The 54,243-nt window shown below is 42.6% G+C and overlaps 3 protein-coding genes across 6 annotated transcripts; 1 reads left to right on the top strand and 2 right to left on the bottom strand.

Annotated features, from left to right (window-relative positions):
* The first annotated feature begins 15,955 nt into the window (after positions 1-15,955).
* Positions 15,956-27,042, top strand: pitx1 (paired-like homeodomain 1). Of its 2 annotated transcripts, XM_048997642.1 has the most exons (5): positions 15,956-16,065; positions 17,568-17,622; positions 23,200-23,349; positions 24,327-24,529; positions 25,824-27,042. In XM_048997642.1, exons 2-5 carry the CDS (start codon positions 17,577-17,579, stop codon positions 26,370-26,372), a joined length of 948 nt encoding a protein of 315 aa, XP_048853599.1. In that variant the 5' UTR covers positions 15,956-16,065; positions 17,568-17,576; the 3' UTR covers positions 26,373-27,042. The 2 variants fall into 2 exon arrangements, with proteins under 2 accessions (XP_048853599.1, XP_048853600.1); XM_048997643.1 differs by lacking the exon at positions 17,568-17,622.
* Positions 27,043-42,791: 15,749 nt separating this feature from the next.
* txndc15 (thioredoxin domain containing 15) lies at positions 42,792-46,149 on the bottom strand. The gene is made up of 5 exons (XM_048998016.1): positions 45,938-46,149; positions 44,278-44,705; positions 43,796-43,959; positions 43,414-43,544; positions 42,792-43,141 (listed from the first exon to the last, which is right to left on the bottom strand). The coding sequence occupies exons 1-5, from the start codon at positions 46,026-46,028 to the stop codon at positions 42,945-42,947; spliced, it is 1,011 nt and encodes a 336-aa protein (XP_048853973.1). The 5' UTR covers positions 46,029-46,149; the 3' UTR covers positions 42,792-42,944.
* Positions 46,150-46,663: 514 nt separating this feature from the next.
* On the bottom strand, positions 46,664-53,923 carry LOC125721824 (UPF0461 protein C5orf24 homolog). 3 transcript variants are annotated; one of them, XM_048997936.1, is made up of 2 exons: positions 53,664-53,923; positions 46,664-52,484 (listed from the first exon to the last, which is right to left on the bottom strand). In XM_048997936.1, exon 2 carries the CDS (start codon positions 52,480-52,482, stop codon positions 51,832-51,834), a length of 651 nt encoding a protein of 216 aa, XP_048853893.1. In that variant the 5' UTR covers positions 52,483-52,484; positions 53,664-53,923; the 3' UTR covers positions 46,664-51,831. The 3 variants fall into 3 exon arrangements, with proteins under 3 accessions (XP_048853893.1, XP_048853891.1, XP_048853892.1); XM_048997934.1 differs by having other exon boundaries at positions 46,664-52,464; XM_048997935.1 differs by having other exon boundaries at positions 46,664-52,461.
* Positions 53,924-54,243: the final 320 nt, after the last annotated feature.

Here is a 54,243-nt window from a genome sequence, read left to right as displayed (position 1 = left end):
ACTGTCCCTCATTACCTACAGCAGGAGGGAAACACACTGTCCCTCATTTCCTATAGCAGGATGGAGACACACACACCCTCATTACCTTAACCTTTCTTGTTAACAGTCGATCCCAAAGACAGCAGGCAGTTTAAGAATGATTGGATATGCTGATATGAAAACCCATCAAATGAGAGAGAGACGGGAGCCGTTACAGGGTTGTCAGGCGGCCGCGATCGGCGCGTTTCGGGACTCCTGTGATCTGTTAGCTTTTCCCCCCAGATAAAGAAACTTGAGCAGAACATGACGGCTGACACCAGAGGCTAAAGGCAGAGTTTGAAAGAAGTCAAATGTAACTGCATAACTCATGTAAGTCAAATGTAACTGCATAGCCTGGTCGCTTTCTACTGTATAGACATGCTGGACTCCTTTTCGACAGGCCTCACAAGTGTAGCTACGCAGCCACTAAACACACGGAGCAGTCAGTCATTGTAGTATAGCCACCACCATGAGTGTGGGACACAAGTAACATGCTGGTTTAACATCGTGGGAACAATCATTCCCTACACCGTCTTACATACATTCTTGCTGTTAGGCGTCTATCGTTTCGGCTTTTGATTACACTTCCAGATCCTCGCAGTTGCTTGGGGGGGGGCGAAGGGGCATCCCAGTTAACGAACAGCGCTGAGGATCACCAGGCACCCGGGGGCGCAGCTACAAAATATGGGCCCCCTTATCTGTTGGGGGGGGGATTTTTACTGAGCGGGCCCTGCCAAAAACGAGCACCTCTGCACCACCAAGGACTAACCAAATTTTTCTCAATAACACAAAGGGTTTCAATTATAAAATGTGTGCGTGTGCTTGTCGCTTTTGTCGATGAGCTGAAAAAATAACAGTCATGATTACTTTAATTTCTATTTACCGTACTCCTTCAAACGCATCCCCGAAATCGCAGAGGGCTGCCACTCCCTCAACCCGAAGTTAAACGCACACAGAAACTGCGCATACGGTAGTCTGAGAAGGAGCATCCTGACAAGTATCATTTAAACTGGGTGTGTCCCGGCGTCTCAGCTTACACCTGGACGGGAGCCACGGCCCCCTCGGAAAATGCCGGAATGAGAAAGCAGAACGCCACGCCTCGCGCGCTTCTGTCGGACCCCACACGCACCTCGCCCCGGAACAGTCCCCAACCTTAACGCCAATGCTGTCTCCCCTTAAATGCGTCCCCCTTTCCCGAAAAACTCTGCAGATTCCGAGGTGCGGAACTTTAGCCGAAGGTTGATGCCTTCAAAGGAACGAATTAAAACTAGCCCCCCATAACAGCACCACCTCCACCATTAACCCGTCCGCCCACCCCCCCACCCCCCTTCCCCTCCGACTGACCTCACCGGCGCCAACTTGTCAAACAGACAGACATTGTCAGGAGAATGAACATGAAACCCTGAAGATTCGACAGAATAAGTGTCTAAATCAGGGCCGACGCTGGTACCTTACGAGGTCCGTGAGCTCTGTGGGCTTTCATTATGTCCTCGGGCTCAATGGCGGCCTAAAGTCATTGTTTGGACAAAATGACATCACAATAGCGAATGATTCTCCCCGTGTCCATTGTGGTTCAAAGGATCTGTCAGGTGCTGTAATTTCAGTCAGACTTATTTGCAGGTACTTTAGTTTCGCAGCCCACATAAGCTCTTTAACGTCGCCTTAATTTCCTCGGGAAGCGAGTCGCGATAGAGGCATCGCACCGAAGCGTGAGGTCGCACGTGGGCCGTAATTCGGGAGGGTTAGCTGGCTCAGAGAAATCGAGGCGGGGGGGGGGGGGGGGTGGCATTGAAATTCCTGGTTATTGGTCCCTCTCTTTCCTGTCGGGGTAAAGTGGTGCTGGGTTGGGGGGGCCTGGCTCGCACAAGTAGCCCACGTAAACCTCCTGGAGCAAATTGGTTGTTGTCTGAGGCTGACGCTGTCATACTTGACGTGTTTCGCCAGCGCAAAGACTCTGAGATAAACAGATCGGCAGACTTACGGCCGGGAAGCTTTTCCCGGGCACCCATCTGGATTCGCTAGGAAAATAAATGAATACATAAAAGGCTAGTCGCATATCCATTTCTTTCTCAATTTTTATTTTTTTTCTGGGACGGATTACGCAAGACAAGACCAAATCCATTCAATCCCCGCTTATGCTATCCCAGTCTTTCTCAACCCAGTTCTCCTTATTTGGGCCCATCTTCGATGTCCCGGACAGCCCAAACGAAGCCCGCTTAGGCGATAGGCTGGGGGGGGTGGGGGTATTCTGGCAGGCCGGCGTAGGCTCAACTGCCTCCGATAGCAAGGAGAATCTGGATTTATAAGCCTGCCGACTGCTGACTTCCAGCTGACAGAAATGGCCCATTTTCCCTTGCAAATCAGGTGAATAATTCCGTAGCCCGTCTGCCATTGCTCTAGGCAGGAATAAAGTTGAAGAGCAGAAGTTGGGGGGGGGTGGGAGGGAATCCATGCCAGTTTAATAACGTTGATTGTTCTTAAAACTGATAGACAGTAACGAGGATTACAGGTAGAACCTCAGGATCTGTCTCATTATCTCCATACTCCTGGGCGCTAGTGATTTCTCAAGTACGCGAGTCGCAAACCAGATGGCCGATCCAGAGTCCGGGCCGTCAAGCCGGGCCCCAGATCTGGCACCCTGGGAACACGGCACAGGAGGAACACGAGTCTTATAATTTAATACCGTGGCTGCTAACTGACGCATTTAGCTAACTTTTCATGTTTAGCAAATAATAACTGGGCTCAAATAGCAGCGGCTTTACCGCGCGGAGGCTTGTCGGGACGCGTCGTGCGGAGTACGGGTGCACGGTGAAACGCGGCACGGCGGCGGTGAGCGGACGGCGATAACTACGGCGAAGGCTAAGGCCGCGTATTATCGCGGCGTAACGTGCAATGACCATAAAAAAAAAAAACGCGTATCATGTGCTAAAGAACCGTTTCCAAAATACTCTTCAATTCCACTGCTATTTTTTTAAATGTGAAAATTCCTCTGTGGGGAATATTATTAACGACAAATAAATGTGGTTAAATTGAATAGTGCGTTTTTGTTGTCATAAATAAATTGTAATTTTATCTTTAATAATCCCACGTACAGGGGGGTATTTAAACTCGGATAGAGGCAAGTAACACGGAAAAGCGGAATTCTTAACAATAGGTGGGAATTAATAGCTTTTTTGTCCCCACTAAACGTCCTCACCGCACTCCTGCAGCAACTGTTTACATTCTTCAGTTAAATTAGCACCTTGACATTTCATTCATAACATCCGCCTGCGAATAATCCTCCCAAACACAGCCTGTTTATTTTTATTCATTCCCATTCCATTACGTGGAGTTTTTTAATCGATAATTTCACGCCCAGGCTCTTTCACAATGACACAGAACTTATTTTTCGATGATTCAATGATTTCTTTCAGCTGCTCATCAAGTTCACAATGTCAGATGCTTTCAATGCTCGTTTGCGTGTATAGATCGAACCACGACACAGCCGTCCCTCGTAATCTCAGGGTTTCATCAGTTTTCATTTGACTTCCAGTGTTGATGGTTTCTGCTCGGTGCTGTACATAATCTCTTCTTATTCGAGCCAGGAAAAAGAATACATTTTTAAATAATTTTAAAATCTGAACTATGAAGTATGATTTCATAAATTAAAAGCCAACCACGAATTAGACATTTTAAGACGGAATTTGTTTGCGAGCTGAGTAATCGTACACCTCACATCGCCTTCTGGGCCTTTATGCGTTTTTATTTTGTATTCGGCAAATGTGACGGATTCGGCAGAAACGGCTTTTCGGCCCGTCTTCGGGGTCCGTGGCTCAATCGCCGAAACCCGGGTGGAAGCCCCACTGCCGTTGGCCGGCCGATTGGATTTCGTGACAAATTGACCCTGCGGATTCTTCTCGGGAGGATGGCCGTAACTCACAGGTGCCAGGGGGCCGGCGTGGAAACGCCGACAATTAATCATGCAACCTACAGAGGCTTTTCAGAGCCGTGCATCTAATGTGTACAAGCTGGGGCCAAGGTATTAATGGAACCAAATGGTTCTTTTTTTAAAAAGTAGGGGGGGGGGGGTGGAGTGCGGACTAGTCAGTTCTGCCAGAATCTTCGCGTTTTTATAAATTGTGAGGTTTTGTGAGGTGCAAAGAACAACTTCGATGCCACAGTATATCTTGCAGAGCTTTGGGGCTCCGGGCTGCCACTGCGATTCTAAATCTAATGTCTAATTTTAGGGCTGGCTTATGGAAATCAGACTTTATAAACCGGCGGCCCAAACCGGAGAGATTTTAGCAGCTCTTTTGTGCAGGTAACCGTAACTCACACCCAAGAGCTGTTCAGCCAAAGCGCACAGAGGTCCAGTTCCATTTTAGGCGCCGGACCAAGGGAGCAAGAGGACAGAAAGATGGACATATATATATGTTTGGGTCGGTTAAATTATCTCCGGAGGGTTTCAGGCTGACATTCTCCATTCCGCCGGCTGAAGCGTCTGTGTGTAGTGTGTGTGCATTTCTACACAACGCGTGCTTCATTAACGCAGCTGGGTTCCTCTTAAAGCCTGACCTTGGCAGCCTTTAGATGATTCCTGGTTCAGCTTATGCCAGCAGTCGCCCCGCAAAGCTGATTCGCTGTCCCGGGTTCTGGCACACGCAGAACCATGGATGCCGTTCGGCAGGAGGGTGGAACTGTACAAGGAGACCCCCGTGGCCAACCTGCATAATTTGCGGTCAGAGTTACGTACCTAAGAAGAACGACCTTTGGTAGCTGCGGAATACTGAATGTCAACTTGCAGGCCATAAAAAGCCTTGTCTCCGAGGGCAAAGTGAGGCCTCGGCGATACCTTGTGATACACCTTGTTTCCAGAGGAAAAGGCAGGAATAAATCAGCAACTGAATAAAGAAAAGAAACTTCCTTACATTATGCATGGACATTCTGCCAGCACATGGTTTTCCAATTATAATATAAATCCAAAATATGGAGGAAGGAACCGACTTCACGTATTGAATTTCCCCGGCAAAAAATACTCCTGTCTGTGCTCCGTACGCGGCCGAGCCGCCCCGACAAGAAACGTACCTCAAAAGTGAAAAAGTCTGTAACGTAAGATTGTTTTTTTTATATACGTATCGCCCTGCGATTAATTCCCTGTGTCTGTCATCGGTGCCATTTGTCTGAAACACGAGGACCGCGACGGGTCGGCCTCCCGCTCTCAGCTGCCGCGGCTTCTCACGGGCCGAGAGCTCCTATGCATGCCCCGACCGTCGTACCTTCACCGAAACGCGCAGCTTTTCATATTAAACAGGTAGCTAGAGCAATCAACAGTGGCTCCTCTGGAACACATGAATTATTCCACACTATTTTTTTTAACCCACCTCAGAACGATTCCCGCAATCTGCATCCGGCAATGCAATTACGCATTCCGGCTCAGTCTGAGCGTACGGCGAGACGTAATGCCAGAAGGGAGAAGAGTAGGGCCTGAAACATGATGCCAAAATCACCCCGACACCCGAAAACTGCGACCTTTTTTTTTTACGTGCCGTGACATATCTCCATGTCACGCTTCTCAGTCGTGTCAAGACGGCGTGGATATACACCTACGGGCCGAGAGAGCCGTGGATACCCTTGGAACGTTTCTGGCAAAACGGCAACCGTAAGCATTTGGCTGCTTCAATCAGTGATGAAATCCGGTCTGCAGACAGTCAGGTTTCTGCTTCAAAGTACTTCAAAGTGATCAATCGCCCCTTACCCACAATGCCCTGCTGCCTCAGCTAAAATGTCACGCCGACATTAGAACGTCCCCCCCAGACACTGCTTGTCAGGATCTATAACGGGAGCCCGCCTCGCTGCTCAGACGATGCCGAGGGCTCTCTCCAGTACAAAGCATGCTGGGACAAGGGCCAAGAACACGTCGGCGTGTCGCGGCGAAAACACCCCCCCCCCCCAACCGTCCAATAAGCAATTATCACGACGGCCGTTAGCGGGACTGAAAAAGGGCACCGTCGCTGCCGCTGCTCCTCGCTGAGAGCTAAAACCAACCCCGCCAATTCTTTCCCCCCCACAGACACCGCGCCTGACTTTTCACCATGAACCGCCATGGCTATGAGACGGCGGGGAGGGGGGGGGGGGGGGGGGGGGGAGGTGAGAGAGAGATGGATCGAGAGAGAGCAAGCCTGATTTATTAAAAACACTTTGGAGACACGCTGTATCGGGCCAGGAGGTGGAATTCCCGCCCCCAACACCGCGGACCACGGGGGGGGATCCAGCTGTGTTTATCTGACCTCTGAACGCGGGGGCTCCGAGCTGGTCGAAAAGTCCTGAACTTGGCTGGAAGAGTCACGCCACAACCTCGCACTGCTATGGCGGGCCAGCCCACCAGCTGAACATCATGTCTGGGGGGAGGGGTGGGGGGGTGGGGTCATCATATTAATAACTTCTATCTGTAACTTCATTAAAAAGCCATTTGCCTGCAAAATACTAACTAGTTCCGTAAAAGTGCTGCTTCAGTAACATTCCCCCTAATCTTCTGTGTGTCGGGGATTATTCTGGTGCTGATGCCCAGCTTCAGACTTTCCCAGAACAAACCTTGGTATTTAACGCATATTTTATCGCACATTGTGCCTTAATGCTTGAGCAGAATCAGCTGCTTTTTACGTTCAAACGTAAGGAAAATCCTAAATCCTCTGTTGCCGCAGGAGACGCTCAGCTGCGATTCTGAACTGCGATTCTGAGCCACATTTACAAACGATACTGAGGGAGGAGGCATGAGACGGATCACTGCGAGAGGAGGGGAAAAACCTATTCCCCCACCCAGATCGGAAGGAGCCCCCCCACCAAACCACAGCCACTTTGGCCTGAAATAAACCGCTTGGAAAACCAGCCAATGGCGAGATCCTGTCACACGGCAGATCTGCGGGGATGTGACCCACACAGAACTGAGCAGATGTGGTTCAGATACTAATTCGAAGTTGGCGAAGGACCTTTGTGTCATTAAAACTGGATCCAGTGTTAAATGGAAACACTGGAAACGCTGACAGCTCGTGGTAAAATATATAACAATATATATAAAATATAACATATATTTTGAACATACATAATGACAAATATACACTTGAGTACTAGCAAGCAAAAATTGAAAATATTTGAAAATTCTGAAAAATAAATGACAAGGATTAATGCTGAGCTACACCAAAAATGATTATTTAACTTGCATTGAATTATATTACATAGTTATATTATATTACATAATTATTGCATTACATAATTATATTTCTGATCATTTCTCATTTAGCCAGCATGCAAATTAAATGAAAATTAAATAGTGAATAGCAAATAGAAAGAGTAACATTTCATGGAACCATGATATTTTTAAACGTCCTTTAAGACTAAGTGTCGTGCAGAAGTTTCAGGAATACACATCAGCAATAAGCCATTAAGAAGCTGTTGAAATGGTATGTGGATTAAGGTCACTGTTCTATCTATGACTGGCAGTCAGGTGACCTGCCCTGCGTTTGACATCACTGCCCCCTCGAGAGGGAACCGCGCCCATCTCAAACCCGCAGTGTCACCATCCCCGCTGGTGCCGTGTCACCACATATCAAAGGAATATCACGCCACTCTCTCTCGCCTCTTGTCAAATCACTAAATGATCACATGACCAGTTTGGCAAGTCGGTGTGCGCATGCCACTGCTGTATGTCACACGGGATGCCCCGCAGTAGCTTCGGCGAACATCAATGGTACGTCGCCCGCGTCCCTACACCGTTTATCCACTTGTTCATCCATCCACCCATCCATCCATCCTTCCATCCATCCATCAATCCATCTATTCAACCAGCTATGTCAGAAGAAATGCTTAACCAGTCGACTTTAGCAAGACCCAGAGGCAAAATACGCTCCGTACGAAGCAGGAGACATGATAGATGAGATGCAGGTTTTAGTGGAACAGAAATCGAAAGGGTTCTCTATCAGGCTCTTCTACCTGTCATGCACACGATAGGCCTCCTACACAATAGGATGTGTGCGTTTAGATATTCACCAGGAGAGTGATTCACAATCAGGTGGTCCAACAGTCCATGCAACATTTCACACAATGAAGCCATTTACACATTCACACCTTTAAACACCAACCCCAACAAACTGGAAAGACGAGCGAATGGATTTTCTTTTTACCTTGTTCCCATAAAGATCTGAGTATGTCTAGGTTGACGACTGAAAAAAAAGCCAGATCCTCTGGATAACCTTTGACTGCTCGGTGCTCGAACATTTTCTCATTCTCCCCCAGCCCCCCCCCCGCCTCACTTTCGCGATTTCCACTGGCTTTCCGGGGTTTCGGACTGAAAACACGTGGCAGAACACTTAACCGGCGCTGCGACATCAGGTGTAGGCATCTTGCGACAAAAGGTCCCGTCGCAATTAAAATTTACGATTCGTACGTCGAGAAACTTACAAATTCAGCTGCCACCGAATGAGTGCCGTGGGTCCCGACCATCTGCTGAACTACTCCCAAAATTTAGTCACTTACTACCCTAACAGTCCTCTACTTGGGTTCATGATATTCATGTTCTAATAGGATGTTTTTTTCTCTTTGATTCACCTTTACTGAACTTTTGCTGACACGGGTGTGGAAAACCTTCAATCCCTGGTTGTCCTGAATACCTATTTAAATACACACCCACGGAGAGTACGCCCGGGGGGGAAAAGAACACTGCTGTCTGGAAGCTGAAAGGGGCCAACGTCTTTAACTTCTACTTCGAAGGCTGTTCAGATGCCATCTTCTCTTTACACGTGCATTCCCAGTGCATGTGTGTGTGTGTGTGTGTATGTGGGAGGTATTATTACACACACACACACACGAACAACGCACACACCAACATTGGTGGTCCGTCAGAACAAACCCTGCACAGGTTTGTTTTCGTAAAAGGGTGGAGGGCGTGTATAGAGGGACAAAAGCCCTTAACTAAGTAGGCAAACAAAGCATTGTGTTTGGACACAGTGCCGAGGATGGCCTCGGGGTCCACAAGAACCGTCAGTCATCGCTCTCAGCAGTCATCCGTCTCGTCTCGGCACACTCCTGCACCCAGACGCCGTGTGTAGGCCACAGCTGTATGGCCTCCCGGCCCAAATATACTCTTCCGTTCAGCGGGTCTAATGGCAAGATCGCGTCACTCGGACCAGGAAGCACATGGGAGCAAGAGCACCCCCTAGATCACCACCTTATCCACCAGGCTGAAAATGACCCCCCCCCCCCGAAACATTTTGTTATAATTTGGTGTGCTTGAATAGAAAGCTGACGACTGCCCGCCTTCCCCCAAATGCAGCTCCAAAGCTGAGGTGCACGTTTCGCGTGAGATGGAGACATCTTCGGTTGAGACTAACCAGAGTCACGGAGGCTCGCCTACTCCATCCCTCCAGGCCTGGGCACCCCTGGGGGTGGGGGGGGGGGGGCCTGTAGGCCCTTCCTAGGCGCCGTCTTTCTGCTCTTCCTCCTGTCCTCCTCCCTTTTCTCCACTTTTATTGGCCTCTCATTTACTCAGCGTTGGGGTGATTTTTATCAGAAGCCAGAAGGCCGCAGGACCACGACGGTAATAAAGTAACCCTGTGCTAAAGACCCCGGCAGCAGCTTTACGGGCACAGATACGGCTTTTATCTGACGTCCGAGATAAAAGCGCCACGCTCTTGCCTGCTCGCTCGCTCCTCCAGCTCTCTCCCGTTTCACATTCCCAGATCTGCAGCATGTGGAATTCCCAGGCCAGACAATAAATCGCTCTCCGTCCCACCATGTCTTCCATGAAAGTCTCACCACCGACAGCAGGGAAACGTCAGTTTCACGTACCTTTAACAAAAAAAAATGCAAAGAGGAGAGTCGAGTGCGTTCTTTCCCCAAAAAAGGACCACCAGCAAGTCCGAAAGGCATCGCAGTGAACCACAAGTTGCCTATTTTCTGTCGTTGGGGTCATCAATCACCTGTCAAATGTATTTTACACCTATGTATATATTTCTCTCTCTGTAAATAAACCTGCTGAGGCAAATCTCGAAAAGAGAATTATGGGAAATTATGCCGAGGCCAAGAATGCACCGTGTCCATATCAGCGTTGTACCTGGGATATTAAACAAACAAAAAATATTTTGGCCTCCAACCGCGACCTTTCTTGCCTTTGCCAGCTGAATCGTTTGGAAAGGCAGTGGGAGGCAGTTGCAAATGAAACCCAAATTAGCTACTGCTTCCTGGTCTATATTCTCGTGTGCAGAGACCGCTTGAGATTTGAGAAGATTAGCGGGTACCCTTCTCAGCGGGCTTCCCTTCCCGGCGGCCCAGAATGAGGTCATCCACACTTAAACTGCCAGGCGTAAGCCGGCCGGCGCCGAGGAAGCCGTGCGCTAGGTCAGCTGCGAGTGCGAGGAAACGCTTCCAACATGCCGGTGTCTTCATCCACGGCAGCCATCCGTTCCCACTGCGTTCCAGAGACATGCCACACACGCTAACCGCTAACCCGCCGTCAGACCGGCGATTTTCAGTGGTCCCTAAATCATTCATCTCTCACTTGTCGCATGCCAGGCACCCCTAGTTCCTAGTTTCATAACGGCATCTCCACACTTTCTGAAATAGCTTCCTGAACCTGAGAGGTATGACATGAGCTTCCTCAGGTGTCGCGACTCCACAGGGGCCCCTTATATTCTAAATGAGAAAACAATGACTTAAAACAATCCGAAAACATACAGAATACACAACCCAGTAACTCACTGGGAGACATTTAGGTAGTCCACTGCTGCTGCACTGGACAAAACCCAAAACATAATCGTCAAAAGTATTGCTTCTAAAGTACCAGGGTTCGCTTTTGGTGCCCTCCCCCAACCCCGCCATCCTCTAGCACAACGTCCATCTCCATGGAGGAATAACGATCAAAACCGCCAGCTATAGAAGCTGCTCCAGAACAATAATGCAATAACAACAGGTGTGGGGGAGGGGAGGAGGGGGGGGGCGGAGAAAGGAGGAAAGGAGGCGGGGCTAAGCTCCCAAAGAAAAGCCTACCATAAATCTGCGGCCTGGAGCGGCTGAGCCGAGTGGCCAGGGAAGTCAGAAAGCAGATGTCAGGCTGTCAGGAGTATGCTTTAGCACTCCTACAAGAAAGGGCGGGGGGTCCTGTACAGTACTTCAGGAGAAACCCACAACGATGGGTGACAGATGCAACGCTCAATGAGTCGAGCTCCCAGAATGCTCTGGTGCCATGTCACCGAACACTGACCACCTCACAGGGGCCCAGGATTCAGTCCTACCTGGATGTACAATACAACCACCAAGGGAATGTTGGAAGAAGTTTATCAGAGGAAAGCCACACCACGATGGTATCCTGCCCAGTTCAGCGGCTGCTGGGTTGTCACTGACCTCACAGCATATGCGTGACAAACCTATGACACCATGCGATGGGCCAGTCCCCAAAAGAGTGAGAAATCTGCATTTCGAAATCTCACGAAACAGCTAATAAAATAGCTGCCGTGATTTACTGGCGAGACTCTGTCTGTAGCTAGGAGTGAAGAAAGTGGGCCGAGCATCAGTCACGTTCAAAGTGAGGCTACCACAGAACACAGCCAGCAGCGCCTCACATTTTCACATCATGCCGCGCCGTCTGTAATCATTTTTCGAGTCCTTCCACCAGCCCAGCTGCTTAACAGCTTCCATAATAACACCGGCTGCATTGCTCAATGTCCATGCTCCCAGCTGGATTAACACATGCCATTGTAAACAATCACATACACACAAGCACATGCCCAAGTGTGGGGGGGGGGGGGGGCAGTGTGTGGCTCAGTTAGCCTCCTGTGTCAATAAGCAGAAGGTTGCAGGATCAAATCCCATCTTATCCTTGGCACAATAGTCACATGTCCATTGGACAAGACTCTTAACATGCGGTAACAGTATATAGAGCTACTATAGCTCAACAAATACAGTACAGTACTGGACTAACAACACAAATGTCATGGGTTCAAATCCCAGGGGGCACACATAAAATGTAAGTCTCTTTGGATAAAAGTATCAGGTACACAGCAATTAAAGCACAATTTCATTCTCATTTCAAATGTAAATGTGCCGGAGCACATGCAGATCACTGAGGAGGCCTCATCCTTGTGTCATAACAGACGATCTGGTCTGTCGCAGCCTCCCCCAGCAGGACGAGTCACCTGCACTATCTATTTACACAGTGACAAAGCTGCAGCCCCAGGGAAAGCACCGTGCACACCACCACGGCTTAATTACGACGTTTGCTGGGTAATAGTGACATGGGAGTAGTCATTACGAAGCGTGTCTATGCCGCGGTGGCCAGGACAGTTCATTCATGCCAGCTCGGCAGAGAAAAGCCTGTATCTACATGCACAGGTTACCACGGCAGCAAGACAGCATGACGGCTTACCATTAAAACCTAAACTGTGTTTTGTAAACTGTTATAATGTGGTGTGTGTAGCTTATTATTATTATGATTACTGTTATGATTATGATTGGTATTGTACATTGTCACTAACTGCGAGCTGCTATGGGAAAAAGATGACGATATCATCACTTCTGAGACTGCCCGTGCAGTGAATGCTAGGAACTGCCAAGCACTCCCGAGAGCACCTGTGCAGTGAAAAGCCGGGTATTCCCGAGATCGCCTGTGCAGTGAAATGCCATGCACTTCCGAGAGCGCCTGTGCAGTGAATTGCCGGGCACTCCCAAGAGAGCCTGTGCAGTGATATGTACTACACTCCCGAGAGCACCTGTGCAGTGAAATACTGGGCACTCCCGAGAGCGCCTGTGCAGTGAAATGCCAGGCACTCCCTGAAGCACTTGTGCAGTGACATGTTCTACAATCCCAAGACTGCCTGTGCAGTTACATGGTCTACACTTCCAAGAGCGCCTGTGCAGTGACATGTTCTACACTTCCAAGAGCGCCTGTGCAGTGACATGTTCTACACTCCCGAGAGTGCCTGTGCAGTGAAATGTTCTACACTCCCAGAACTGCCTGTGCAGTATGTCTATACCACAAAAAAATGTTCCAGTGCCCAGTAATTATTTGTTGTTATATAACATTTCATTTGTTATTATAAATTAAACGTGTATTTCCTGCCGCTCGCCTTTGTATAAGAGTCAGCGGAGGTCATCTTCTGAAATCTACCTGACCTGACCAGAGAAGACCTGAAACTATGCTACTGAACCCCCCTCCCCCCAGACCTCCAGAATGGGAGGGGGGGTTCAGCCTGTTCCTGTCTTTTACTTTTCTTCATAAAAAGTTACTGGCCAGCCGTAAAGGGGGCACAGAGACATAACCTTAAATCTATTTTGCTGCTCCTTTCACTGCTATAAAGCAGGGGCATTTAGTGAAATGGTAACTACCCCCCCCCCCCACACACACACACACACACACACACCCCACCCTGAACACACATACTCACATAATGTAAGTAACAAAACAAGAAAAATTCAAATCATTCTTGCATCTGGGACGTGTACACCTGTATTGGCGGAATTTTCTGATCTTATTGTGCTAAACACAGGCAGCAACATCTTCCGCATGAACGGTCTGTAAATAGCTGTTTTTTTCATGCCCGTCTAAATACCTTAAGATGTAATGTCTCCGAGGTCAGACATAACTCTGGCAAAATAAGATGAGTTAACGCTATTCGTAATGCAGGAGTGGTTGCCATAAATATGTGGCGTCTATGCTGCCCAATACCTGTATTACGAAAACAATTTATTACTGTAAAGTTGTTTTTGCCTCGGACGTAAGTTACTTTATTATTATCAACGGTACTGCAGAAAGGAAAAATACGTGGAAGCGGAATGAAAGCAATACATTTAAATGTATATAAATATTATACCATATATGTAAAACATATTATACCATATATGGAAAACAAAGAGTTATATAATCATACATACAGCTTAAAATTTAAACTATTCTAAGACCACCAAAATGTTCTTTACTTGAAAACCAATTAAGTACCGTGAAATACGAATCATTACGTTAAGAACAAAATAAACTTAGGCTTTTCATTTTAAATAATTAAAATTAATTTGTATTATATACCGCAGGAAAACTAATAAATAATCATAATAATAATAATAAACATGTAATGTAACAGTTCCGAATGGCTTAATTTTAAGACATGAGGATACTGAGGTCATGAAATCCAGCAACTGCGACTGAACTGAATTATTGTTTTAAAGCGATGGGTTGTCAAAATTAATGGAATAGTATTCTGCCATTCTTGACGAGGCATAAATTAATTCTTATTGTTTAAATGCGTCATAAATATAGCCGCTGAAGTAAAATGACCCCTTTAAGGTCATTTGACGAGAAGATGATTAAGACAGTACATAGATTCTAATATTTCATGTCTAAAGGAAACCACGTTTGTTCAAAAATCGTCTATATTTAGAATGTAGCATTTCTTCATCTTATTTTTCTTTCATCCAATGCTGATTTTATTAGATGTAAACTTTTACATATCAATTAAAAGTACGTTCCGTGGTTTTATACAACTTATTTGGAATGTTTTGTGTTGTGCGGCCACGATTAATCGCGCATATTGTTTTATATGGCGTTTGTCTAAATAAATATATAAATAAAATATATTAATTAAAAACCGAAAAGTAACTGTTTTAAGCACTGAAATTGGCGTTTAAATTCCCCATCATACACTTCTGAAATTTCCTAAATTTTCTCTCATGGATTACATACATTATACTCTATTAATCGAATTATAATATTATATTTATTAGGGAATGGGTCGAAATTATGCCTATAATGCAAAATACTTATCGTTAGTGTTCCATATACGTTTCTTTAATATGATTTAATATGATGCTGAATTCACGCAGCCTACATTTACGAAACAAATCATCATATCTCATAAACCGCATGAATATAAGGGAAGCATTCGATTTTGTAGTCCTTATAATAAATACATTTTTCGCTTTTTTGAAGACGACTGGATTTGTCGAAAGATTTGCAAACTTTAATTCGGGCGGTTATTATTTTAGCTTTTACTGTTGCGTTTTTAACTGTGTTCTAAGATGAAATACACGGTCACTTATTTAGAAGTGTTACAGCTCAAATGCGTAAATAGTGTTCCGATTCAACTGGTTTAGTCGGTCAGTGAATGATATTGCGGTTGTTCCAGCTCTTGTTTCAGTAATTGATAAAAAAAACAGTTATTTTTTACCTCTTAATTCAAGCGCAACGGGTGAATAAAGCGTAACATTCAATGGATGCAGAACAGATATACTGATATGAGACTTAGACCAAAAGACATACTATTTTCATATCAATGAAGCGGGTAAAACGCGACACATGATACATTTTGTAAACTATAATTAGAAGCACGTTATAAAATGAACCTGTTGTGTTACATATGTATGTATACATATACAATGTTATGTAATTTGAATTCATAGGGAAATCAAGGTTACACAAAAATACTTTAGGACATAGATGGACACTAAGAAATTACATTATCACTCGTGTATGTGGCCGCTTAGTATAGTTAAAGTAATATTTTCACATCCCTTCATCGGTTATTATTCTGACACTTCAATGTGTTACGTCCACATTAACATATAATATATTGACATATATTTACATATAAATAAACCCAAATATAGTGTAGATAGGCTGAATTTTCCATAAGCCAACCTGTGCATGAATGTATATGTATATGCTTGTGTATGTGTGTGTGCGTGTTTATACAAAACATTTTTGTTTTGTAGCTATTCGATGCTAGTATTATATAGAGTTATAGTTTAATAGTGAACAACAACGTTCAAAAAGTCCATAGCCTTTAAAACGATACTTGTTGGAACATAGACTTGCAACATTACCAGCCGGTAACGGGGACGCAAAAGGGAATTGCCCGCGTGACGTCACTGGAGCGCGAGAGGCAGCTTGTAAAGAAAACCCCGTACAGCACTGGCGCTGCATTAAAGAGCATAGATCAGTCCGGCACGTATCTGCGCGTCACTGGATCTATTTAACACCTGCATGGGGAAAGCAAATTTCTAAAATCAATTCTCTGTGGTGGGAACTAACGGGTAAGTTGCCCGTATATTTGAACGCCGTAGAAAATCTAACGAATTTAAGGTGATAATTCAGCTGGTGTCGTTCAGGCTGGGTGCAAAGGTAACGACTGCCATAAGTTAAGGCTTGGATGCCATATTGACATCATTTTGATTGAAAATGTATTAGATTTGAAATATGGGCATCAGATAACTTTATCCATGTATCAGATTGTCCTGGCGCGGCAATTTCATGGCTTGATATTTGCCTTAGTACAAAAGTCCACCGCGGGGAGAGTGAAGAGTCCGGCGAAGGGCTCCAATTGTTAAGTAAATCTTTTCTTGCACAAAAGATCGTGCTTCTTAGTGAGGGTTAGTGAGAATATAGGTAATCAACTCCATAATGTACCTCACTGTATAAGACACCTTCGACTACAGTTTATCTTTAATTCTATATCTGTTGATGTCTTATAGTTAAGCCCCGGCGCTAAGTAAACTAGACAACAGGGATCAACGTGCGAATTGAAGTTCTCGTTTTGTCGCAACCGAAATGTAATTTTATGGCAAAGAACAGTAACGTCTTTCGTCATTTGTAGTAATTCTGATAATGAATTTCATAAAGCTCTTCCTAATAACGTGGAAAACAATCCGGCCAAAATATCACGTAAAAAGCCTTTGTTGGGTTGTCATAAAAAAATCCATTGTAAATTAATTTTTTTAAATAGTTCATTTGTTTTTAATACCGTAACGTGTTCCGGCCCACTACTTACTAGTGTATTTAATTTAGATTATATGTACAATCGTCGTTAATACAGCCATCTGAAACTTGCTTTGGTAAACGAGTGCTTTTCAATATATAAACGTAAATGCGACCAGAAAGACATGTCGCTTTTGTCTATCTTTAAGGCCCACTAAACCATATTTGATGTCAAAAGTCAAGTGTCAGAAGTAGATGAAACAGATTCGAAGAGCTTTTTGTGTTTATATAGCAGCGGCGCGGGTGTATGCGCGCGCGTGATTGAAGCAGGGAGCAGGAGCGTAGAGTCGCGATTTATTGTCGACATTAAACAAGCACAGGGATTCCTACAGATAAGAGAAGTTGCGTGAATATGTTACGAAAAGATAAACACGCGAGGCTTATATTATCTGCATTTAAACTAAAGAAACCGCATACCAAACCGATTAATACGCTGGGGTAAAATCAGGAAGTAATCACACAAAGAGTGTAATTTATCCTTTTTTAAAGTTAATATTTAGCTGGGACGTTTCTAACTATTGATTTATAGACCAATTATAGCACATTATTGTATTTTTTAGATAGAATGGAAAAAAAATCATATATGCTCCGAAAAGTGTATTGATCGGTCTTCGTGATTGCCAGATACACGTATCCTAAAATATGAATCTTTGTGGTGTTTATTTTCCTGCACTTCAATGCTGTCTTTGTGATTCAAAATAATGGCCGGAGCTGATTCCAAAGGCGTGTAAGCGATGGTATGTTGATGGCAAATTTTGACTGATGTTATTCTGTGTTACAGGCATTTGGAATGGAACTAAATTTGTCTAAGAATATAATCTCTTGCGGGGATCCAGGTATTACAGCATGCTTATCTGTTATTTTGTGTCATTTTACTACACACTATGCACCACGCAACCGACATATATATTTGTCAGATACAGGCGTTGACGGTGTGGGCTTGTTATTTGTCGTGTACCTTCGCCATTTGCCATGCACAAGGCCGCAAATTAATAATAATCATAATTTTTTAGTATTTGTAGTCTGATCAGTTGTTAAACACGTACCTTTAGTGCTTTACTAAATGTATTGACATCATTGTGTTTAAGTAAAATTTAGGCCTATTATAAATGCCAGTCAGGTAGCATAATGTTATTCAGTTTTAGACATATTTTCCAATTGCGTTCTGCCGTTGCTGAGACGTTGTTCGTGTATTTTCCCGTCTAAGTTCTTTGCGTAAAACTGTAAGATTTCTATCGCGAATGGATGATCCGTCGCTACGCTAAGTTAGAAAAGTGTAGGTTAGACTAACAGTACAGTCTTTGCCTAATAACTGGGTTATACCAGTCGGATACTTCTCTAACATGTAGAGCTACTTACCAAGGGCTTGCATGTCGCATATTTCGGCCTTCGCTGTATTACAAGTTCTGAGGGGTATCAGACCTATCAGAGAGGTCCTGGCGCCCAAAGATACAGGAATCTTCAGCAGAACATGAAAGCATTAAACTTAATCCGGCTACCGACCATCTGGAATTACGCTGGGATCTTGGGGCATGTTTGTTTGGTTTTATGTCCAGCACAAATACGATAGTTATTGTTAGTTTGTTTTTAGCTAAAGACTGGAAAGGGAATAAGGGAGGGGGTGGATAAAAAATGTTTAATTAAATAAAATCGCATGTGACGCCATGTGTGCTCCCAACGAAAAACAACGTGAGTTGTTTAATTTAATACGCAACATGTTTATTGACATTGAATCTCGAACGGCATCATCTTTTCCTAAACCAAATGCTGGTTCTCTGCAATGCGATTTGTCCATCTGAAAAACTGACCACATTAAATAAAACCCGCTTTTACAAGGTCCGGCCAAAACTTGGTATAAAGATATGTAGATTTTATGAGCTTTCGTTTTTTTCCTGCTTTGACCTAATGGGACACGGGAGTATGAACGGCAAGCAGATGAATAAATAATGGTTATTCGCTTGATTTCATAGCCTGCATAATGATGACTATAAACAGTGTCATCGTTGACATACGTAATGGTTGTTGTCCAATGACGGTGTAAAGAAAACTCATAAGAATGCGTTTTACTGTAAACCTTAAATATGGGCGACCACAGTAAATGAGCAAAGCATTTACAGAAAGGTTTATTTTTAAACGATCGAATAGAATTACAGGAGTCTAAGCTAGTTAACATCTGTCAAGTTAACGCCACCTGCCAGATCTCTGCTGCTGTCGCAGCTGATCATAAGAGCTGATCCGACCGCTATAATTAATTAACACGACCGTCGAAAAGGTTAGCAGAGATACAAGTGAGCTTCGGCTGTTGGAGCGGAGACAGTCAGACCGTCTTTATCACAACACAGAGGATCAAAGGCAAAGCTCCTTCTCTAAGAAGGAACCGTATTATCGAAACCCATGCTGTTATTTGCTAATCTCTGTTATATGATGGGGTGACACTTTCATAATGAAATGTGTGGCATTTCATAATCTTTCTTTAATCGTTTTAAACACAAACGTGTTCCATTCCAAATTTTAATCACAGGAGCCAGTAGATTTCACGGACAGTTGTTCCTGCACACAGTAAAGGACATCACCCTTAGACTTGAATAAATTTATTGATACGCCTTACGAACGGTTTGATTACGGTCCACTATGACACTTTCTAATCACGTCTGCAAGACTGACGATTGCGTTTATTTACTTGGGCGCGTACAAGAGTAGCAATTAAGTATTATTTTTAAGGCCAATATTACAACTTGATGTGGTTTTGCACAGTTATCTTTGAATATGGTGCATACATTAGTATCGTGTCCGACTAGACCTGTGCACACTAAACACACAACAATATTTTACTAGTGATATTTCAATAATAATTAAAACAATATATTCAATCCCCTTTTTACTACATGGATGAATTTCGGGACTGTAAATCTCTGATGTGAAAGTATAAAAATTACGCGGATCGAAGATACGGTCGTTTAGCAAAATAATAAAAAAGCACCGGTCCTTCAAAACGGCGACGGTATACGTAAATTCAGTGTAAATTTAATATATTAGTATAACTTATGTTACAAACTAGTCAGTTTGCCAGTGATGTACTTCTATATATTTGACAATGCAGAGTTGTTTGTATTTTTCTTTGACTGAAAAATAACAGGCCCATGCGTTAATTGGGGATATTGAAACGTAGAACACAACGTTAATGTAAAAATTCAACAGCGAAAGACAAGTAAATCGGGAATAAAAATGTCCTGTAGATGTTTTAATACCATTTAAGCGAATGTTTTGTTTGACCAAACTCACACAGATAACACTGACAAATAGCAAAGTTAAATTACCAATAACTAAATTTATAATAATAAATGTACTTCTCTCGTTGCTTCTATTGGACAGTTTAGAAATAAAGCGAAGAATTTACCCCGAAAGCGCGCCTTGCAGGATGTAAATAATTTATTCTGTACTACGTAGACATGTTAATTAACCAATAATTAAATGCAATCTCGTGTGCATGTCCCGAAGCTAATACGTTGGTAATTTTCTTGTCAATTTTCTAATGATTTAATCTTTGAGTAATAATACATTTTGAAAAGCAAGTAAAAAGTTATCTAAGGTAGGAGAATATTGCGGGGTCATGACCCTTACCTCCCCCATGCGTGTCACTGATGGGTAACGTGCTGAACCTTTGCTTCAAGGGTTCTTTCTGGTAAAATTAAACTCAATGTCAAATGTTATCGCGGCAAAAACATCTCAAAGACAATTGTTAACACAACCGAATGATCTCACTGGCATTCAAATAATAAAACAGTACTATTTCTTTTATAACACAAAAATCCATTGACACATAAAAACTAATCGAGTAAGTGTTGATCAGCAGCATGATTGTTACGTATTTATTCGCAAATAGAAATAGGCCTATATAATAAAGAATAATCACTACGCAGTGCATTTGCTAGGTCAATAAGTAGCGCATTGCGCTAACAAGACAGAGGCCGTTGGTTCAAAACTCGAAAGGTACAAATAAATTACAACCCATCTCCCTACTTTAAGTCGCCTTGGATAGAACAGTCGCGGAAAAATGTACACGCAAATAATAAATAATGAACGGCTTTGTCGTTTTGCAATTATTTCGAACATTTTTTCAATTAAATATAAAATTATTTGGAAGGCTGAGTGAGGAAAGGTCACTAAAATTTAAGAATCGGTTTATAAGAATACGGACCGAAAATCGGCTTCTCGGGTTTTTGAATTCAATTTTATTAAAACAGTTCACTAAATATTCTACAATAAATATTCCAATAATTTGACAAATACAGCGAACGTAGGTTGCAGTAAAATGTAGTGTTAAAGTGCACCTGGCAGATGTATAGATTTTGTACCACAGGAAAAACAAAATTGTGCGTTTTTCGCGTAACGTGCACAAAAATTATCCCGAGTTTGGCATTCTTTGGTAACAACCACATTTTACAATGATTTTCCACCAGCAGGCGCCGCTGTTTCAAATTAATCTCAGTAAGGGAATATAAAAACGAATAATTCAGAGTTGAAGTGAACAACTGCACCTTTATTTTTTTGTCTTTAAGCTTTCAGAACGCAGATCAGATTCAGGCGAATCTGGGGTTCTTTACTTACAGTTATTGACTTAACGTATATAGGAGCAGGTTTTAATTCAAAAGAAATTTTACGTTGGCATTAACGTTCTGTAAAATTGAGATTCTGTAAACTATACGCTCACATTTGTAATTTTGATTAAATAAATACCTTTTGCTTTAAGTATTAATAAGTTTAACGTTCTTCCGGCTCCTAAGGTTGGTAAGGTGATTTGGACTGTGGTTAAAATGAACGAAAGTATCCCATCATCTGTATAAGTAGGTTAAACCAAAGCAGCACCAAAGTAACAACATTTGCGGGAAATTCGTTAAGTTTAATTCTTTTGCAATCTGTGTAAAATTACTATATAAATACACTATCCTACAACAACAGGCATGTTCTCAATGTATAGCGGTGAAATCCCGCACACAATTATTAGTGTACGCATGGTTAAATATTTAGGAAAATGGCTATTTAAAAAAAATATATAACAATGTGTCAGTTATAACAACATTTTAAATTGTAATTAAATTGAATTGAAGTTTTACTATTCGGCTCGTAAGATTATTTAAGAAGCAATACTGGACTGTGAATACTAGCCAAGTGGAGCAGAACCAACAGAACCAATTATTATTATTTATTCCAAATATATATAACTACTAAAATCACGACTTTTTAGATATTTATTTGCAAGCTAATGCGAAATTGTGGCGAGACAAAGTTATTTCTTAAGAAGTGGCTTCCTAAAAGGCTTAATTTTCTGAAGTGAACGAAATTCGCATAAATTGCCTTTTGGGGAGAAAATCCGAGTAGCATTAATTATGATTGCTTAGGCTGATGGGCACATGATTGACAAGTCACCTTTTACTACTGGAAACAATGGAACGTATACCTCAATCTAACGCCCGTATACTGAGGGTGGGTGGGCGCCTCTGTGTGTGTGTGTGTGTGTGTGTGTGTGTGTGTGTGTGTGTGTGTGTGTGTGTGTCGGAGAGACAGGAAAGTGGTCAACCATTAAAACATGGTCATTTACAGTATATTACTGACCAATTATATTCTTAACTGTGATAGATAAAATATTACGCTAACTCGTCAATTGCAAGACGTCGTTTATTCGCCATTTTACGAAATTGCACTAATGGATATAGACTACTTTTTCCAGGCAAAACTTTTTTTCCCGTTCTCAGTCTAAACTAGGGTATAAATTACTGTATTTTACACGAAATGTTTTTACATCGAAACATAGCAAGGCAGGTCGCGGCAAGTGTTTATTCAATTCAGCTCGTATCCGAATATACATTGTGTGCGTGTGTATACAAGCGCGCCCAGCTGCCCGTAGCACTTCGCTTAGGCTTATTTCAAACATGCCCGAATAAAAGGCCCATTTTCTTCGGGAGTTTCACAAGTAACGTAAAGCGGTGCTCGCTCTTGTGTTCCTCTGTGACAAATCCAAAAAGTGCTCTTGCCTGCAGACGGATTAGACTGATCGTAGTTTGTGGGTGGGACCCCCTCCTATGCGATAGGGGAGGTTTAATAGGAAAAATGGGTGGATCTACGCGGGTTTTCCTGCTAGACAGCTTTAACTCTGAAGGGATGAGCCCATTCTCTCCGCAACACAAACTGGAAGTGTACTTACCGTCACTGCTGTACGAATTAATTACGTTCGCCGGCGAAAGTCGGACGGAAATCGGTGCGAAAATAAACTTCAAGTTGTCCTCGCTACAACGACCGTATTCGAGAAGATTTTTTTTTTTTATCGCCTGTTTAGATGAGTTTCTAAATCAAAGAGAAAGCTAGAATATTCACTTCGAGTCTGCTTTTTAATGCAGCATCATTCTTTCATTAAGGTGGTATGAACTTGGACAGAATCTCCGAGGCTGTAAGACCCCAGCCGGCGCGCGACATGGCTTCCACCTTCCACTTGCCCAGGACTTCCAGCAGCAAACGCGAAACGTTGGATAACTCCAGCAGCGAATCGTCAGATACTGAAATTGCAGGTACGGCCATCATCCGATTATTACTCCTCGTCGAATTTCTATGACTGTTATCCGCAGTGCTGCGGGAATATTAACATATAAACTATGCGTGCAGGACAGGTAAGTCTCACACTGAAGTAGCCTATTACTAAGAGACTGACCAGCAGTCAAGGGGCCTACTAATGCAAAACGAGTAAATTTACAATGACTTGATTATTTGAATAAAATAATCAGTAATATTAAAAATACATACATTGAAAACATAAATACCACATTATCTTTAAAACATATCGAAAAAGAACAATAAATGTTGTTGCAAAATCCGGTTGTCAGGGAAAATTGTTGTAACATTTTCACAAGTGGAATTATGAGTAATGATCATACACGTTGCTTGAAAACGTGTACAAAATTTAGCAAAATGCATACTTACTTCAATCAAGTTATTTATGCAAGTAGACTTTCTGTTTGGGTATTTACGGTTTTTCCTGTTTATCTGAATGAACTTTTGGCAATAAACAGAAATGACTTAAACAGCAAATGACAGACAAAGTAACTTTAATCATTGCTTAACTTACACAGTATTACGTGCGTTTTTTTTTTATTTAATATTGACATTAAATAGGTTAATTAAAGCAAAAACAACAACATTAGCTCCCCTCAAGCGATCCTGTGTCGAAGGTCTGAAAAATTTGCATGTTTATATCTAAGAAACTGTCACAATCTTACCGTGTTTTGCAACACGGCTAGATGCTGAATTGCTTTTTATTATCCTCCTACGTTATTTTCTTAATGGCGTATTTTGCATGTTTGTCTGCTATGCAGAAATCGCAACCCTGGTATTTAATAAAATGGAAACAGTAATTTTGACCGCTGCTCAGAATACAGGCCTACTTTTTGCAAACGGAGCACAGTGTAGTTACTTCTCAGTAAAGGTACGGTTATATACGAGAACTGTTAATCGAAGTTAAATAAACAGCGAGTGTGCGTCTGTTTCTTAGATAAGGAAAGGCTGGCAGAGCACAGAAGCGATGATGGAACGGCCGAGGACCCCAAAAAGAAGAAACAGCGGCGACAGAGAACGCATTTCACCAGCCAGCAGCTGCAGGAGCTGGAAGCCACATTTCAGCGAAACCGGTATCCGGACATGAGCACCAGAGAGGAGATAGCCGTGTGGACTAATCTCACCGAGGCCAGAGTTCGGGTAAGGCTCCGTTGATCGTATGTTTAACGTGACTCTACGGCCCAGGGACGTCTAGAACAAATCAATTTTCTAGTCTGTACGATCTGCAACGCCGCAATTCCGTCGATTTCGGCCTGCTATGTACACCATGTTCTGGATAATGGTGAATTCCTCCGACCAAATACGTAAGAAACTAACCGAATTAATTTTGAATTTAGCTGTAGTGAAATATGATATGACTGTATGAACTGCATATTTATCCCGATGCCAATTAAGGTTACACTACGTTTCACGATAATGGAAGGCATTAGTATTAAAATATATTACATGGACGAAGTTTATCTTTCAAGATCATGCAGCTGCATCAACATTAAGTAGGGTTAATCAGAAAATGGTTGCAAATTTTAATGTGGGCCTATATAAATTGTAAATAAAGTTTAATCAGAGGGCGTACATTTATATCGCCACTTCTGCTGAAATGCTTTTCAGAATTTATTTACGTTCCCACTACAGATGTAAGAAGCAAATGGTCTTTGGGAAGATGACAACAGATAATCATTGGATCAAATCGTTTAAGTAGACAGGCCTATAGCGGCCCGGTGATGGAGTTCTAGTCTTGATTGTATCAGTTGCGCTTTAATTGTGTATTGGTTCAACTAGGCCCTAATTGCTCTGCGCTGTAAATTTGCCTCCGGAATAAAATGCATTTATGTAAACTGCTTTTAAAACTTCGGCATTCTACTCATGATCACCAAATTAAAATAGCATGCAATTATAAATACTAAAGAATCATTTACCAGATTTTATATAATTAGCCTACACTGTACGTTTCCGCACACAACGTGTAATCCGTTTGAAACCGATGTGCTAATAAATTATTTAAAATGTTAATTACATTAGTCAGAAAGCCACGTATAGAAACTATTATATGTATATTACATATCTGTATATAATATTACATACACAATTTTACGTGCTTCAAGGAAGCGTTTCATGCCCGGTTTTAAAAGCGGTAGAATGGAAAGTGAACACTGACAAGTTTAACTTTGATTTTGTTACAGAAAAATTAATCATAAGCAAAGTTTTTGTATTTTCACTGTGATTGTGCTGTATTTTGAAAACGAGGGGGGTGTTCATTGTATCTAATTAAATTTAGTAACACATTACAGTGTTTCATTCAGCGACTTTTGCCATCGCCTATATACACTGCCCCCGTGTTTATTTTCTGAAGATGCACACACTGGGTCTGTGATACATCGGCACAATAGGTCTCCTATTAAGTTAATTATTAATACGAATTTTGTGTGTCGCATAGGTGTGGTTTAAAAACCGCAGGGCGAAGTGGAGGAAACGGGAGCGCAACCAGCAGATGGACCTGTGCAAAAACAGCTACCTGCCACAGTTCAGCGGGCTTATGCAGCCGTACGACGACATGTACCCAGCGTACACTTACAACAACTGGACGAATAAAGCACTGGCCCCCGCTCCGCTGTCCACGAAAAACTTTCCATTCTTCAACTCCATGAGCCCGCTGACTTCCCAGTCCATGTTCTCGGCGCCAAACTCCATCTCTTCCATGAGCATGGCTTCCGGCATGGGTCACTCCGCCGTGCCCGGCATGCCTGCGTCCGGCCTGAACAACATCAGCAATCTTAACGGCATAAGCAGCTCCTCGATCAATTCGGCCATGTCTTCGTCCACCTGCCCTTACGGACCACCTGGTTCCTCTTACAGTGTGTATCGGGACACTTGTAACTCCAGCCTGGCCACGCTGAGACTGAAATCTAAGCAGCACCCTACTTTTGGATACAGTGGCTTGCAAAGTCCCGGTTCGGGCCTAAACGCCTGTCAGTACAACAGTTGACGTTTTAGACAAAATTAAACATCACAAGCGGACCTGCGGATGGCACAAACCGACAACTGGATTGGTTGCAGTCGTTTTAAATGGATTATGCGGGTTTTATGTGATTACTTATAAACTTGCACAACAAAAATATCCATGTTTTGGATTTCATAGTGAAGACATTTGTTACATTGTCACACTGTAAATACGGAAAAAGGAACAATTGTCGACCTTTAGCTTGCTTGCTTTGAAGACTTAAACTATTTGAATCTTGCTATCATTGTTGGACGGGGAAAATTAATAAACAAACTTAAAACTTTAACGGATATAACATGGTAAAAGAAATTAACTGTTGTATGTAAATTTTTATACTTCCCCTTTGTGTCTCTGTGTGTGTTTTTTACGTGCAGAAAGCGCACATTTTACGAAGCAGCCGGCGTCATGTATTTGTGGAACAACTTCCAGCGCTTGGTTTGACGTATTTTTTTATTTCTTTGCTTGTCTTAATAGAAAAAAAAACGCATGCTTCACTCCAGTGCAACGTGATTTGTACAAACTGATATTATTGTAAGAGGAGAAATAATCAAATCGATTATTCTGTATCCAAAAAGGTGAATGGAAATTATCAACATGTTTATTGCAATACAGAATGTTTTAATAAAGTTCAGGCGAAGGGCCGCTTTTCCAGACATTCATTTTAAATGTCCCTTTGCGTTTTCCGTGCATCACAATTAAAATCTCCTAAAAAATTGCCATCTTAAAACAGCCCATTTTAAAATTCGCTACATTATAGGTATAAATCGGTTTCTGCTGACACCAATGAGAAAATCGGTTAGTAACATTTGTTTTTCGTTAGCAATTACGTCTATTTTTACAATGTAAAGACGCTATTACTATTGTAACAATAGTAACCTTTGATTTATTAGCAGAGGTTGATTTGATAGGCCTAATATTAATTTAAAAGATGATTATTGGATACTTAATACAGTTACCCCTGAACTGTTGTTCGTTTTGTATTTTGCGCTATTGGCGAGTTTGTGCCGTAAACTCGAACAATAAATAAAAACTATACCCATATTAAACCGAAACGGTCAAATAACTAAGTCACATGACCTTGTTTTCGTGACAACAGCTGAATCATTTTAAATAAAAGTTAATTATGTTGCAACAGTCAATTCCTTTAGAAAATCATTTCAATGCCGTCACAAAATATGAGGCATTAGCCAAGTATTTTAAATAAGATAATACTTGAGTGGAAAACGGAACCTTATGACACTGGCGATATTATAATTTTTATTATTGTCTGAAATATTTGAGTATTTATCGACAGGCATCTGGTGTAAGACTAAACCACACTTCGAGCTATTGAGCAAGGGTAGAGAAGTCTTTCTTGGTTCTAGCCTTTCATTTTACGTGATGCGCTGTAGCATTCGGATTCTATATGCACGCACAGAAAACCTCTCGCTTTGTACCTCTATTACTGAAGATGCATGGCATTAGAAAAATTAGAAAAATTCCAGATCACTTAAATGTTCCCCCTAATTAAAAACTGAACCGTAACCTAAAATATTACGGAATATTTTTTTTTTCCCATTCGAAATTAATGCGATAGGCTACATAATTTAAATACAGGTGTCCGTCGACTTATGTCCTATTGAGTTACGTCCGAAGTAAATAATACACACGCCTGAAACTGGACGTAGTAGGACGTTAGCCGGTGTATCGCTATTTCTTATAAAATGTTGTGATTGTGTATGCACGTTATTATTTCCTGTATAGTAATGTGTGTGCATTACAGTACTGTATTTGATGTCGTTTACCTCTCTCCTATATAACTATCGAGATACGGCCAAATCGACTTGCGTCCGGTTGTCCAGGTCCCAAACGCGTACGCAAGTCTACGGATATACATAATTTGATGTCTATTGGACGCGCACTTTCAAGCAGAATGACAGAATATTGTACATCTCGTAGATATCCATCCATGTTATGAATTGTCGCGCTGAATATTTTATGGTACATCATGACGGTACATATTCGTTTTGCCGGGTTTGCGGTTTGACGCCGGCCTGAGTCGCGGACGCCAAGAAACGTTAGATAACTCCAGCAGGCCACAAAGAGGGGACTTTTTTCCTGCTCCAGTCAGTGAACCGTTGAAATCCCCTGTTTTTTAAAGTGATCTATTGGCTATAAAGAAAATTTAGTAAACCACTGCGGTTCATGTGCACGGAGACTCCTGTTCTGGACTGCGGCAGGTGAGGGAGCACACCTGACATTTACTTCAGGTCTACTCATAGGGGTTTTTTTTAAATGCTATATAAAATGCGCCGTTTATACGTCTTAGTTTTAAGAAACGTGCAAAGGGTGCTGTTGTATTCGTGACCTTCACGCCTGCGTCGCACTTTGACGCCTGAGAACCGCGTATCTCTATATTGCCGGTCGCCTTTCCCATATCTAGAGCTGTGAGCCATTAAACTATTATTATTGCAGTTATCCATTATAACATACACCTCCCTTATCCGTTTTATGACCTTGTCAACCTGATAACTTACTAACACATCTAAAAAGATCGTATTGCATGATTGCAACGTAATTCCAATCTCTCCACTGTGTGTATATCTCGCAAAAATAATATGACAATAGATTTCGCTACACGTCAAAAGAGGAATTAGGGCCTAATATCAATACTTACTCACCAGAAACAGTTTAAAAAAAAAGTTAAGGAAAAAAAACTACAGAAATTAAAGAATGTACAGGGTAGGAAAAAAATTATGGCATACGCAATGTTACATAACCGCATAAGGGAGAAAACACGTGCTGTTGCGTTAATTCTATAAACACGGAGAGCGAAATGGCCAAAAATTAGCTACACGCCTCAGCGCTGGACTTATTTCCCCTCCTTATAACAGTCAAGCATTATTAATCAAATTGAATTCCCCTGGAATTATGGCTTTTTTTTTTACAGCCCTACCGGCTTATTCAGCCGGATATTTACTGGGGCGGGTCATTCGCGCGAGCAAGGCTATGAGATGTTCCGCAGCCCAGCCCTGCCAGGACACACTTCCAATTCTGAGTCTCCGTCCTCAGTCGGCATGCTGGCCCATGACCCAAGCAGTTAACCCCCCCCCCCCCCCCCTCCCAATTTCCACCACCACCTTTTCGCTTCCATTATATTACCCCTAGTTACCGTGCACAAAACACATGGAGGGTCTGCTCCAGTGCACCTGTGTCGAAACTAAAGTAGGGGCGTGAAAGGCTCACCTTTCAACTGGGCGACACAGCCAGGGAGGGGGGCGCGGCCCCGGCCACGGCCCCCTTTGAGCGGGCAGAAGGCCCCGATTCCAGTTTTCGCACAGGATCCCCAGTGAGCTCTCCACTCAAGTCTCTCCATGTCCCCTCACTGCCACGGACTAAAAAGCTGGACACTTCCACCATATATACCACACATTCCTTTTTTTATTATTTCGGTGAATAGCCGTACTTATGGTTTGCAATTTTCCCTTTCCGGGACATTCTATGAGCTTTTAATTTCCGCCACGTTCTCCATAGCCTGCTCAGTCAGATTGCTTTCCAAAATATTACTCAGTGCAATCAGGGTCTGCGAACAGGGCCACCACAGTCTATAGAAAACAGTAAAAAAAAATCAAAACCGCAGTAAATCATACTATTTAATTACCTATGCATGCAAAATCATGTAACTCGGCACAAAAAGTGCAACGTATACGTTCGATTAGAATTAAGCAGCTTTAAGTAAGATTACCTATGAATACCGCAACCATCAACTTGAGGGATAAGATTGACAATGTAAGGACAGACAAGATGGATTTTTTATATATCACACCACATTGTGTGTTACTGGCAAAGTGAAATTGTCTCCTAAACACTAGTCACTACTTACTCTGGTATGTCAAATATAAATTTGCAAAATACACAAACAATCAGTCCGTCTCAAGCACTGAAATTCACCTTAATTGCTTCCATAAATCTTGGGTCATACCCGGCATACATCATAACATTTAAAAATACTAAAATGTTTGCACTGGGAGTGAGCTAATACTAGACATGGCTGTAATAAATCCCGTGTCCCATTTACTAATGATGTTTGTTGGGGGGGGGGGGGGGGGGGGGGGGAATACGGATGTTTAAATATTAAGCCATTGTGTAGTTAGCTGAAAAGCATACAAAGGTAAATCTCTCCATAAACCCTGCAAAGGAACTAAGAACTAACTAGCCACCTACCCCCCCCCCCCCCCAGCACTAAAGCATGCACCCCACTAAGTCTGCAGGAAGGGAGAATAATTAACCCTGAATACGAGCGCGTGCATGAAATCAGCTTTGATGATTTTAAGAAACTGCAACCATTCCCACTTGTCCGGAGTCCGGGGGTCTCGGGTTCGTGAGGACCGTGCAAGTACACGGTTCCTCCAAGACCACGTGGATCCTGTGTCATACACTCTCCTTCAGCTGCTCCGCCATCTGGCAGAAGTTTTGACCGTCGCCAGGGGCGATGGAGGGGCATGGATTCCCTGGCACTACTGGAGCCCTTGAGTACGTCAAATAATAGGTTTAGTTACATTACACATTGCGCAATATGCAATAAATGCGAAATTTTACCAAGGGAACTCCCCCACCACGGCTGGCAAATTATATCGCTCCGGGGAGCGGTGGTGTTCGCCATAAAGCCAAGCGGGGGGCCCAAGGTGACATTTTCTCAGGGGGTCCATAATATTTAGCTACGTCCCTGAACATGAATTACAGGAGTGGTGTCGTGTGGTACAGAGGATGCGCGTGCATTTTAAACAGCAATGATTTTCTTGAAAAAAAAAACAAAAAACAGAAAATATACAAAAGAAATACACATTAATTTCTCCGTCACCTGCAACCCGTCTCACCTGACTGCAAAAGGACACTGAGAAGCTAAACCTTCTGTCTTATAGCCACTCAGCCATTAGCTAGCTACTCTGACACTCTGGTTAAAAACACAGCGTAAATACTACATCTGCTGTAGCACGCTACAGAACCGGAGAACACCCATGTAAGAAAGAACACATTTAACATACGTTATAAAACGTAGATAATTATGGAAACCAAATATATAGGTTTACCCCGAAGTCTGTAATGATAAATTTCTGCCAAATCGCTTGATCTTAAACAGAACATACATCTTAAATGTCCAACATGTATTTAGTATGTACTCATTTATATAAACCCTTTACCATTTCATTCATTTAAACTTGGGGTGTTGATTTGGCAAGGGCATGGCCCTACCTTCCATACCCAAACCTACACCCATCTTCTACAGCTGTCTTTAAACTGTATTTACTACAGCAATTATCTGAAATCAAAAGAACAAAATACTAATATTCCCTGTTGTTGAATAAAGACACATAGACATATACAGGTGAGAGCAAGTTTTCTTTGGTGGGGGGGGGGGTTTCCACAGAACAGGGTAAGCCTGCACGCAGCACCCCCCAGAACAACTGGGTGTGAAGGCCCTTGCTCAGGGGTCCAACAGTGACATCATTCTGCCAGCCCGGGATTTGAACCTGCAACCTTCCGATCACAGGCACAGAGTCCTAACCTGCCGAGCCACATGCCACCCCCATCGGCTGCACTCCCTCCCATCGCCCTTGCCCATCTGGCTCTGAATTACCTGCCGGATCTTGTTCTTCTGCTGCTGGAGGACGGCCTGCTTCTTCTGGGACAGAAACGCCTCATGCTCACTCCACACCTTGTCCTCAGATGCCCCGGCGGCACACCGGGGCAAGCGAAACGTTCCCAGGGGTCAAAACAATGATCGTCGCAACAGGGATCAAACATCAAGACTAATCATGTCAGTCTATTTTCATTAAAAGGAAAAAAAAATAACCATGAGACGCATACTAGATACTCTCATTAAGTCAGAGCCCAAAGTCCGGTACTGACGACTGTGCCTAAACCTCTTTGCGAAGCAGCGACATGCAACAGAGAAAATAATGAGCTTCACAAAACCTTGCAAACTATATCGGATCCTATATATGAAAAACTTCCAAGGGTATTTGCTTAAGCATTGTTAAGAAAACAAGCACCCAAATAGCAAAAGCTTTTTGTAATCCATCCATTTTGGCTCAACCACTATTACTGCCATTTTCCTGAAATGGTACTGAAATGTCACCTTAAATTATAGCTAATATTTCAGTAAGAGATTGCTAAAAGGAACTCAACCCAGCCTCCCTTCCACCCGCCCACACACTCTGATAGGCGTTTTCCGGAAATAATGCCACGAAGTGTTGCACAAAAACGACCATCTTTCCACCTAGAGATCTAAAGAGTGGGGGGGGGGTGATGAATCCCTTTCTTCACTCTAGCTCCGTTGCAGGGAGATATACGGATGGCGAGGTTTTGACTACAAGGATTCATCATCGGAGACATCTGGCTGCCTGCCATCTCGAGGTATAAATGGCATCCGCTTGAGTACAGGGAAGCCTGATGAGATTCACCCGGCATCTGACAGCTATGTCACGAGCGGTAGGCGTAGGAGTATCGAGCAGGGCTTGGCATCGAACTTGGCGTTACACGCGAGCTGTGTGGCCTGAGGATTTCAATAGTGTGAGGAAGAGGATACCCACGAAGAAGTCTGCATGAAGGACCAGGATGATCATGCCAACGTGCATGTTGAAAGAGAGAGAGTAGCTCTTCGGGATGAAGGCAATGGTGAAGAGGTGACTGGGACCCAGGCCGGGCTCCAGACGTCAATCAGGAGGAAGAGAGGCAAGGGGGCAGACCCGTAGCCAGAAATACATTTCGGGGTTGATCTGGCAACCCTACCAATAGGTCTCATTCTGTTGATTGCTAACCAGAGGAAGGGGGTCCCTCTGGGTAGAGTGAGGAGTAGGGGTGACCTCATAATTATACTATCTGCCTGATTGGGAGCAAATTAATTTCGGGGAGGTGTTTAAACCTGTAATTTACTGCGTGGCTGCCTACCTGCAGAGGAACCAGGTTTGCAAAAAATGGGCCCGTCTACCACAAGGACATGTTCCTAAGGAAGCCGGCATCCAGCACTCCTGGAACCAAGGGTCCTGTTCAAAGGCCCAACAATAATAGAATTACTCTGGTGGGCGTGGGCATTGAACCCACAACCTCCCGAACCCCCCAGGCACAGTTCCATAATCCACCAAGCCATACATATGCTTCTATTAAAATTATAGAATTCAGCAACAGTGATGGTATTTTTCCAGTTCCACAAGCATCTGTACCAGTGAGAGTTATAAAATAACTCGCCTCGCTGCACAGTTTTTAATTAGAATTTCCTCCAGAGCGACTGGGAGTGGATTGTAAGTTATTTTTTCCCATTTAGGCACCTGGACAGTTATTGAGGCACTAGGCGTTGAGATCCTTCCCAAGGGCTCCGAATCAGATTCCGTTACAGATCTTTCCAGGTCCACAGTCAGCAGCCAATTGGAGATGAGTAAATGGGCTTATGCTTACCATGACGAAACTGGAAAGTCTAAGTACGGCACAGCCAAGATCTCTCAAGTTCTCTGGGTCTGCAGTTTGGAAATCACCAGAGTAACGATATCAAAAATTGGAGAAGATAAACACAAGTAAAAACATTAGCTAGAAGATGTACACCTCCCTCTTCATCGTCTGGAAGAAAGCCCCAATCAGCACCTACCAATTTTCCCCCTGGAATTGACTAAAATTGACTAGAGTTGGACTAGAGTTTTAAGGCTTAAAATTTTAAGTAACCCTACCGCCCGTACATAACCGCTAAAGCAATACAATGATTATGCCGTCCTTTGTTTCCCTGCAAGGCTTGAATGAATGAAATGGTCTCGGTACCCTCAAGGTGCGACGTGGGCGCATATCACGGGTGATGCTGGAAGAACTGGCCTCATACTCGCTTGTGAGCATAGGAATGAAGGAGAGCACGAGGACGATGGCGTCAAACACGTTCTACCCGTTCCTCCAACAATTCCCCGGCTGCTCACACGCCTTCATTAAAACACTCCGTAGCAGTAGACTGCTGGGGAAAACTCACCGGCGACGTGAAGCTAAACAAAGACGCTAGGATTTATTTACACCTAGTTATGGTTATCTACAACGCAGTTAATAAAGCGGAAACGAGGGGCGGTGTTGACGCGACGGACATCATGATTAAGTGATTTTGAAGAGCGGCTTCTGGATAATACTTGCAATGCATCGATCGGTTCGCCGGCTTGGCCCGCGTTTCACATCGGTTGCTAAAGGCTCAGCGAGTTTTCAAGATTTATCAGTTAACGCAAATAGATTTTTTAAAGGCCTAAATTTTAATTAAGAAAATATTCATAACAGTGTTGGTGTTTGAACACAATAAATGGGTCTCTTTGGCATTTGAAATATTTTACTGTGCTTGCATGCTGCATCTCTGTCGTAAAGTCTGAAATAAAGTTTAAAATCTTGGACTCAGATATTGATATTTTTCAGGGCGAATCGCAATAAGAAAAAAGTCGGACGGGCTTTCTGGACTTGCTTCGTGTTAACCAATATTTCTCTGTTGACTGCCACTGGGCTCAGCCTCTTCCATCTGCGCCGTATATAGATGTTTGACATTTCTTTAGTCATATAGTCATTAATGTATAAGTATAGGCTATGCATTATGGTATCTGCAGTAAAACAGGAGCGGGTATGTGTCATCTGTCTCCACAGAAACCTGGATCCGCGTGCTGTGTTTATATTGATTCCAGGTCCCACTTTATTTTTGTAACGAAGCTATTTAAAGCTACTGCAATGATTACTGCGCTGCGACATACCAAACACGCTGGCATTATTTAAACACACAGGTTATCGTGACTCTAACGAACTCGACGTTATTAATGGCGTGTTGCCTAAACACCGACAGAATCGCTGGTGTTACATGTTTAAGTGAAGCAAACTGTTGAGATATGTAAAGTTTGTTTAGAATTAGATCACAAACGATTTTTTTTACTGTGACCATCATCCGTAGCGATTTATGGCTCAATTTATGGACATATTTTCTGATATATACTTCGCAATTAACACACTTTTACACCTAATTGTAGTAGGCTAATAAAACACTACAACGGCTCTCAGGCATCGTCTTAATATAGCTTATTATAGTATTACTATAATATTTCAAACTTAGAACCAAGTATATTAATAAACTATTAAAACGAAACTGTCCCATTTATTCCAATTTTTAATTTTGTAAAAAATAAGCCACATTTTCTACTTTTCGATTGAATCTAATACATTATAGACCTAATATTTATAATTCATTTTTTTTTAATGCAGTTTAATAAGACATCGCCTTTCCAAAGCCATATTATAACATATAAAAAAAAAACAGAGGACGCGTGGATGAAAAAAATTGGACAGAAATTTCTGCCAAATCCCTCCCCCCCATCTATCATAGCCAAGCATAACTAATGTTGAGAGAAAGAGAGAGGATAAAAAATATCTCTATAAACAAGGACAATTATCTCCCACGAGAGGAGTCGAGAGTCTGGGATACTGTGCTTTAATATTGCGTGGATTAATGGCAAAATCGTCTCAGTATTGTCGGTCCATCAAAGTAATAACAGGAATCCTTGGACTCTAAATCTTATCTACCAAGGCTGCTTTCTGAGTTTTTAAAATTACATTCGATTTTGGGGGCCGTGGCTCCACCATTTACTTTTGAGCCTGCAAAGATAGCTTTTGCACACACGTGCGCAAACAAATCACCTATTGTATGGGAGATGTGTGCAACATGTATATATCGCTTCTCATGTGGATGTTTTCTTAAAAATAGATTTCTCGATGGGAGCAATAAATTAGCGCTGACATTAGAAGTTAGCGTGTTGTAAATATTGAACCAGTCTGGGCGATGAGAAGATAACGCCACCCAATGCACCAGGTTACAGCTTCCCGCGAGGCGCAGAGAAGCCTTTCAAATCTCTGCACGCTCCTCCAGCATCCACGTGCCCAACGACGACGAAAAGAGCCAGCTGAGGAGACGGGAGAGGACGCATGGTATAGTCTTCATAAATAAGACGGCTTGTTGTTTCAAAGGTCTGCCAATGACACAAGCAAACGAATTCTGAAAATGCATAACTTCAAAGTACGCAATGAAAGCCACATTGCTGTTTAAAGGAACTTTTTTTCCCTCCATATTTCTGTGGTATGCAAGAAGTCCAATCAGTCCCCGTGCACGGAGTGATTACGGCTATTTTAATTATCTACAAAGAGTGAAATCCCTCACGCGTCGCACCCACTGTGAAAAATCAGTACCAGCCATTTCAGGGCAATTTCCAACTGCAATCTCAATTAACCCTCTAAATACTTCCTCGTCTAATTAAATCAACTGAAACGCTATTGTTTATAAGCTCTTTTCGGGCCCATATCTGTTGCTCCATCAACCGTCTGTCATTATCAAGCAAAATTACATCGAAAGGAAATTATGTTTAGCCCTCACTATGTTGTAACCAATTTATAGCCGGTTTTTTTTTTCATGTGATGTAACAGGATCGGTGACTCGATCTAATTGGTTATCAAGGAAACCATCTTGTGATCAATTTAAGTAATTGCTATATTCCTGCAACTTGACCCTGCCAATAGTTTGGGATTGGAGCCTGCTTTTCCTCAACCTTCATTAAAAATAATAACAATTATTAAACAGCCAGTAGCCTAAATTACTTAGTTAAAACACTTTCCGTCCAATATGACAAAAAAATGATACTTATTCCACGAAGCGCACCTGCATTTCAAATCAAATTGCCATCGTCAAATATGAAAATGTTTGGCGAATGCCTACAAATTTCTAAACCAGATTGATTGCTAGCCGCTCAAATGGAAATCTCAGTCTTTTAAGGATGCCTCGCAGCAAACGGGCATTTTCAGCAAAAACCAAAAATCTGCACAGGTCAAGGACCGTCTCTTCTGCGGCGTTTTGTTTATCTTCCACAGCACGGCGCGTTTGTCTTGCCGCAGTAACTGACATCCTGTCAGAGGGCAGTAATTTGATGAAACGTTATGCAGACGCGCATCTGAAATAATCAGGAACACCTGATGGAGGCGGGCGCAGCGTTAACAACATTTTGAGTTATGACCATATGATTGTCCTAAAACGCTGGATGAGACCGCTTCGCGTCGTAGTGCCGGTATCTCCTTGTGGTGAAATCGAAATACGGCTCCTAGTTTCAAACATATGTGGAACTTATTTGCACATTTTCCACCGTGCTTACAGCCGGAGAATACAGACAAGACTAACTGCGTGCAGATTCATTTGCCATTCCCCCCAGTTGTATGGACTATCCACTAGCATGCAAGCGTTGCGTCGTTTATTTGTGACAAAGAATTTAGAGAATGGGGCTCCGGTTTTATGATGTATAAACATGTTAGACAAAATATTTCCCCGCTACATATTCCGCAAAAACAACGGCAAAACTTTGTTTACATCTGCCAGAAACACAATTTTAAAAAGCGGCCAGGGATTTGTCAGCTGAGTTAACTAGATTTGAAACCGGGCTCTCCCAGTTAACGCAGAGCATCCGCTAGTGTTGAAAGCCATGCGCTTTGCAGGCTCTCCAGCGCTCCCTTGACAACTGGCAATCAATGACATAATACCTGCATTTCACGTAGGAAGTCCGTTTCGGGGTGAAAGAATCTGCAGGGAAAGTGAACCGACTGGAAGGTTCCCTATATGAGAAACAAAGGAGAAAATTAATAAAAATGAGTTATGACAGCTAGAATGCACTGGGTAGAAGAGTTCCTTTTTCCTGAAGATATTGTTTTTTTGAAGGGGGGGTTGTGCAAATTCATTAAAAAAGATACCCTTGGCTGAGATCTAAACAGTTGCATCACAGTATGAGAAAAATGAGCGGACAGGTCTCGCAATGCCCTAAATCGTCAGACGATTTAACCTTTTCGTGCTGGCTGTCCTTGGAGACAGGGACGTTGTGAACTTTGAACGTCTGCCGATCTAAAGCAAATAGGTTATCTCTAATTCTTCGGCTGTTTAGCAACTACCAGTTAACTGCCGTCTGTGTTTTAAAGCACAAATGTGGGATGTGGACATTGTCGACCTTATTTTGCATTTTCGAATTTTGTATATTCCGTTATTTAGTTTTTGGTTGTTTAAAACATTTGCTATGAACACCGGCTTTCTATACGTCCATAGTAATGTAGAGTTAATTACATAATTAAATATGAGAGAGAGGGGGGGAATTATTTATAAATCTCTCAAGATGTCCCGACGATCTGCACAATTCCCCCACAATTGTCTCACAATTTGTGTGAGACAAAACACAAAAAAATTAAATAAAACGCACGGAGCTGGGTATGATTATACAAGCGTTAGTCCAAGTGAAGGATTTTGGTATTCTATACGTATCAGTATCAAAATTAAAAATACTTCAAAGACTAAAATTAGGACGCATTCTCCACTTCCCATATACAATTTACTACTGCCTGGATGTCAGTGAAGTAAGATTTCTACTAACAGCATTCAATTTGTTCTCATGAAAAAAATCAAATGAAATATATATTTTTGCTGATTCTTCGTTTGGCGTCGGTGTATGAAATTCAACCTCACATATTATTTTAGTTTCGTACAGCACTTGGTAAAAGCTAACTGCCCAATAGGATCGTGTCTTCTTTTTCTGGGGATTTTTGACTTTCATTATAAACGGAGCAGGATCTAGTTTCTCAGAGTCCATCACTTTGGAGATAAGTAGCGAATGGAAATTGTCCAGCATGTCAGTCTTCATCTCAATTCCCCTTGAGAAAAGCCGTACAAACTGCCCCCAAATAGGGGAAAAATGTGAAATATAAAAGAAGAAAACGGCCAGAATCTCAAATTGGAACAACGTGGTTTTGTCCCCATTACTGCGAGACACGAACCGAATTTCAAGCCGGGGAGGATGACGAGATTGTTAGCTGGTGGTTTCTGAAGGAGATGAAAAGTTTTGGCGAATGTGATTGTTTGTGAAAGAGATCATTCAGATTGAAATCCCAATGGTCGCCACGCGGGTCTCTGTTCTCTCTCCCCGTAATCTGGTTTGACAAGAAAGGGTAAGAGAAGAGTTTTACTGCGCGCGCAGCAGATGGTGGGGGTCAGGGTCCAGCCCTCAACTTCAAACACATGGAAGTGTAAAAACAGAGTATGTTAGGGGCTAAAACAACTAACCACTGGATTAAAGGATGTCCGCTAAGTGCCCTTGAGATTCTGCAGTTTACATCTGGTAAATCTAGAAGAAAAATATAAATTACAAATCGGTATGACAAGGTATGGTTATCAGACAATTAAAAATTTCCGCATCAGACTGCTCCCTTTCTGATCAGAATTAAATTTCGGCCGGTGGTTTGGGCTACCTATTCATGTTAATTTTACATGTGAAATATTCAAACTTTAGGTTTTTAAACAATATAAGGTTTAAGAGTTAGGCTATATGTATACCCGTTGTACTGAAGAAGAATCGGAAATTACAGAAACTGAACAAATTAAATATTTTTCTAAATGATGCAGCAGTACTAATTCTTAGGTAGTGTGCAAACAATGCATATTTATTTATAAAAAAAAAATCAAATCGCAAAATAATATTGGCTTCAGACTGGCTTTCTGAATGGGCCATGATTGCAACAACCGTAGAAGTGATTTTCTACACCTATGCCAACTCGCAGAGATCAGAAACCAGCTTGCACCTGCAACCAATCATCGGAGTGGCAGGTGAGAGTGGGGAGGGTATAGTCCTTTCCGCAGAGCCGCGCGGTTTTCTAGCAGTTTCCACAGCCCTCTGCTGCTCTCTACAAATCAAACCGCAGCTCAAATCAAACGCCGGCGGGCAAGCTGGTATTTCTGCAGCGGAGACGGATAAATGACACCCCCCGACAAGTCCCAATCACTGTACACTCAGAGTAACGCGGCGTGGCTGACACTGAGAAACGCGGCCACACGGGGCAATGCAGGTGTTAACTATAAGCGTAGGAGTCTTGATTTAACTGTACCCTGCCTGGGAATATCTGAGAAGAAAATTTGGAGGTCTTTAAATCAAATGCTTGTCAGTGTGTTTACCGTCTTCCTGGCGGTTCTCTCTGCTGTTTGCAGTCGCTGTCCATCTACAGGATAAAATTGGATATAAACTTTGCTGAGCGGCTTCTCGTGCTGGGGATACCGTGCTCTCTGCTGAGTCCCTGCTTAGCGGTGGATCCCCACAGCCGCCTCCATCTCGACTGGACACCTGTCTTCCCATTATGCTGCCCGACCTTAACTAAACGCCTCAATTGACCGCCCCCCCCAACCCTAATTACCCACATCCACTTTCTGCCATGTCTGAAAAATAAACATGCCACTTTTTTAACATTGTTGTCATTTATTCTTGGGGCAGTTAGATGGTGATTATGAAGTTCTCCAGTAACAGCTTATGCAGTATATGGTGGATTTGTGGACAACGAAACTTTCACATCATTCTTTGGTTCGCTTCACAAAATCCAGAACAGTCTGGTTTCACGAAAGTTAATTTATTCTTTTATTCTTTGTTTATTCTCGAACAAGTGCTTTTCAGTGTCCAATGGTCCACTTACACCGATGCATTTTCAGGAAAAACGACGAGAAACGATAAACAAAACGTAAGAAATGACTGCTTGCTTAGAAATTACGATTTTTTTTTTCAAAAGCGGGTGCACATGACAAATGTTTCCAGCAAACACGGATGAATTGTTATTGAAGGTTTAATCACACCGACTGTCCTTTTAAAAGTTCACAGTTCAAAGGAACAGCCTTAAATTTCCCAAAAGTGCCCCACTGATGTGTCTAGCGATTGTAAATTACCGTACCTTTTTAAGTTGTTCACTGGAATTCAGCAGGACAAAACTGTATTTTTACATTTTCTCATTCCGCGGTTTTTATGAATAACGGGAGTGTTACATGGCTTAAAATAATGAGAAATAGTAGACGTTTATTGAAGCTTACCAACCAAAATTTGAATGCCCACAAATTTATCGTAGTATAATTTTGGGGCCATGTTTAATTGCAGTGGTTTTATTTTATTATCGCGTGGACTGCGTATAGGTCTGCTAAAAACCTTTGGGCAAATAACACGTCGCAAATTTTTCCCTCGACGCTTTGTCGCATTGCGCCCCCTATTGGAGGTAATATATCATCACTGCTGGCACGCCATTTTACCCGGCCGAGCAAGGGCAGGAGAGACGGACCAGAAAACAAAGACAACAAAAAGATTTTAAGGCTTCAGCAGAAACGCTGTAATAACTGAGGTGGTCCAGAGAGTAGCATATACATCGAGGATGTAGACCATAAATTTCTTTTGGGGGTAAAATAAAATTGGATAAAACGTACTGTTTAATAACAAACGCCTTAACTGGATAAGTCAGTACTGAAAATACACTGCTGTAGAATAAACAGTTTTCATTCACCTATAAACTTTCAGGCTAACCTATGAGTAATGTAATAGATGTGTACTCGATTTGATCCTCTCACCAATGGTTATTAGTAATAAGTATCTTGCCAGATTGGAAGTGAAGACAATTCACACGCTCCCCATGATTTTGCGCGTGTGCACTGTACAGGACACCCCCCCCCCCAGTTCTCGAATAGGCCTCGGTGTTAAATCCACTGTGAATCAGATTTTACTTGTGGATTATTTCACTTTCTCATTCCTTCGATCCATAAATATTGGTTATTTAATATAGTCACTTACGTTTTTCTGTACATTTGTACAACTTAAGGTGCATACTAAGCGCGAGCCGAGCGGTGATCGTGCGGGTCGGCAGGCAGACAAGCCGAAATCAGGGCAAAACTTGGGGTTTATTACGGGAACTGGGAGCAGGGAACACCTACAAACGTCAAATCACAATGACGGACAGGGGAGACAAGCAAGACCAGGACTTTAGGACAGGAACAATCAAAATAAGCGAACACAGATGGAGACGATCAGGGAAGTACACGTGGGTAATCAGGGGGCGTGGCACACACGAGGAACGTACGAGCCGGGGATAACAATATTATATTATATATATATATATATATATATATATATATATATATATATATATATATATATATATATACACACATACACACACACATACATACACACACACACACACACACACACACACATATATATACATATATATATATATATATTTAATGGATGCACCTGTAATAACAATAAATAACCATTACGACAGTACTTAGATTAACAACTTAACTATTTGGATTCATTAACGTTCACTGAAAAAAAAGCCCATTAAATGTTCAGCAGCATCACGTTCGGAAACCGTATACAACTACAATGCACAAGCGTACAAAATAGCGTGTAAAAGCGATTTCACAATTACCTAACAGAATTCAATTAACAACTGGTTTTAGGGGGGAAATTGCGCCCCCCATATTAGCAGCATCCTTATTCAATTTGGATCCATATCTGGAAATGCGATTCAAGGCAATTGACACAAAAATTCTCAATCAAATTATTTATTGTAAATATTAAGCACAATCGGAAATCAGCGAATAAAACAGCTCTGTAACAAGGACTGAATTAATATTAAATATAAAATTGTTTTTTTATTTTTTACTTTATTCACCTTGCAGTGACTCATACAGACCCCTCCTTAGTCCTGATGTTCATGTTCCTGTCCAGGGATGAGCCTCCGGATGCTGTCCGTCCGCAGTATCGCGTATAGCGTAAAGCCAAAAATAAACGTGACGGAAAACACTAGCAGCCAATCGACGCCCTTGACGGGGATGGGGGGCAGCGGCCCCGAACGATCCTCCTCCGTCACATTGTGACCCGGAATGATCTCGAAACCTGCAGGTGACACGTAAAGAAACATGCGTCAAATTTTCCTGAAGGTTTAATAATCACGTGTGTCGTATGAAACGGAAATGTCATTAACAGAAGACTGGAAGAAAATGCAATACAATATTTATTAGTATATATAGATATGGTCTGGTAGGCTACTTAATAAAAGGAACTTGATGCGTTTCCTCGGTGGTATATTTACAGTTGGAAGTGTAATAAACGGGCGGAACTAAATAAAACTTTGGCAGGAGACTAAAACGTTTGAGGCAAATACACACCCGTCTGGTTCGCTATAAATGCCGTTAAGGTCTCCAGGGTCCTTTCCGTCTGGTTGAACCTGGCCATCGGTTTAACCCCTTGAAACAGAAGGATGTTTGGGACAGCGACTGTTCCAAACCTCGTGGAAAGACTAAAACAAAAAGCAGAAAAAAAATGGCGTGTCCCGCGGAAGCTTAAGGGAGATTATTAATAATGTCAGGAAAAGTAAATACCCGCTGATAAAAACAGATTAACCAAGTGCGCGCTTTAGATATTTTTTAAGAGGCTGTAGAGATAGAAGGTATTAATGACAAGTGTATTCAGCAGCTGTGATCTGGTTATTTAAAAATAGGTTTTGATGACAGACTGGGGTCCTGCCAGATGTGTCCCTAATGAACCAACCTGCTGTGCTGAGATGCATCCAGGGCCAGAAAGCGCATGCCGGGAAAGACGCGAGGCAGTGCGTTGAAGTGGGGAGCCAGGCTAGCGGAGAACTGGCACCACGTGGTGTAGAATAAGACCAGAGAGCATTCGGTGCTGTTAGCGTTCAGGAACTCCATAAGATCCTGTACGGGTGACACACCATACCGCGATGACGATCTTAATCCCCCAACCTCCCCCAATCCAATCCGGCTTCACAACATAAGACAACCCTGGTCCGCAAGAGCAAGGGATTGGTAGACATTTTTGCCCTACTAGAGCGGCAAAGTGCAGGACCAGCGAAATACATTACCCTGAATGCAACTCAAACCATTTTGCCGTTTATATTAGTAGAGATGCTGCTGGTGGTACTAATAGAGCCCAAATACCTGGACGAAAACTGCATCCAGCTAAGACTAGGGGGCAGGAATGATATAGATAACAGCCATTTCACGTTGGAATACCTGTGATGCATTTAGTATCTGCACAGCCAGACTATCGGTGTCTGTGACGTTTATCTTGTGACAGTTGACTTTGTGCTGCTTCGGCGCTTCGGTGGAGTTCTGCTCCTCGCTCGCCATGGCGTCCACGTGGACCATCCCCAGGGTAACCGGCTCCATCTCTTCGGGGCCGTTCCCATCTGCCAGGTCTCCCGGCGCCACGGAGAATCCGGCCTGCACGGCCTTGGCGTTCCTGCGAATGAGGGACTCCATTCCGGCCGGATCGACGGACACCTCCGTGCCCAGGACGGCGTCTGCAATCTCTGCGGTCTTGAAGCTCCACTTCGGCCGCAGCTCTGGATCCTCGCGTTCCACAAATTCGGGGCTGTCCTCCAAGCTGACCCCCTTGTAGGCGTCCTCCACAATTTTTATCTCCTTTGGCTCACTTACCTCTGTGACAGAAAAGTGGGAAATATTCTCAGCCACAAAATCACATCTTTGACTCCAAATTCAGTAGCATTGCTCCAGGTCCTGCCAATGATGGGACTACGCACACCAGCCCTCTGCAGGATACCCAGAGTCCATATCGATCTATTAAGTAGTCACACATCTGGCAAAAATGCTTTAACCAAGATAATTTCATTTGGGGCATTTGTAAAATAAAAACAAAGAGGTTAAGTTAGCATGAAAGGCTGTGACGGTAATCTTTCAGACAGAACAAAGCACTACATACTTATTTATATAAAATGATAGAACTTAAAACAAAAAAAAAGTTAACCTGCTATCAACCCCAATCAGTGTAAAACGACACAAATCAGAAAACGTCAAATATATTGCGCAATCACTTTCATGAGAATAGCTTAACTGTATTCGATATCACTATATGCAGGACAACTAAATGCACCGCATGTATTCGCTATTCTCGTACTCCGTCTCGGCAGAACAGTCACGCTTCTAAGCCCCTGAGAAAGGACATTAGCACCCCCCCTCCCCCCTCCAGGGATGCCCTTCGTTATCAAGTGCGTCTCTGTATCATGGAGAGCAAGATGAGGTAGACGAAAAGAGAATTTTCCCACGGGAATCAATAAAATGTCATTATTATTATTATTATTATTAAGTAACCTACATATACCTGCTGCACAGAATTCGTAAGTCAGACTCACTAAAATTAGAGTAAATATAATGCAGAACATAAGGCAATACTGGAACAAATTATATAATTTATTTTTGATATGTGACCGGTATTTGTAGATGACTAGTATTTGTAATAAAAATTACAAATCTAATCTTCTGTTGACAGTGACCTGCTTGCACGTCTGAGCTCAGTGTGCGCGTATAGTTGGTGGCTGTCTCGGCCTTTACCAAGACAGTGCATTTTTAAGCATCAGCTCCGGCCATAACACAGTTTTTATCAGTTTATTACTTCATATTCAAATGAAAGCTGTTGCTACCGCGCTGACCCTCATTGCGTCAGTTAAAATGCGACCTTACGAAAGAATCAATACCCGTTTTGTAGCTGTATACCTTATGCAACTGTATGCTTGCCATGCACACCAATTCTGCAGCAAACCTAAATATCTGTGCAATTAGATATGTCCCGTGAATATCCTGGGTGGTAAATTATGTTAAATGAATAAAGCACTTCACGAAAGCTCTGCTGATCGCCCGACACGCCATATCTTACCGGCTGCGGTCAGCACCGCTCCCTGTCTGATGGCGGACAGAGTCACATATACGGTACACAGGACCTCCATCATGATCGATGTCAGCCGCATGGCCGCAGCCTGTTTTATTTACACGAAACGGCGACTAAACGCATCAGGAGCTCATGTCCGCTACCATCCGCACTCGCTAAAGGGAGCGTCCGTCCGCGGCGACTGTTTCCGGGGGAAGGTTTTCAGTGCCGGCGGCTTATTAACTCCTTACGCGCCGCACGGATCTCATCTCAGCCTATTTCACAGATGAACTCTGCAAGCACTTTGTGCTTGGTTAAACAGCATGGATATAAATAAGCAGTTAATTCTTTTATTCATTGCGTGCACTTTTGTCTCTGTAGAAATGCAGGTGAGGTTGTATAGAATTTTATGTGCATCAAAAACATGTATCATAATTTAAAAAAATACATTTACGGTTAATTTAAAATATTCTTTTCAGTGAGCATAGTGTATCATTACCTGTACATGTAGAGTATAAACTAAAGACTAAGAACCTACAATAAGGGTGACTATCAGTCACTGTCAATCAGAGTCTGGTTAAACCAATTGTCTTTGGTTATTTAATTAGTTGCTGCTTGCAATCTGTCAGGCAGTGAGTTCCTGTATTACTGGCCAAATCGAAATGATGCGTGAATGCGTTAGTTATAATTTTCTGGTGAGTGTAAGCAATGACCTAACGTCGATCAGCAGCACAGTTGTATTAAGCAACATTTATTTATTGTATTGATCACTGGCTGGTCTTCAACACACATGGTTATTATGCATGCTAATTTAGAAGTAGGATTAACAGTATTTATGAAATAATGTTTATTATACAACACACCACACTGGACGATCATGCAGAAAAGAACTGAAAATAAAATACATTGTTTTCCTGTTTTAGATAGGTACAGTATGATCTGTGGAATTAATCTTTAATGACAATCGAATTATGAAATTAAAAACTGGTGTCTGTGGAGAGGAAAACCATATTCATAACTTTCTTATAAAAGGTTCAGCTGTGAGGTTTTATGCTATTATAACTCCAGATCTGCAGAACGGACATGAAATTCAGCTCCTTGAAGACAAAATCAAGCCTGGTATATTATGGACAGCAGTAATAAGCCAGCCTTGACACATTTATGACCAAATGACAAGCACACGATTATCTCATCATGTTGTGTCCTCCTCTTTTCAATTAGGGTTGTCGGCTGTTCTGTCCGTAGCCCCTTATGATGTCATCTTAGTTCCAGATGACATCACAATTCCCTCAACAACCCTCAACCTCAACACTCAGTGTAAAGCTGAAGTCAGAGTTGTTGGAATGTTCACACTGCAATCCTCAGCCTCTCAGTCTTTTCAATGTGTATGGACATCTCCGACAGATTCCCCTGCCCTTTTGGTGCAAACCTTATACACGCAAACAAAATTCTAATAGTCAGAATCCTAGCATAGAAAGTGCACGTCAAAACGTAAAAGTGGTAGAAGGAGTGCCAACTCACGAAGCACACACGCACACACAAAAAAACATCTTCAATATCCCACATTAACAAAGTAATATTCTAGTGAACGAAATAAATATAAAAGAAACATTGTATTCACTGTCAAGAAAACGACAGAGCCCCTCACTGTCATAGCAAGAAGGTATGTGGTTATGTCAATATAATGTCAACATGGATATATACGTGTTATAAACATGATGTCAAACAAACAGGTTTACATATAGGCACCACAAAAAGGCATTTAAGTTAGCACAGAAGTGTACGACGAGGGGGAAGAAGTAGTGGTCAATGATCTGGACTGAGTTGAGTCACTCCGTCTTCTGTTTACCACACGATTCCTGTTATCTGGAGGTGCTCAGGATTACCTGACAACATTGCACTGTTAAATTATGCCTCAACTGAAAACAGAGGACATAAAAGAGCCAAAATTGGCGTACGTTCTGTTTTCTGGCTTTACAAATGTAAACGGTATAAACATTACATTATACAACTAAAGCATATATGCTTTATGTAAAGCAACATAGATGTGAGCAGTTTTACATTGTTATATATATATACATGTACTAGAGGTGTCACTCTACAGTCGTCAAGGGCTGGAATTCAGCAGGGTCTGGAAAACACTTTAATTTGTGTCTGATTTAAACCTGACACACCAGCAAATATTACCTGCCACTCAAACAGTTTTCAAACAATGGAAAAACCCACCCTGTAGTCTTTGACAACATAAATCTGACCAAAATTATTTGCTCGGTTTCGCATGAAGTTTTTTCACTAAAGCAATTCAGGTTATCTACCTATGCCAGTGAGGTCCCTTCAGGCGTGCAAATCGATGACATTTATTCCTCCACGACCCCCACGTCCCAAAACACAGCCTCGTGTTGACCCACGGCACTGACTTAATTTCACAAACCAGGCAAACTGGCAGAAACCTCTGAAAAGCAAACCAATGTATTTGTAAAGTTTAAGAGGCAGATTACGTCAGTTTCTTTGGTTAAGGAAAATATAGCCTATAACAAAAACAGCATGTCAAAAGAAGTATGCATGCAAAGATTTTAGGTACATTGTTTGATAAAAATCTCGCTTTGTGATACTTTCCACATTTAAGATTGGAAAACAGAGTCTTTTTACACAGTCATCGTTTCTACAGGCTAAACCAACATGAAATCATGTTGTCTGAGGTGAGGCCGGACTGACCTGCAAAGCTCTCACATAGTTATAATACTAATATCAATAATTACCATTTTAACACAAAAAAAAATCAAGACGTTAAACAAAACACAGTAAAAACCCAGACAGAAAATTCAAATATGTCACAGGACTGTCACACAGCGTCCGTTAATTCAAACAACTGACAATTAAACCTACAGCTTACGGCAGGCAAGATAACTTCACCTAAGACTTTCAGAGGGTCATAACGACATTACAATTTCGGGCCGCCAAATTATGACACATGCTCGGCAGAGCTGTAGGTTAATTTCACAGAACACCAAGAGGGAGTATATTACAAAAATATCACAAAAACACTGAAATATTCCCATCCACACTAACAGGAACAATCCAACAAACTCTATCAACAGTAACTCACCTAATGACTAAAATAATCTCAGCATTGCTGACTGACAGTAAAGGTAGCCAACATTGCGATTATTTCAACGGGGCTCAAGAAACGCTCTTAAAAGCTGTGTGTATATTAATGTCTCTGTAATTAAGATCTGGTGTGCAGCTTGTAAAACGGTACAACTGACTGATTGTCTGTCACTGAGATACAGTTCGAAAAAACAGCAGTGTGATTTGTGGAAATCTTGAACAATATTACAGGATTGTGTCTGGGCAGAGGAGCACTAATGAAGGCTAGTATCGTCCACATTTTTTTTTTTTTAACATATTTCAGGACGGAATTTGAGAGAAAAAAATATTTTTGGCAAATATGCTGGGAAAACAAAAAAAAAACATCAAATACAGTAATTATCAAAGACTCCAAAAGTTAAAAACCAGCCATGCTGTTCTTAAATGTTTCCGGACTGGGGATTTGGTCCACATTCAAGTGTAAAATTTGACTCGTTTTAATATTAAAATAACCAACTTCCATACCAAACGAATGTACGTGATGTAGCACCATTTAGATCTGTCCCGTGGGCTTTAAACAGTATAAAACTACTTACATCCATGAACTGCTTCTTAACAGGTATGACTTCCATAAACACAAGATAAAAAATGACGTATATAATGATATAATTGATATTTTCGTATACAGTGATTTTAATATAAAGACATGGTACTCAATGGCATGGTCATCTGTTCTTCATTCTTCTCAGTTAGGCTGGACTTCTGACATGAGGACACAACTAATTGTTAGTGCCAACATTCCGTGTATTAACAATTGTACTTTTCAGGTGTAATATCTCATTTTTGTCATGCCCGATCTCTCCTTTAATTACTTATTGGTTTATTGCATAAACTTTTTCCCACGGGTAAAATGATTAAGTATATCCGAAGACTGTTGCTATTTTGACATGTCATTTTCTGGGAATACCACATGTGACACGAACGGCCAATCAGAAAGCACGTTCGACTTCCCTACTTGAAACTGTCCTGACAGCGGCAGAGCCAGCGAACACCCCAGCGTCAGAGTCCACCACTGGCCGACTTCGTAAGACTTCACATGGCTGCGGAGATCTTTCTGCGTCACCCAGATTCAGCAAAATATATGTTTTAGAACCGATTCATTTTAGCATGCAGCTGAACGTTAATTCAGATAAAATACAGCAAAAAGAAAGCTGGTGTTTGATAACTGAGGAAAATTTTTCTTTCTTCTGTGTCTTATGAAGAATATTTATATCATAGAAGTCGTGTGGTGAACAAACATTTTTCATGTGAACCAGCAGTTATACCATTTGTTTTACACACAATATATATTATGTATACTCAGTGACAAAAAAAGTTAAGCACCCAGAAGTAATGGTCCGACTTGCATGTAATTTGGTACACGTGCAGACCAGTGATGGGTTTGTAAATTATTCGATTTGCAGGAAGCTGGCATGTCTAGTTTCCAGACACAGAGAGCGCCTCGTAGGCGCATCAGACAGCATTACCAGCACTTGACAGAGTTTGATAGGGGGGCATTGTGAGGCCGGGGGGTTGTATTGTGCAATTGCCTGGCTTGTGGGGCATGCAGATGTCACACCAATGGACACGTGAGGGCAGCCACACATATCGTGAAGGTTCCGGTCGCCCAAAACAGACCACAGCAAGGGAGGATCATCGTATTGTGCGGCGAGCATACACCGTCCCATGCGCAAGCTGCCGTTATCACCAGCGCAGAGATGGTTGCATTTGGAGTCATGCCGGGAGGCATGGACCGATGTCAAGTGGTGTCGTACCATGTTCAGCCATGAATCTCGGTTCTGCATAAACTGAGATGACCGTTGTGTACATGTATGGTGGCACCGAGGGGAGAGGACCAATCCTGCCAATGATGAGGAGAGACACAGCGGCAGTGTGGGGAGTCATAGGGTATGACATCATGGTGTGGGGAGTCATAGGGTATGACATCATGGTGTGGGGAGTCATAGGGTATGACATCATAGTGTGGGGAGCCATAGGGTATGACATCATGGTGTGGGGAATCATAGGGTACGACATCATGGTGTGGGGAGTCATAGGGTATGACATCATGGTGTCAGGAGCCATAGGGTATGACATCGTGGTGTGGGGAGTCATAGGGTATGACATCATGGTGTGGGGAGCCATAGGGTATAACATCATTGTGTGGGGAGTCATGGGGTATAACTTCAGGTCATCTCTGGCAGTGATTCGGGGACCCTGACGGCACAGTGCTACGTGAGTGACATCCTGCATCTGCATGTCTTACCCCTCCTGAGACAGCACCCTGGTACAATCTTTCAACTAGACAACGCCCGTCCACACACGACATGTGTCTATGGACTGTCTGCATCATGTTGAGGTCCTCCCATGGCCAGCCAGGTCTCCCGATCTTTCCCCAATCGAACATGTGTGGGATCAGCTCGGACGTCAACTCAGACCCAGTGCCGATCTGCAGGATCTCGAGGGCCAGTTTGATCTGATATTACAATCATTGAAATACAGTCACATGACCTTTCACCAAGTGCAAATTCATTTCATTTCCACCACTCTGTCTGAATGCTTAACTTTTTTGTCACTGAGTGTATATATATATTTATTTATATATATAATTTTCTTATGAAAAAAGGATTCGATTGAGGCAAACACAGCAGAGGTGCATGCCAATGAAAGGGTCACTCCCCCAAAATCGTGGGTATCTGCATATCCACAGTACGTAGGACATGTGCTCGGATCTCAGGTCCTGGCAGGCCGTGCGGTGATTATGAGGGGGAGGGGCTTTACTCGTTGGCCTCCTTCTCTTTGCCGCCAGCTTCGCACAAGCCCGTCTTCTGCATGACGTTGTAGGGGAAGGAGGCACCGCTGCAAGCTCCACCGTAGCCCAGCTTGGTGAGCCGAGAGAGAGCTTTTATGCTGCCTGGGGGTCTTCCTGGGCTCACCTTATATCCCGCAGCCTTAGTGGTCCCTAGGGGTCTTCCTGGACTCGTTTTAAAACCCGCCGCCTTGGTGGTGCCCAGCGGTCGCCCGGTGCTGGTCCTGTACCCAGCGGATTTCGTGGTCCCTGATGGCCTGCCTCTTCTGCCGGATCTCCCCTGCCCTTTCTTCCTCTTGGAGTCTTCGGGCTTCTCCCCGTTTTTGACGCCCAGGGCCTGTTGCTGTTGCTGCGGGAGAACTTCGCCCCGGACGTCCTGCCTCTGGCACGGCATGGATTTGAGGGCGTTCTGAGGCGGGGGGGGCAAAGGGGGCAGGGACATCTGCAGTGGCGGCTGTGGAGGGGGCGGGTAGAATTTGTTGGCCTGCGGGTTGCACAGGTCAAAGTGGCTGGTAGGGTGGCGTCCATCTTCGGCCAGGCAGGAGGGCCTGCCGCTCATGCAGTAGTCGTTGTTATTGGTAACCTGGTGCATCATCTTCTGCTGAAGGACGCAAAACATCACTAAGAAACGAAACAATGTGGCATGCTTCATTCTGCGCGACTAAACGTAAGGTGGAGAGTGACAGAGAGTCAAAGACGGTCATACATTGTACTGTATGCAAGTAAGAACAATCTAACAATTTGTTCTCTGCTCTAAAGGTATGAATAAAGGTGTGTTTACCGTACCTAATTGTTACCAATGTTAGCAATAAATACTTACACCCATACCGTTTCACCTTAGATTGTTTGCATTGTAATGCCTTTATATACCATACATAACTAGAGTAAACATCCCTAGTAACCAGTAGAATATTACCTGCCGTAAAATGATATCACTAGTTTTACCTTTGTACAACTGACACAGGATAATACTTACTGAAGAGCGACGTTAAGATTAACATTTTGGTCCATGAAGATTTTTTTAAATCATACTCATATTTCTGATAGTATTTTAATTATTATTGTTTTCTAACAAGAATAAATTGGGGGGGGGGGTCGAATTAGTACCACGTAATAATATTAGTATCTTCGGGGGGGTACATTCAATATATTTTATATCATCAGTTGAAAAATAGTCAAAACCAAACGACATGAAACAAAGGTGAGGCAGTCCCTAGTGGATCGATAACCTATGCATCGATTTTAAACATGGTATAGACCTCTAGCTTTCTTACCGGGGCAGAGAAAGGTAAGTACGTTCAGACCAAGAACTTTTGCAGTGATGGTGAAAGTTAAAATAAATCAACGGAAATTGCTGCTACTGCCATCGTTAAATGCCCAACGTGCAATGCATGCCAAACCAGTTTTCGTAAATACATATAAAGGAGTGGTAAGCTAGCTAAGGGGTATTACTAAAGACGGATAGCTAGCCAGCTAGCTGGTGTGTTTTCTGTCTAAATCACGAATAAAAAAACGGATATTCGACCCCCTGCGTTCAGTTTGTTTTTTTCGTTTCAATATCGTCGCTGCACCCCCGATTTTCATAGACTTCTTATTCAAAAGAATTGTCTGCTTATAAACATAGCAACTGTAAAATGAACAAACGGGGTCTTTGTTTTTGGGATATGTAGAAAACAGACGCATTAATCTCGCACATGGAAAGCGCTCACATAAGCAACGATAGCTCTTCCACAATCATATCGATTATAGTTGACGCAAACCCTGCAGATACAGGTCATTAAAAACAGCGAATTACTGTACCTCGATTTGTCTGCAGATCACGGAATGTGAACGGTTAACTGCAAAAATGACAGATTTCCCATCCATCAGATCCTAAAGCGGTCTCATTTTTTCAGGTGGATCGCAAGCCATAGATGACTTATGGTTGGTTCTGTGTATCTTAAGAAAAACAAAGAGTAAAAAAAGGCGTAGATGCTGAATGATGTCGGGGTGTCTTATTTTTTCCTGTTGCTGAGAGGTTTAGATGAGAAAGGCAGCCATTTCCATTAAACATTAATCGGACAGGCGGCGCCAGTGCGCAGGCGCATTCACCCAGCCAGGGCTCGCGGCGACGCCAGAACGAGACTGGCAGCTGGAAGCGGCTGGTAAAATGGCACCGATCGGCGCGCTCGGCGCCCGGTTTTTGTTTAGATTAATGTCGTTCAATTTAAATCGAGTTTTAATGTTGAGACATTTCTCAGCTTTCCGTCTATAAGAAAAACATAATTATGTCGCAGTATTTCCCTTAAGATTAAGAAAACCACAAATGTCCCTTGAAGCTCGTAAAGTCAACGTACAGACGGCGCTGTCGGGGCCCGATTTAGAAATGTTTGAGTGTTTT

Source organism: Brienomyrus brachyistius, unplaced genomic scaffold (assembly GCF_023856365.1).
Source record: "Brienomyrus brachyistius isolate T26 unplaced genomic scaffold, BBRACH_0.4 scaffold35, whole genome shotgun sequence".
NCBI lineage: Eukaryota > Metazoa > Chordata > Actinopteri > Osteoglossiformes > Mormyridae > Brienomyrus > Brienomyrus brachyistius.
Note: the sequence above shows the minus strand (reverse complement) of the source record. Positions and strands in the feature narration are given on the sequence as shown.

Coding starts and splice junctions, on each gene's coding strand:
- txndc15 (XM_048998016.1), bottom strand. CDS start 46,028: ATGCGGCTGACATCGATCATGATGGAGGTCCTGTGTACCGTATATGTG. Junction 43,960..44,277: donor AGATACTAAATGCATCACAG/GTATTCCAACGT, acceptor TCACCCGTACAG/GATCTTATGGAGTTCCTGAA. Junction 43,545..43,795: donor GATGCATCTCAGCACAGCAG/GTTGGTTCATTA, acceptor TTTTTGTTTTAG/TCTTTCCACGAGGTTTGGAA.
- pitx1 (XM_048997642.1), top strand. CDS start 17,577: ATGGAACTAAATTTGTCTAAGAATATAATCTCTTGCGGGGATCCAG. Junction 17,623..23,199: donor AATCTCTTGCGGGGATCCAG/GTATTACAGCAT, acceptor TCTTTCATTAAG/GTGGTATGAACTTGGACAGA. Junction 23,350..24,326: donor GTCAGATACTGAAATTGCAG/GTACGGCCATCA, acceptor TCTGTTTCTTAG/ATAAGGAAAGGCTGGCAGAG.
- LOC125721824 (XM_048997934.1), bottom strand. CDS start 53,729: ATGGATGGGAAATCTGTCATTTTTGCAGTTAACCGTTCACATTCCGTG. Junction 52,465..53,663: donor TGATCTGCAGACAAATCGAG/GTACAGTAATTC, acceptor TGCGTCCTTCAG/CAGAAGATGATGCACCAGGT.